This window comes from Arvicanthis niloticus, chromosome 16 (genome assembly GCF_011762505.2).
Source record: "Arvicanthis niloticus isolate mArvNil1 chromosome 16, mArvNil1.pat.X, whole genome shotgun sequence".
Taxonomy (NCBI): domain Eukaryota; kingdom Metazoa; phylum Chordata; class Mammalia; order Rodentia; family Muridae; genus Arvicanthis; species Arvicanthis niloticus.
The window spans coordinates 43,308,431-43,380,519 of record NC_047673.1 but is presented as its reverse complement, the minus strand read 5'-3'; the positions used below and the strand labels follow the sequence as shown (position 1 = coordinate 43,380,519).

At 36.5% G+C, this 72,089-nt stretch overlaps 1 long non-coding RNA gene across 4 annotated transcripts; it reads right to left on the bottom strand.

The window, feature by feature from the left end:
- Positions 1-24,843: 24,843 nt before the first annotated feature.
- On the bottom strand, positions 24,844-44,562 carry LOC143434698 (uncharacterized). 4 transcript variants are annotated; one of them, XR_013104410.1, is made up of 5 exons: positions 44,406-44,562; positions 44,143-44,258; positions 37,164-37,270; positions 27,350-27,558; positions 24,844-26,568 (listed from the first exon to the last, which is right to left on the bottom strand). It is a non-coding gene; the product is annotated as an uncharacterized LOC143434698 (long non-coding RNA). The 4 variants fall into 4 exon arrangements; XR_013104407.1 differs by having other exon boundaries at positions 24,847-26,572; XR_013104408.1 differs by lacking the exon at positions 37,164-37,270 and having other exon boundaries at positions 24,850-26,572.
- Positions 44,563-72,089: the final 27,527 nt, after the last annotated feature.

Below are 72,089 nucleotides of genomic sequence, written 5' to 3'. Positions count from 1 at the left end.
GTCGCTCCCTAGCAATAAAAATGAAAAGTTTATTTTTGGCTGAAATTTCTGGCTAGCAGCATTAAACATTTCTTAAATCTATCTGGCTAGTTTATTATAGATAAATTAAATAAATCAACAACACATGAAAAACCTACCTTTAAATGTGTTTAGTGATTCCTCCACTATATTACTGCCTTCCATTTCTATGCCAAATGTCAAAATGATATATCTCATTATGAGTTTCATGAGCTGTTAAGTGTCAGCAACATTAGAATCCAACAAATCTAGTCTTCTCTATTTGGAATTTGTGTTACTCATGAAATTAATTCCTTGACTTTGTTTGTGTGTTAGTTTGTTTGTTTTAATAGTGCTTGGCTAAGAACTAATCTTCAACACCAAACCACAATCTTTGTGATGCAAAAATCTACAGATTCATTGCCAACTGGTGCTCAGGTAGCCAGAGAACATACTGGACTTGAGAAAGAGAGTAAGCTGAAAATAAAATTTGAGGAGAAGGAAGCACTGCGCAAGTGAGGTCCAGAGTGAATGCATGCTGTGGAATTGGGCACAGCCTCAGACCTAAGGGAAATTGGCAAAGCTTCTCCTTTCTTCAGGTCAAAGTGTTCCTTCTGGTCCCTGTGTGGATGTTGGCATTGCATACAGAAAATATCCACAGTAGTTTCCCCTCCTAACAATACCTGCAGCTAAAGACTACTGCCCTACAGAAACTCCTCCTTAGGGTTACTTAATCCTGTTTCATTGATCCAGTTATATTGATCTAGTTATATTCATAAACCACGTTTCCTTGTATATCACTATGAAGTAGCTTCACATCCTTCTTTGGATGTATGCATTAACGTGCCTCTATGTTCTGCCCTATGGAATAAACACACTGAGTTTATGAAAGTTTATACTTTCTCCATTAGAGAGCCTAGTTCACTTCATCCTGGCTCTTCCGTGTGTCTGTATTTTCTCTCCCCCTGCAGTGAGTTCAAATTCCCTAGATGCAAAATAATAATAATAATAATAATAATAATAATAATAGTAACAATAACAATAATAATAAATAAAGACACAATGACTGGGAAAGTGGGGACAAAATATGCTCGGTTATAAATTACATACAGAGAAGGTGAACATCAGCAGTCAGCCAATCTGTAATGGCTGAATTTAACATAGAAAGAAAATTGAAGATTTTAGTCAATCACATATTTCTTATACTTCCAGAAAAAAAAAAGAAGCAGAATTATTATATGAGAGTGTAGGGGAGACACTTTGTTAAAACTAACAAAATACAACACTTTTCTGGTTACTCCAACAAAACTTAGTAAGCAACTTAAATGTTGATACTGTCTTCTCTTAAATGCTTCAACTAATTAAATCATCCCTCCATTGATAATTAATCAATTTCAAAAATATTGTTTCAAGATCATCATAGGAAAAAGAGTAAGAGAAAAGACGAGTTCAATTTTAAAAATGTGATATTATTCATGAGATCAGGAAGTCCTTTTGTGACTGACTTGATAATAAAGACGAAGCCCAATATTTAGTGAATTCTTTTTATGTCCATAGAATGAATGCAAACACTAAACAGCTATGTCATTGAAATAGTTCATTTGAACTATGGCATATGTTTTGTCATAAGATTACTATGTTTCTTTGAAGACTATTGGGCAACTCTGTGGGAGCTGTGAGGGTTTATGAGCCCAGTCCTAGCTGAGGAGCTGCAAGTCATTGAAGGCTGTTAGGGAAAGAAGATTCAATTGTCTTCAGGATGGTAGCCACAGTAAACAACCTGCTCCTATGCTCTTACAGCAATGGTACTTGGCTTACTTATATAGAACAAGTGAAGAGAAAAAGAAAAAGAAATAAAACAAGAGGAAGAGGACGAGAAGAAGAAGGAGAGCAAGATGAAGCTGGGATCCAAATTGAGAACAGAAATTTAAAAGGGAAAATGAGAGACGGATGCGCTACAAACACATTAAATTCATGTGTGAAATTTTCCATAAAAAATACATAAAATTAAAATAGTAAAATAAAATAAGCCAAAAATTTTACAGTGCTGGCTCATGACAACAATGCCTGTTCTGTTGTTTAAATGAAGTGTCTTACATAGAATAATAAAAGTAAGTGTTTGAGTACTCCTAAAACATGATCGAAATGAATAGTTTGTGGGCAGATGCACAAAATGAGTTTTACGTTGACACCCCTCTCTCACTTTTACCTGGATGGTGGGACATAGTCATGGAATAGTAGAATATGACAGCTGATATCTAACCCCAACCTCAAAAACAATTTCTATGGCTTGAGGAAAAGAAGCATTTATAAATTGGAAAAAAAAAAAAAAAACGAATGAGAATCATTAAGCCAACAATGTGTCAGATTCAGTAACGGTGCATTAAAACTACTAAAGTTTCAGGATTGCCAATGAGTTGTGCCTGTGTAACACAAGTATAGTAAAGATTTGGGGGACAAAATGGATACAACAAGCAGCCATGTAAAATGATGAGACAGAATTTGCAGTCGGAACAAAACTATTTCTTCAAAATAGTAGTAATCCAGAGCTGTCAATATTTAATAAAGGCCATTCAACATGACTTGCAAAATGTCTAGATATCAATCTAAGTCACCTTACATACAATCCGTCAAAGTGTGACCACTTCTCAAGAAAATTAACTGGGGTGAACCAAAAATTACCTAGACATTGGAATTATTGAACCAAGTAGAAACCAAAAGTAGAAGTGATAGCAGTATTTTACATGGGAATTATGACTATACTCAGGTGGAAGAGACTAAGATATAGAAATGATCAAAATTGAAACATTTTTAAATAGAATCAGGTAGCAACTTTAGAGCTAAAAAATTATCATACGTAATAAATAACAAAATAGAATAACAAATAGGAAGAAGACATAAGAAAATAAGTCATTGAACTTAATTGTAAGTATAAATTTTCCAGTGAAATAAATGTAGAAAAATAAAGTTTAAAACCAATGAATGAAGCTTTTGGTATGAGTGTAAAGGCATATAGTGAGTCGATTGGGAATATTACAATGTAGAAAACATATTAGGGCAAAAACGGTATTTGAAGAAATAGTAGTCAAATCTTGAAAATTACAAAAAAAAAATTAGTTATCTAAGGTAGTCAGCAAACATCCAACAGCAAACTCAGAGAAAACCACATGCAAACTTAACTATAAGCAAAATACAGAAAAACAAAGATAGATGAAATCATTTTGAAAACAGAGAGAAATGACCTGCTAACTTAGATCATCCTCATTAGTTAACCTGAAGGCCAAGTCAGTGGAATTCTTTAAAATATGAATGTAAGGAAGCAGCAGGTAAAAACTTTATACCCACCAAAAAATACTCTTTGAAAATAAAAGTGAAATGAAAACATTCTCAGAATAACTAAGAGAGTTGGTAACAAGATATCTGCTTTAGCAACAAACACTAAAGCTAAAATCTTCAGGTAGAACAAAAATGATTCAAGTATTCATCAAAGACAAAAGGTATCCTGAAAGCCACAAGAGAAAATAAATTCATCACTTACAAGAAAATTCTCATCAGACTCAGTGGAATTCTTAGCAGAAACCTTAAAAGTCAAGGGGGAATTGAATGATATATTCAGAGTCCTGTCAACCAAGAATACTTTATCATCTTTCAATAATAAAAGGAAAAGACTTCCCTAGACAAACACACAAACTGAGTAAGTTCATCACTAGACCTGCCTTACAAGATGTACTGAAGGGATTTCTTCAAATTGAAATGAAAAGATACTAAATCATAACATGACAGCAAATGAAAGCATAAATCTCAGTGGTAAAAGCAAACACACACACAGGCACAGGATATTACAATCTAAGCTCAAAACGATAGAAATAAAAAGATCACAACCACTGAAACATTTACTGGTAAACTGACACAGAATTAATATTGTTTAAAAATATATAAAATAAGGTCAAAGTGAGATGTAGTGCGATTTGATTTAAATTGCTAAAGTTTAACTGACTTGACTTAAATTGCTAAAAGCTTGAAAGTATACAAGTATAAAATGTTTCTTTTTTAAGTTTTGGTAGAAAGTCTTAAGTCTTATTCGTGCTAGAAGCATGGGCATTTTCATTTAACTATACCACATGCATCACCTATAATTAACTCTAGATGCTTTTCTTTGTCCCACTTGCCCCCCTTTCTAGTAGTCCCCTTTATTCCTCAACCCTACTTTTATTTCATGACATTATGTGTATATGTGTGATAACATGTGTGTGAGTGCATATGTGTGTCATAGGTCAGATTTCTATTGCTGCCCCAAAACAAGCAAGGCAAATTGATGAGAAACGGGTTTATTTGGCTTACACTTTCACAGTACTCTTCATCATCAAAGGAAGTCAGGACAGGAATTCAACCAGAACAAGAACCTGGTGGCAAGAACTCATGCATGGAAGTGTGCTGCTTACTGGGTTGCTCAGGCTGCTTTCTTGTAGAACCCAGGACCACCAGCCCAGGGATGGCACCACATCCAATGGGCTGGGCCCTCCCTATGCAAACGGTAATTAAGGAAATTGCCTTACAGTCCGATCTTATGGAGACATTTTCTCAATTGAGGTTCTTCCCTTTCAGGTGACTCTAGCTTCTGTCAAACTGTCAAAAGACTAACTAGCCAGCACTACTACTACTACTACTACCACACACACACACACACACACACAGACACACACACACACAAACACACACATACACACACATACATACATACCCACAGTCACACACACACATACACACAGACACATACATACATACCCACAGTCACACACACATACACACACAGACACACACACACATATACACACAAAACACACACATACACACATACACACACCACACACACAAACACACATATACACATGCACATATACACACATACAAACACACACACATGCACACACAAACACACATATACACATGCACATATACACACATACAAACACACACATGCACACACAAACACACATGCACACACCACACACAAACACACATATACACACGCATATATACACACATACAAACACACACATACACCACACACACAAACACACATATATACATGCACATATACATACATAGAAACACACACACACACACACACACACATTTTCTTTATCCAAGACACCTAGACTTATTCCTATAAAAGATACTGCAATAAACACAAAAGTTTTGTTTTATATTGCTTGAAGCCCACTGGGTGTATGCCCATATATGATATGTCTTGGTCATACTGTAACTCCACTGTTAGTTTATTGAGGGACTTTCATGTGATTTCAATAGAATATGAAATAGTTCCCTTTCTCCACATCCTGATTGTAAGAGAAACTTTTATTTGCCTGAACTAATTGTCATTTTGATGGCTTGATGTTGAATAAAATCACCCTTTCTAGTTCTTTCTGAATCACTGGTCAGTTCAATTCAGCTGTTCTGGCTCAAACATCTCTACAAGCTGATTGATTCAATCTGGCTTCTTTTGGCTTCTGACTGAATTGCTCTTTGTGCCATCAAACTAACTCTGAGAATCTGTTCTAATCTTCTGGCTCCTTGTTATTTTCTGGCTTCAACCGCCTCTGTTGTTGGCAAAAGTGAAACAGAACTCAACACCTGACTGAACAGAACTGATTGACTTAACTGCCCTCTCTCTTTCTGCACTGCTTTTAAGTACCCTCCCTTTCTTGTCTTTATGAGAGTTGGGATGATCCTGTCAAATCTTTCTCTGATTTATCACTTTGTCTATCCCTCAATTAGACATCATTTTCAAATATGGTTGCTTCCTTCTACATACTAAACTTACTTACATAATTTGGTATTAAAGACTTATTGTAAGGACATGTCTGAATTCTAGCAAGAGCAGCCTTGTTGCTAAATTTAAGTTCCTCTACAGCTGACTAGCATTTGTTGTCATTTGTCTTCTTAATTGAAGCCAATAATAGCCAGTGAGAGATAGTCTAAATTTAGTTTTAATATGTATAATCCTAATGGCTTGAGATGGTCAATATTCTCTACTATACCTTCAGGCTATTTGTACTTTATCACTAAGAACTGACTGTTTTCTTTTTTAGTCTGTTTATTGATTGAGGTGATTTTATCTTTGCTTGTCACATTTTCTTTAAATCTTCCTGTTTGGATTATTTAATCTTCTGAATTCTTTATATATTTTAAATAACATTCCTCTGTCTATTATATAGCTAGCAAAATGTTTGGCCTACTCATGAGACTCTCTTGTTTTGATTGTTTCCAGTGCTAGTGGTGTCAAAACGTCTGACCTCAAATAATATTATACTGACATAGAGATAAAGAGAAAATGATACTGACACAAAATACATCTAAAGACCAGTGCAACAAAGCAGAGGTCCAAGAAATAAATACATGCAGGGGCAGCCAGACAGACTCTTCAAATTTGATTGTGAAAAACTCAATATCCACCCACAGAAAATGGGATTAGATTTATGGTATTTACTGGGGCAGGGGTAGCCACTTCAAAAAGAATCAAAACTCTTAAGACAAAATCTGAAACCAGGGCATTGCCTAGGAAAAACACTTCAAGATATGGAGACAGGCAAGAACTTTCTGAAAATGATGGTAATAACAGAAAATAACCCAAAGAATTGACAAGGGAAGCTACTCAGAAATAAGAAGATTTTGTCGAACAAAATAAAAACTCCCAACAGTGTGAAGAGACAACCTATAAAATACAAGGTCTTTACCAGTGCATTTTAAATAGGAAGTCAATATCTACATTGTATTTTTTAAATCTATCAAAATTAATTATTGAAACATCTCCTTTTAATTTTTATTAGTGAGTTGATAAACTTGGCAGTCAGTTCTGAAATGAATAAACATGGGCAGTGAGTGGTTTTTTTCTTGATATATAAGTAGTTTTTGAAATAAGAAAGAGGACCAGAAGAAGAAGGGGTAAAGGGAAATCATAGAGACAGGGAACATATGAATACACCTTACATGAAAATAAAAACAACCATAACTGAAAGAAAGAAAAAATTAGTCTGAGAACAAGGCATGTGAAGAGTGAAAAAAAAAAAAAAACTATAAGTACTAGGGCTAGAGAGATGGCTCAACACTGGCTGTTCTTCAAGGGGACCCAGGTTCAATTTTCACATGGTAGTTTACAACTGTCTGTAACTTCGGTTCCAGATAATAAAAATAACAACAAAACTTAACTAGAGAATATTCTAAGAGTAAAGGTTTTTCTGGTGAATTCTATTAACAACTAAATAATAACACTAATTCACTCAATGAATTAAAACATAGGGAGACTTCTAAACTTACTTTTTGAGGCAACCATTATTCTGGCAACAATAGAAGGAAATAATAAAAGAAGAAATACAAAGAGTATTAATACAAAATTCTAAACAAAATGTTAGCATGGTAAATTTTCCAGGACATTAAAAGGATCTCCTAGTAGCCCAATCATATAGAAGTGCAGGCTCCAATCTTAATATTATCTGGGCATCATAAACTGTACTCCATGGGAAAACAAGAAAAAAGATGAGGAAGAGTATGAGGAGGGAGAGGATGCATGGGGGGGAGGAAGAAGAGAAGGAGAAGAATGAAGAGAAGAAGCAGAAAATGAAAGAAGAGGAGGAGGAGGAGGAGGAAGAAGGTGGTGGTGATGAAGAAGAAGAAAAAGGAGGAGGAGGATAAGGAGGAGAAGGAGAAGAAGAGAAGAAAAAGAAGAAAGGAGAAAGAGACAGGAGAGGTAGAAAAGTATAAAAGAAGGTGAAGAAGAGGGGAAGGAAGCTGAAGAAGAGGTGAAAAAGAAGAAGAAGGAGGAGGAGAAAGAGGAGGAGGGGAAAGAAGAAGAGGAAGAAGAAGAAGAAGAAGAAGAAGAAGAAGAAGAAGAGGAGGAGGAGGAGGAGGAGGAGGAGGAGGAGGAGGAGGAGGAGGAGGAGGAGGAGGAGGAGGAGGAGGAGGAGGAGGAGGAGGAAGAGGAGGAAGAGGAGGAAGAGGAAAAGGAAGAAGAAGAACAAGAAGAACAAGAGGAGGAGGAGGAGGAAGAGGATGAGGAGGAAGAAGAGGAGGAAGATGAGGAAGAAGAGGAGGAAGATGAGGAAGAGGAGGAAGAGGAAAAGGAAGAAGAAGAACAAGAAGAACAAGAGGAGGAGGAGGAGGAAGAGGAGGAGGAGGAAGAGGAAAAGGAAGAAGAAGAACAAGAAGAACAAGAGGAGGAGGAAGAGGAGGAGGAGGAAGAGGAAAAGGAAGAAGAAGAACAAGAAGAACAAGAGGAGGAGGAAGAGGAGGAGGAAGAGGAGGAGGAAGAAGAGGAAGAGGAGGAAGAAGAAGAAGAGGAAAAGAGGAGAAAGAGGAAGATGGAGAAGGAGAAGGAGAACGAGAACAAGAAGAACAACAAGAAGAACAACAAGAAGAACAAGAAGAACAAGAAGAGAAGGAGGAGGAGGAGGAAGAGAAAGATGAAGAAGGTGAAGAAGGTAAAGAAAGAGAAGAGAAGGAGGAGGAAGGGGAAGGTGAAGAAGGAGACTATTTTGGCTTAATGAAATCCACTAATGAAACTCTCAAATTGGGTATAGCTGTGCACACCTGCAATTCCAACACCTAGGACTTAGAGACAGATGACTGATGAGTTCAAGACCATCTTCATCTCAAAAAAAAAAAAAAAAAAAAAAAAAAAAAAAAAACCACTGACCCATTCTAAAGTGGATGAGCAGGAAGCCTCACACCTAAGACCAAAGTCAACCTCAAAGAACTGACACTTTATTTCTCTACGACCCAGAACAATGCAAGAATGGTCATTCTTTGCTACTAGCATTCAACAAACTACTAAGTGAGTTATCCAGTGGTGCCAAATATGAGTAAATGGGCAAAAGATTTCAAATCAGGACTTCAAAAAAGATAATTGCTCTCTCATGATCATAGGATTGTTACCTATAGTCAATTAGAAACAGAAGTTGCTCAAACACTCATTAGCAGTAAAATGAATAAAGATAATGTAGTTCAAACATCCAATGGAACACCATCAACATTAATAGAGGAAGGAATCTTGTTACACATTGTAAGAAGGATGCCCTTTATGCTAAATGAAATCAACCAGTCAGAAGCAGACCAATGGTGTATCTGCTTTTATTCATAGTAGATAAATTCTTCAAAATTGTTCAAAACGGATGGTTTATAAGGCTGGGTAGAAGAAGGAGGAGGAGAAAAGGAGGGAATTGGTGTACAGGTGACCTGGAAGTTCCTTTGTAAGATGAGAAATTCTAATTTGGTGTCTGAAACACAATTCTATGGATAGATGTACTACTGAAATATATGCAGGAAATCATTAAGATAATAAACCTGATATTAGATACATGTTGTCACAATATAAAATAAAGAATGAGCATAAATGACTAGAGCTCTTTTCTAAAGAATCTGGGGGAAATGACAAATTAACCTCAAAGGCTATCTAAGTAAGTAGACATTATGAATAAAATAGAGTCTGGGAATTCCAACTGGATGCAGTGAAGACACAGTGTCAGAGGCTTATCAATTTACTCTTCCCCCCACCCCTCTTCTAATATCTCAATGGCCCATAATCAGCTTGAAGAAGTTAACGAAGAGTCAGCGCCCCTATTCCCTGGGCTTGGGGACTAAGGTGGTTAATATTGGACTGTCTTTCTAGGGAAAAGTAAAGGTTTTGTTGGAACAGGGAGGATTAACTAGGATTTATTGCATAGCCACAACCTATTGGTAGAAATCTGTATAATTAGTATCAAGATGAAGTTATAATCTCTTAAATGGTACAAAATTTACTTTGATTTCAAATTTAAGGTTTTCATTGGTACGAGTTTCTTATTGATATAAAAGTGAGATGAATATTGGTACTTGCATAGGCAGTGTGCCTGTATAACACATTTAGGAATACAAGGCTTAGACCCAGTCCTTCTTTAAATTTTTTAACAGATTTGAGATGGTTAGCCTGTGAGTTAAGGGACTATAGCAAATTCATGGCTTTGAGTTTATTGTTAGGGTGTTCTCTATGTTTTATTTAGAAATAGCTGAGAGGAGTTAACAGACAGCAGTCCAGTTTATCTTACATGGATAGTTGGTTTTCAAAACGTCAGAAGTCTACAGAATTGACGTTACAAACATTTCTATACTAATGATCATTTTGATTAGAGACCTGTCTGCTCCTGACAGCTTCCTGTCTTGGATTCTAAGATGAAATTGAGCATCCTTGGAGTTACTCCAGTTGTGCAGAGACAGCCACAAGGCAAGAATTGCCTCTTTCCATCTACAGACAAATTACTGTCCAGAAAAGGACACACTTGCAGAATAGTCGACTGATTGATTATATCTGCCTAGACAGAGTAATCAGCTCTTAATAATTTTGCATCACTAAGGTCTGTCAGATGATTCTGGGCCAGAAAGCTGAAGATTTGATGCTCCAACGTTCTGTAGTATAGGGGCTGTCCAGGTGTTCAGCAGTCTCTATAAATTGGCTAAGTTTTAGAAGCTATGCTTTGTGCTTCCCATAATTTCAGTTAACTCAGTCATTCTAGATATCTGATGGGGTTGAAGACCTATAGTCTCATAGCCAATCCTGGCTATTTACTTTGAGAGAAAAGATCAGAGTGGAAGGTTTTCAGCTGACATTTATTCTAAGCCAAGAAAAAAGCCAAGTTCAAAACTAAGTGTTTTAGTTAGGAGAGACAACAGAGGTTCTGGTTAGTCAACAAAATGAAGGACTGGGTATTAGGATTATCTTGTACCTCACTGGTACAAATAGGAATAATTATGCTCCAATTGTATTTTAAGAGAAAAGTGTTATTTTAACAGGAAGGGTGATATGTAGGAGGAGCTAAGTCGGAAGGAGTAATGAGAGGAAGAGATGGAGTAAGGAGAGGAGAAGATGAAGGAGAGGAGAAGCAAGGTGATGAGAGAGAGAAGGGGGGGCATGGAGGCAGATGTCCATGTGTCTCCACCAGTCAAAGACAGTTTATATATCTAGGTTGGGTATTGGGTTACACTTCTGATTGAGCATTTCCAAACGTATAAAGCCTTTGACTAACACTTTAAAAAATTATATAAAAGCAAAAAAGAAAAGGAGACATGGGATAGGGGTTTGCTAGGGAGGGGAAATGGGGAAAGAGGAAGGCATCTGAAATGTAAATAAAATATAAAATAAAAAATGAAAAAAAAGAATAAAATAGAAAGCAGATGTACTATAGAGGATGCTCAAAGTTGCTCATTCATAAAAACTGATACATTTCACAAATTCCTAGCAAAATGAGAGTAAGAAAAGAAGAGAAATTTTTAACAATATTAGAAAACACAAGGGTGTCCACACAAAAATCTATATGCAAATGTTCATAACAACTTTATTCATAGTTGCCAAATAGTAGAAGCAAACAGCACACTTGGTCTTCAGCAAATAAAAGAATTCAAAACTATGGTTATCTAGGCAGTGAAATCAATCGAAAAAAAAAATCTGTCAGTTCCAGGCAAGCCCTGCAACTATCTTGGATGCATATTACTACAACAAGGATTCCAAATCTAAATGGTTACACAGTGTATTCTTCCAACTATGTGGCATTCTCGAAAGGCCAACACCAGCAGACAGCAAAAGAACAGTGGTTTCCTGTGGGTTGGGAACAAAAAGGACAGAATAGGCAGAGAACACAAAAATTTTGTGTATGATATTCCAAAGTGGATGCAGGTCATTATGAACTTGTCAAAACCCTCAAAATAGACAGCATCAAGAGCACTTAATTTAAATTTTAGAATCTAGATAATCATGGTGTGCTATCACAGAATGTTGATAACAAGAGAAATTGTAGATTTATGTGGGAAAAGGTGATATGAGAACTTGCTTTCTGCTCAGTGTTATTGTGAACTTTAAACTCTGCTGAAAAACAGAATCTAGAAAATATAGAGAAGAAATATGGAAAATGTAGTTAAAATAGTCAACTTTACTAAAAACAAAAAATGGCAATAAAATTATATGAGTTCAGGATTTACTAATGTAATTGAAATCATAGTTACATTATGAGATAGACCAAAATAGCTTCAAAAATAGGAATAGCTAACAGCCTTTACAAACTAAAAGGACAATACTATTCTTCAGAAACTATTCTGTAAAATAAAAGTCAGCTGACGTTCGGAACTAGTTTTTAGGACAAATACGACTTTTATAGTAATCTTAGAGTTACAATAAAAAATCTATTGGTCATTGGCACTTATGAATATAGATTATTATTAAAGGTTGATAATAATAAATGCAAAAGATATCACACTATAAAAATATGTATTCAAGTCAATAAAGAAAATTTGATTTCGGTATCTAGAAATTAAACAATACAATTTACCATCTTAGAAGAATAAATGAAATTAAAAAGACTATTTAAATGTGCACAGACAGAAATATTTGATAAAAATTTTGTGCTCCCCAATTCTAGACTTCTCTCCTGACCTCTCTCCCTCCACCTGATTCTTCCTACTCCCAAATCTTCTCCCAATTTGTCCCTCAAATTGTATATTTTTCTTTCCCAGGAAGGTGCAGGTGTTGCCCACTAGAGTCCCACTCTTTACTTTACATCTGTGAGTCAATGGACTTTAGTTTGATTATTATTTACTTAACAACTAATATCTGCTTAAACGGTAATATATACCATGTATGTCTTTCTAGGTCTGGGTTACCTCACTCAGGATAATTTTTTTCTAATTCTTCCATTTTCCTGAAAATTTTATGATATCATTTTTTAACACTTGAGTGTTCCGTGCACCCCCGAAATCCCTTTTCGCCCACGAATAAGGACAGGAGGCAATAATCGGGTATACTGCAAACGAGGATTTACTTCTTGTCACGGTAAAGCGGAAAGACCTAAGAAGCTGGAAGCGGCCTAGCTTAAATACACCCTAGAGTGACGTATTCACTTCTGATTGGCTGTTCGCTCACCACCCAATATTACGCCTCGGGATTGGCCAGTGACTTGGCGGTCTTTCTGCCTTAGCAGCTGCGCAGATAATTGTTTACTTCTGGAGAAGACACGAGGCCAGCGCCATCTTGGGATGGCAGATTATACCACCGTTAACAGCGGCTTCCTACATCTCTCCCTGTTTAAATTATTAATATGAAACAGCCTTTTGCCCATTAAGCGCAGCACCAACTCAGTGAGGGAAAGCAGAGGCCTGATCCCCTGTGCAAAATGAGATATTGTAATGGGTTTAATTCCCATACCCAATCTCGATGCCTTTTGACGGGGAAAGGGAGCCTCTACCCTGGGGCGCCACCAGGGGAGGTTTCTTGGCATCAAACCTTTGTGCAATCAGGCATACTTTCGGGAAATCTATCCACACTCGTGGAATATTCCCTGTTGAGTACCCACTCGCAAACACCTCTAACTGTTCAGGTACCGGTTATTCAGGCAAGGGCTGGCTGGACTTAGACCTCTCATCGTCCCAGTGCAATGGGCTGAACCCTTGAGGTGCATCCACTGAGGGTCTCAGTCAATCGGCTACTTTCTCAGCCTAGATAGTCAAATTTCCGGGAGAGATGCTTGCTCCAAGGCTGCGAGTGCTTGGGCTTAAAGCAGCCTTGTCACGTTTTTGCTGGGCTCTGAGCTTACAGACCAACCCTCCATGAACACGAATCACATCATAGGGCTGTATCAAAACAGGCCTACCTTCCCTTTTAGAAAGAAAGAAAGAAAATGCAGAAGAAATTCAAGAAGTAAAATCTCCACGGGAAACAGGTTCCACTCGTGTTCCAACAAGGCTCGAAATTGTTTCTTAATTGGCTCGAGGGCCATTTGAACATACAGCTGGCATATAGTAGGGCTGTTGGCCATGCCCTGAGGCAGAACTTTCCACTGATATCTCTTATCGGGTTCAAAACGATTAATAGTAGGTAGTATAAAATAGCAAATCTTGGTCTATCTTGTGGACATAAAGGAATAGAGAAAAAACAATCTTTAATATCTATAATTATAATTCTCCACTGCTTAGGCAAGGCAGAGAGTAAAGGCAAACCTCGTTGCACAGAGCCAAATAGTCGCATCTGTGCATTGACAGCTCTTAAATCATGTAAAAGTCTCCACTTTCCAGATTTCTTTTTAATAACAAATATGGGTGTATTCCAGGGAGAGGTAGAATTTATATTTGGGTGAGGGATATCTAGGCTTGTGTCTGGCTTTTATGAATTAAGCCACAAGGTACATAGTTGAGTAAATGTCCTTGTGAAAAAGTGAAGTGTCCTTTGGGCTTATGTCTAAGAGTGGCATAGCTGGGTGCTGAGGTAAATTGGTAGTTTTCTGAGAAGCAGTCATATTGATATTCATACTATCTGGAGAAGTTTACACTCCCACCAGCAATGGAGGGGTGATATTCTTGCTTTACATCTTGGCCTGGATAAGCTGACACTTATGTTATTGATCTCAGTCACTCGACAGGTGTAAGACGGAATCGCAATGTAATTCTGATTTGCATTTCCAGGATGGCTAAGGGTGTTCAACATTTCTTTAAATATTTTTTGGCAATTTGAGATTTCTGTACCCCATTTTTAAAATTGGATTATTGGGTTTTTTAAAATATCTAATGTCTTGAGTTCTTTGTTTATTTTGGATATTAGTCTTCTGTCAGATATTAGTTGGTGACAGTGTTTTTCCATTTTGTAGCTTGCCTGTTTGTCTGATTGGTGGTCTCCTTTGCCTTACAAAAGCCTTTCAGTTTCACGAGGCCCAGATTTTTAATTATTGGTTTAGTTCTTGTGCTATAGGTATTCTGTTCAGAAATTTGTCTCCTATGCCAATGCATTTGAGGTTATTCCCACTTTGTCTTTTGTCAGAATCAGTCTGTCTGGTTTTCTTGAGATCTTTGATCTATTTGGACTTGAATTTTGTGTAGGGTGATACATATTTGCATTCTTCTACATGCAAACATTCAGTGAGACTGGCACCATTTGTTGAAGATGCTTTATTTTTTTCACTGAATGTCTTTGGTTCTTTGTCAAAAACCAATTGTCCATAGGTGTGTGCATTTATTTCTGGGTCTTCAATTCTATTCCATTGAGCCACCTGTCTGTTTGTGTACCAATACCATGCAGTTTTTATCACTATTGCTCTGTAGTACAGCTTGAGGTCAGGGATGGTGATTACTCCGGAAGGTCTTTAATTGTTCAGGATTGTTTTGGCTATTCTGGGTTTTTGGTTTTACAAAATGAAGTTGAGAATTGCTCTTTCAAGGTCTGTAAAAAATTGTGCTGGAATTTTCATGATAATTGCATTGAATTTGTAGATTGGTTTTTGTATGATGGCCATTTTTACTATATTAATCCTACTACTGATCAATGGACATGAGTCATTTTTTCCATTTTTTGATATTATCAATTTTTTGTTCGATGACTTGAAGTTTTTATCATAGAAGTCTTTCATATACTTCTTTAGAATTACTCCAAGATATTTTACATTATTTGTGGCTATTGTGAAGGATATTGTTTCCCTGATTTCTTCCTCAGTCCTTTCGTATATAGGAAGACTATGACATTTTTTTTGAGTTAATATTATATACAGCCACTTTGCTGAGTTCTTTTTTTAATCAGCTATAGGAGTTCCCTAGTAATAATTGGGGAAAGGGGATAGCATCTGAAGTGTAAATAAATAAAATATCCAATAAAAAATTAGGATCACCTATGTATACTATCAAATCATCTGTAAATAGTGATACTTTGACTTCTTTCTTTCCTATTTGTATCCCCTTGATCTTCTGCAGTTGTCTCATTGCCCTAGCTAAAATTTCAAGTACTACCTTGAATAGATATGGAGAGAGTAAGCAGGTAGGTCATGTTCCTGTTTTTAGTGGGATTGCTTCGAGTTTCCATTTCAGTTGATTTTGGTTATAGACTTGCTAGAAATTGCCTTTATTATGTTTAGATATGTTCCTTGTATCCCTAATCTCTCTAGGACTTTTATTATGAAAGGGCATTGTATTTTGTCAAAGACTTTTTTTGGGCATCTAATAATATGACTATTTTTTCTTTCAGTTTATTTATATGATGGATTACCTTAACCTATTTTTTTTAATGTTCAACTATCCCTGTATCTCTGGGATGAATCCTACTTGATAATGGTGGATGATGCTTTTCACATGTTATTAGATTTGGTTTGCAAATATTTTATTGAGTTCATAAGAGAAATTGGTCTGTAATTCTCTTTGTTGTGTTTTTCTGTGGTTTTGGTATCAGGGAAACTGTGGTCTAATAAAATGAGTTGGGCAATATTCCTTCTGTTTCTATTTGTGAAATAATTTCTGGAGCATTGGCATCAGCTCTTCTTTGAAAATATAGTATAATTTTATGTGAAACCCACTTTGTCCTGGGCTTTTTGGGAAGTGCAGGGGTTGTGAGACTCATTTTAAAGGCTTTTTATGTTCATTTTTTACTTTTTAAAAAATTTAATTATTTTATTTATTTACATCCCAGACATTGTCCTCCTCTCCTGGTCTCCCTTTCCACAGTTTTTAATCCCACTTCACCTCTCCATAGACTCTGAGAGTGTGCTACCCTCCCCTCCTGCATCCCACTTCTCTGAGGCCACAAGTCTCTAGAGGATTAGGCACATCCTTTCCACCTGAGGCCAGATAAGGCAGTTCTCAGATATATATGTGCAAGGGGCCTCAGACTAGCCTGTGTATGCTTTTTGGTTGGTAGCTTAGTCTCTGGGAGCACCCAGAGTTGTTTTAATGGCTGCATCTATTTGACTAGAGGTTATAGCTCTATTTAAATTGCTTAGCTGATATTGATTTAACTTTTGTTAAGTGATATATACGGAGAAAATTCTTTAATTCTTTTAGATTTTTCAATTTTTGTGGAGTAAAGATTTGAAAGTATGACCTAATAGATCTTTGTATTTCCTCTATGTATGTTGTTATGACCCTCTTCTTGTTTCTGATTTTGTTAATTTGGTTATTCTGTGTCTTTTATTTGAATGAGAGTTTGTCTGTCTTCTTAAAAATTTTTTTAGGAAAGGATTTTTTACATATCATCATCTTTAGCTTACATTGTGGTGTGATAAGTTGGATATTTATTCAAAGGAAGAGTAACAATGTGGAACCTCCCTGATTGGGATCAGAAGTCCTTCCTCCTCTCCTTTTTTGCCCAGCTATTGGCTGATGTTCTTGATTAACCAATCAGAGATGATAGAAAACAATTTTTACACATCAATGAGACAGATGCTCCCATAATCATGGCAATGCCAATATTCAGACTGTAGCCAGATGTCCGGCACAGATATCAGCATCTGAATACACAGTGCACAAAACCATCCGACAACAAATGACATGATCGGAGTAAGTGTGTGTGTTCACAGAAGTTTGCCTTATGCTACTCACTTAAATGAAAGAAAAGCTTGTAAGAAGTCTAGGTAGATAGCATGGTAGCATTTATTTGAGGAAGGCTAGTGGAGACAGAGAGGAAACCTGGGTTGCTGTGCTCTTGATCATTTGCTAAATTGTTTCTTAAGTAATAGTTTTATTCAAGTGTCTATCTGTAGTTATTTTTGTATATGTACCTTTAATCCATACCATAACTGTCTGTGCTAAAATTTAAAATTAAGCAACCAAATAGCCAATACTTGTTAAGAGGAATAATACTGACATTTTAATGCTTCAATATTAAGGTGGTCCCCTCAAAAATTGACATGCAACATACAAGGGAATACTGTTTTATTGTCATCAATACTCACCTTCCAATAGTAGCTGGTTGCACATTCCATGGCCTTAGACCTTTATGTGGGAAAAAACTAATTTGAAAATATTTTATATAGAGTCCCAGGCCTGCCTGGGATACATAGTGAGTGATAGGCCAGACTAGGCTGTATAACAAAAAAAAATGTATCTAAGAAGGATGAGGATGTTGTTCATGAACTGATAAATTATAGAAAATTATAATTAATATTTCCCAAATAAGTTTCTTAGTCTTTAGTATGCCTCGTTACTATACAAAAGATAGAATTTTCATATTAAACTGTGTTAATCAATGCTTGCCTCCCATGCCTATAGCATAAGCATAGTCATATGTATGCATTATATTTATAAATATTTATTGCATTTAACTAACATGTAATAGAATTTTGAGAACTTACTTTTTTTAAATCATTGAATAGTGCAAAAACATTAATGAAAACTCCTAATCTCACCATTACTATGTTGTTGAACTGTACAAACTAAAATCTCTCTAAGTCGATGAAATCGTGGATTTATTTTGGGCCAGTCACTTATCTCTCTGATGGCTAGGTGAGCTATTAGAAAACAACAGGCCACTTGAGATTGTCATCCAGGTTGTTTTTAAATCAAACGTATCAATTTAAATGTAAGTTTCAAGAATTTTTTGGAGGAAAAAAACTCTGCCTTCATATAAGTGCCTGATATTAAAAAAATCTTTTATCTTCATCATCTTTGGGTTGACCAACTAAATTATAAATTAATTGAGGACAATAAATGAATTGAATGGCTCTTTCTTCCTTGTCTAATATCAAATACATTGATTTTTCTTTGCTTGAATAAGTTTTACTTAGTATTCTCTGAGCCACAATTAATAAAGCATCTCTTAAATTTTCCCAGATACATTATTCACATGACATATGTTTTCTGTCTAAAGAGACACCAATTTACTGAGAATAATTGTAAATAGAAGACAGTTAATTAGGTGTAGGAATCCCTCTTAGATTTATATGAAGGTGTCGACTCGGTGCTACGATCTGACAAGATTGGTGTTCTAACCGTATTTTACTAAGAACCCAAAATAAAAGTCCCTATGAAAACATAAATATACCTGTTTTATATTTTAAATTATTTTAATGATTATCTGAAATCTTTTTTTAAAGAAATGGATTGTTTTTTAAGTACAACTTGACATAAACAAAGTGAGTTGACATGAAATGCAGCAGAGGAAAGGGAGTGTATAATTATCTTTGCAAGATATAGCAGCAACAATAAAATCATGGACTGAGTGGCTTCAATGAAAGAAAACCATTTCTCACAATTCTAAAAGCTGGGGGATCCAAGATTGGGAAGCTTGCCCTTTTCTTCCCAACAAGAACTGTCGCTGTGGCTTATAGGTGGCTGTATTCTTGCATGGCAAGGTAGAAGCAAGGAAGGAAGATTGTTCTCTCTTCTTCTTGTGAGGACACTAACCCCATACTGATGCTCCATGCTCATGGCCTCATTTAAGTCTAACTACCTCCCAAAGTAGAACTTCAATGTACATGTTCTGAGGAAGCACAATGAAAAGAGAAATTTTATAGAGAGAGAGAGGAGAGCATTGTAAGCAAATAGAACACTATGCAGAAAATCACAGAAACCATGGAGAAGGAATTAAAACTATACAGAATGGACCAAGTGAAGCCTGTAATGGGACAGTCAAGCTAACAAAATTGAGTTTGTTTAGAACATGAATATACCACTGTGATTCATGATGGTATTTTTTACCTTCTAAGTAATGGGTTGCCAGCAGTGTCTGGCTACAGAAATCCGACCAGTAGTATAGGCAATTTTAATAAGGTAGAACACTTGAAATGCAATATGGGAGCCTTTTTACTTAACCAGGTAGGTCTTGTTATGAATCCCACTTTATATCTGAGTATCTTTCTACAATTTCAGTCATAGACAAAGTGCATTGCCTTACCTTCAACTGGGTAATAGACTTAGGCCCTGAGTCTAGACACGTGTGACTCTGAATGACTATTATATTTTATTCAATCATCTTACATTTAAGGAACAAATATACGAGGCCCATTCAAGGAAAAAAACATAGAAGGATGTTATATTTAGAAATAACTATGTAATTGAGAAGTGGAGGTTACATGCCACATAGTTTTGGTATTGCTTAAGGATTGCTACAAGTTTGGAATCCTTTGGTGAACATTTGCTCTGTGTCTCAGCTGACACAAACAAATGAGAAATACGCAGCACAAGGAAGTGTTGTACTACAAACTCCAGACCCCACAGTTCCAAAGGAAAGTGATTTACCAGATACCCCACTGACATTGTTCGCTGGCACACAGAAGAACAAAATGCCTGTAGCTGAATGGCTTCCATGCCACAGATGCTTACTTTCACGGCATTGATCTGATCCCCAGTGAGCATGCAGTACAAGTTGGACTACCTTGGCAGTTCAACCATGATACACTCAAAGCTATTCAGTGGTAGCTCAATGGGGTCATGAACTGAACAAGACTCAAAGGACAGAATTCTTTTGTTAACCCAGAAACCACCCTGGCATCCTTAAATTCTTTCAGATCAGGAAATTATCTAGAAGAAAGTTCGACCTCAAAGTTATTTGGAACAAACCTGAGTCTAAAATTGAACACAATCCTGATATTTTGTTTTCTGACTTATGAGTCTGTTACCCATTCAGAAAACAGAAACATGTTACCTTTGTTCCCCCAACTCCATCATCACATTTTAAGTACAAAGTGTCCATAATTCTGACAAGGATCTTTCTATCTTTCTTTTTTTTCTTGGATATTTTAATTACATTTCAGATGTTATCCCCTTACCTCATTTCCACCCCCCCCCAGGAGCCCCCATCCCATTCCCCCTCCACCTGCTTTTATGAGGATGTGCCCCAACCCACCCCCACTCCCACCTCCCCTACACTCAGCTTCCAGCCTCAATGGGACCGAAGATCTTCTCTCCCACCTATGCCCTACAAGGCCATCCTCCCCAACATGTACACATGGAGTCTTTGGTCCCTTCCTATGTGCTCCCAGTCTGGTGGTTTAGACCCTGGGAGATCTGGTTGGTTGGTATTGTTGCTCTCCCATGGGGCCTCAAACTCTTTCAGCTCCTTCAGTCTTCTCTCTAACTCCTCCATTGGGAACACCTTGATCAGTTCAATAGTTAACTGTGAGCATCTGCCTCTGAATATGTCAGATTCTGGCAAACCTCTGAGGAGACAGCTATATCAGGCTCTTGTCAGCATGCACTTTCTTACATCCACATCAGCATCTACCTTTGGTGACTGCACATAGGATGGATACCCAGGTTGGATGGTCTCCAGACAGCTTCTCCTTCAGTTTCTGTCCCACACTTTGTCTTCATATTTGCTCCCTTGAGTATTTTGTTACTCCTTCTAAGAAGGACCGAAACATCCACACTTGGTCTTCCTTCTTCATGAGCTTCATGTGGTCTGTGAGTTGAATCTTGGGTATTGCGAGCTTCTGGGCTAATATCCAGTTATCAGTGAGTGAATACCATCTGTGTTCTTTTGTGATTGGGCTGCTTCATTCAGGATGATATTTTCTAGTTCCATCCATTACCTAACAATTTCTTGAATTCATTGTTTTTAATAGCTGAGTAATACTCCATTGTGAAAATGTACCACAATTTCTGTATCCATTCCTCTGTTGAAAGACATCTGGGTTCTTTCCAGCTTCTGGCTATTATAAATAAGGCTGCTATGAACATAGTGGAGCATATGTCCTTGTTATTTGTTAGAGCATCTTCTGGGTATATGTCTAGGAATGTATAGCTGGGTCCTCAGGTAATGCTATGTCCAATTTTCTGAGGAACTTCCAGACTTATTTCAGCAGTAGTTACACCATCTTACAATCCCACCAACAATGGAGGAGTGTTCCTCTTTCTCCACATCCTTGCCAGCATCTGCTATTACCTGAGTTTTTGATTTTAGCCATTCTGACTTGTGTAAGGTGAAATCTCAGGCTTGTTTTGATTTGCATTTCCCTAATGATTAAGGATGCTGAACATTTTTTAGGTGCTTCTTGGCCATTCGAGCTTCCTCACTTGAGAATTTTTTGTTTATCTCTGTACCTCATTTTTAATAAGGTTATTTGGTTGTCTGAAGTCTAATTTCTTGAGTTCTTTGTATACATTGGATATTAGCCCTCTATCAGATGTGAGATTGGTAAAGATCTTTTCCCAATCTGTTGGTTGATATTTTGTCCTATTGACAGTGTCCTTTGCCTTACAAAAATTTTGCAATTTTGTGATGTCCCATTTATCAATTCTGGATCTTAGAGCATAAGCCATTGGTGTTCTGTTCAGGAATTTTCCCCTGTGCCCAAGTATTCAAGGTTCTTTCCCATCTTCTCTTCTATAAGTTTCAGTGTATCTGGTTTTATGTGAAGGTCTTTTATCCACTTGTACTTGAGCTTTGTACAAGGAGATAAGAATGGATCAATTTGGGTTCCTTCCAGTCTGGGCCAGAGCACTGAGCAGATCTTGGGTGGCAGCTCTGTCCCCAACCCCCAAGAACCCAGAGGAAGCAGGGATCCCAGGCGCTCGAACTCAGGCAGTATCTTAGGTAAGCAGTCAGCAGGGCCCACCCTAAACAGGGAGTAACTGGGAACCAAAAGGACCCAGGAAGTCACTCCCGGCCTGGAACACTGATTCCTTCCAGTCTGGGCCAGAGCACTGAGCAGATCTTGGGTGGCAGCTCTGTCCCCAACCTCCAAGAACCCAGAGGAAGCAGGGATCCCAGGCGCTCTAACTTGGACAGTGTCTTAGAAACTAGTTCCCAGATCTGAGGCCTGGATCAGACCTCTGCCAGGTCTGCCGAAGTGTCGACCCCGGATTCCACCTGAGACATACTGGAAGGTCCACTCAATCCAGAGCCACAGAGGAACAAATGAACTCAGAGCTTCAGACAACATATCCTGAGATATTCTAGAGGAGACACTGCACCCAGAACAGCAGACACCTAGCTGGACTACTACCTTGGAGGCACCATATCCTGAGGCATCCTAGAGGTACCACTATAATCAGTACAGCTGGAAAAGATCACAGAGACATCTGGACCCTAGGAGATCAGACACAAGCTAGATAACTAGAAAGACAGGCTTCAGTCAGAGACAGCAAGTACAGGCAGCACTAGAGTTAAACAGATGGCAAAAGGCAAGAGCAAGAACATAAGCAACAGAAACCAAAGCTCCCCCATCAGAGCAAGCCCTGAACACCCCATCACACCAGAAAAGCAGGAATCAGAATTAAAATCACTTCTCATGATGATGATAGAAGGCTTTAAGAAAGACATAAATAACGCTCTCAAAGAACTTAAGGAGAGCACTGGTAGACAGATAGAAACCCTTAAAGAGGAAACACAAAAATCCCTTAAGGAATTGCAAGAAAATGCAACCAAACGGGAAAAGGAATTAAACAGAACCATGCAGGATCTAAAAATGGAAGTAGAAACAATAAAGAAATCACAAAGGGACAATACCCTGGAGATAGAAAACCTAAAAAAAAGATCAGGAGTCATAGACACAAGTATCACCAACAGAATACAAGAGATGGAAGAGAGAATCTCATGTGTAGAAGATACCATGGAAAACATTGACACAACTGTCAAAGAAAATGCAAAATACAAAAAGCTACTAACCCAACATATACAAGAAATCCAACACACAATGAGAAGGCCAAACCTAAGGATAATAGGTATAGATGAGGGGGAAGACTCCCAACTAAAAGGACCAGTAAATATCCTCAACAAAATTATATAGGAAAACTTCCCTAACCTAAAGAAAGAGATGTCCATAAATATACAAGAAGCTTACAGAACTCCAAATAGTTTAGACCAGAAAAGAAATACTTCCTGCCATATAATAGTCAAAACATCAAATGTACAAAACAAAGAAAAAATACTAAAAGCAGTAAGGGAAAAAGGCAAAGTAACATATAAAGGCAGACCTATAAGAATTACACCAGACTTCTCACCAGAGACCATAAAAGCCAGAAGATCTTGGACCGATATAATACAGACCCTAAGAGAACACAAATGCCAGCCCAGACTACTATACCCAGCAAAACTGTCAATCATTATTGATGGAGAAACCGAAATATTCCATGACAAATCCAAATTTACACAGTATCTCAACACAAATCCAGCACTTCAAAGAATAATTGGTGGAAAACTCCAACACAAGGAGGGAAACTATAACCTAGAAAAAGCAAGAAAGTAATCTTCCAAAAACCCCAAAAGAAGATAGTTACACAATCATATCTCCACGGATGTTAGCCCAAAAGCTTGGATTAGTGAAGACTCAACCCACAGACCACATGAAGCTCATGAAGAAGGAAAACCAAGAGGGGATGCCTCAGTTCTACTTAGAACGAGAAACAAAAATGCTCAAGGGAGCAAATAGGGAAACAAAACATGGACACATAGGGAGGGACCCAAGACTCCAGAGGTATATGTAGGGGAGGATGGCCTTGTTGGACATAGGTGGGAGAGGAGTTTCTTGGTCCTATAAAAAAAAATGAACACACAGTGGGGGGGGGATGATGTGAGGGTGGGGAGAGGATACTGGGGGGGTAGGTGCAGTCACTGCCTCATAGAAGCATGAGGAGGGGGATGGGATAGGAGGTTTCTGGGTGGTGGGAGGAAGTAGGCTAAAAGGATAAAATCTGAAATGTAAATACTACAACCAATTTTAACAAGCAGGGGAGGGGAAGTCTTCAGAACCAACATCTTTAAAAAAAAAAGTCAGCCCCCTGGGGGTGGGAAATTTTTTTTTTTCTTGATACTAAAACTTGTTCTGAGAATTGTATATTGCAGAATACACAGTCTTGGTGTATCTACTCATCAAGCATACTGAGCAGACCTGCCCAAACCTCTGATGTCCTGGAATTCCATCTGGATTCAGTGAAGACACAGCATTAGAGGCTTATCAACTTACTCTTCCCCCCAACCCCTCTTCTAAAATCTCAACGCCCTTAATCAGCATGAAGAAGTTAAAGAAGAGTCAGCGCCCCTATTCCCTGAGCTTGGGGACTAATGTGGTTAATAATGGTCTGTCTTTCTAGGGACAAGTAGTGGTTTTGTTGGAACAGGGGGGATTAGCTAGGACTTATTGCATAGCCATAACCTATTGGTAGAAATCTGTATAATTATTATCAAGATGAAGTTATAATTTCTTAAATGGTACAAAATTTACTTTGATCTCAAATTTAAGGTTTTCATTGGTACAAGCCTCTTATTAATATAAAAATGAGATGAATATTGATACGCTCATGGGCATTGTGCCTGTATAACACATTTAGGAATACAATGCCTAGACCCAACCCTTTTTTAACCTTTTTAACTGATTTGGGACGCTTAACCTATGAGTTAAGGGACTATAGCAAATTCATATTTTTGAGTTTATTGTTAGGGTGTTTCCCATATTTTATTTAGAAATAGCTGAGAGGAGTGAACAGACAACAGTCCAGGTTACCTTACATGGATAGTTGGTTTTCAAAACATCAGAAGTCCATAGAACTGACGCTACAAATATTTATATATTAATGTTCATATTGATTAGAGACCTGTCTGCTCCTGACAGCTTCCTGTCGTGGATTCTAAGAAGAAATTGAGCATCCTTGGAGTTACTCCAGTTGTGTGGTAACAGCCACTAGGCAAGAATTGCCTCTCTCCATCTACAGACAAATTACTGTCCAGAAAAGGACACACATGCAGAATAGTCGACTGATTATATCTGCCTAGACAGAGTAATCAGTCTTTAATAATCCTGCATCACCAAGGTCTGTCAGATGATTCTGGGCCAGAAGGCTGAAGATTTGATGCTCCAACGTTTGGTAGTATAGGGGCTTTTCAGGTGTTCAGAGGTCTCTATAAATTGGATAAGTTTTAGAAGCTATGCTTTGTGCTTCCCACAATTATAGTTAACTCAGTCATTCTGGATTTCTGATGGGGTTGAAAACTTACAGCTATTTACCATAAGAGAAAAGATTTGAGTGGATGGTCATCAGCTGACATTCATCCTAAAGTCAGGTTCAGAACTAAATGTTTTAGTTAGGATAAATGACAGAGGTGCTAGTTAGTCAACAAAAGGATGGATGGGGTATTAGGACTATCTTGTACCTCACTGGTACAAATTGGCATAATTATGCTCTAATTGTATTTTGAGAGAAAAGTTTTATTTTAACAGGAAGGGTGATGTGTAGGAGGAGTTAAAGTAGGAGGAGTACTGAGAGGAAGAAAAGGAGTAAGAAGAGGAGAAGGAGGAGAGGAGAAGCTAGGTGATGAAAGAGAGAAAGAGGGGGGAGACAGGGAGGCAGATATTCATGTATCTCCACCAGTCAAAGATAGTTGTTATATCTAGGTTGGTCAGTGGGTTACACCTCTGATTGAACAATTCCAAACTTTTAACGCTTATGATTAACATTATTTTAAAAAAATGTATAAATGCAAAAAGGAAAAGGGGGCATGGGATAGGGGTTTTCTAAGGGGGGGAATGGGGAAAGGGGATGGCATCTGAAGTGTAAATAAAATATCTAATAAAAAAAAAAAGAATGGATCAATTTGCATTCTTCTACATGTTGTCCTTCAGTTGAACCAGGACCATTTGTTGAAAATGCTGTCCTTTTTCCACTGGAGAGTTTTAGCTTCTTTGTCAAAGATCAAGTGACCATAGGTGTGTGGGTTCATTTCTGGGTCTTCATTCTATTCCGATGATCTTCCTGCTTATCTCCGTACCAATACCATGCAGATTTTATCACTATTTCTCTGTAGTACAGCTTGAGGTCAAGGATGGTGATTGATGAGGATCTTTCTTAAGGAGCATACGATATCAAAATCTATCTAAAGATAAAGATGTGTGCCATGAAGAATATTTAATGACATAAATACAAATGTTATCAATTTTTAGGAAATGGATTATAACCCTCCTATAACAATTAGATATAAACATGGTAAAGCATGGTTTTGGAACCTTTAGATTTCTAGATGATAATTTCTAAGAAAATTGTATCTAGTCTTTCAAAGACATTCAACTTTTGACACAAGTAATAAATCACAATTTTTTAAGTAGATTAAGTACATTTAGATGCTTTGGTTTTAACATTTCTTTTTTTCATATATTTTTAACACTGAATTGTCCTGTCTTAGACGTTAGTCCCGTTCTCTTTATGCTCACTTCTCAGTATGATTAACTTTCTGTTATCATGGGCTAACATTTCCCACAGTCCTCATTCTTATCATGTAGCCCTCATGACTATACACAACTATTTATTTAATCACTCTCCTAGGATCCCCACTAAAGCAGAAGTTCACTAATGCCTCCCAAATGTATCCATCCGAATCCTTCCCTTTATCTATAGATTGCAACTCTAGAATTGATGTTCTAGTCAAACTCTTCCTGCAAACACTTTCCACACTTGTCAGCAAATATTTTTGTTTCACTGAACAAAATAAGTTTAGAACCTAAATGTTTTCCACTATCTTACCAGCAGTATTCAGACCCAAACTATCATCCTTTCCTTTGAAACAGCAGCAGCCTTCTCTTTATACCTGGGTCCTACCACAGCAACCTACTCTATCCAGAGCAGCCATCTAAATCCACTTAAAGCAAATGATTACCTTTCTGTTTGATCATGTGACTGAAATGATGCAGTGGTTCAGTCTAGTCAGCTTAAAAGCCAAAGTAACAGCAATGATCTATAAGGCCTGTGATATCTGTATCCCGGTTGCACAGAAAGGACTTTGAAAATAATAACATAGAGTACAAATATATGGGATATATGGTTCTTCTGCCACAAAGTTCTTCTTCTTTTTGCATAGTAAATTACCTAGAAGAAAATAGTATAGAAAAGAAAGCTAGTCAGAATTCATGGTATCAACAGCCTATGAGTACAGCATGTGTGACCTGGATGGTAGCTGTAGTGCTGGAAACAAAGAAAATGGATGCAGACTGCTGTTTTAACTGTGTAGACCAGTCTGAACAAACACAAGGATGGTGTGGCTTCCAGGTTTCTATTATAAGCAAATGGATGACAAACAGATATAAATTTCAGGAAAAGAAATAGATCTTAATAGAATAAAGAAAGATAGTATGCAAGTAAGCAAATAATAGGGGGAAACAGAGTTACTTTTTTAAATTTATTTAGTTTGATTTATGTGTTTATTTTATATTTTCTATTTTTCAATGTCTAAGTCCCACTGTTTTCACAAATTAAAAATTAGATGTATGTATTTATGTATAGAAAAATCTATCAGATGTGATATAAGATGAATAATCATTATTGATACTGTCATCTGTTTTTAGTCTGGTGAATTTGTACATGTTCGCAGTTCATAGTTAGTGAACTTGGAAGATTCTCAATGTGTTTCACTCTTGGTTTTCTACAACAGTTGTTCGTGAGGGGGGGGGGGGGTCTGGGTAAAGCAGGACTAGGTATAGAAACAATAACTGGCCTGGAGCAAGACTTGTGAAGGAATATACATATTATGAATTCTAAAAAATTAAAAGCAAATGCAGAAAGTGTATGGTAAATGAAACTCCAGTATATCGAGCTCAGATATTTGACAAGCGTGTAGATGTCCAAGTTTGTCAATTGAGCCATTCAAGCATGGAAAGGTCACCCACAACAGAACAGCCACAGGCAAGAGGGACGAGTTCAAAGAAAGAACAGTAGTTCTACTTCAGAGGTTGAGAAACAAGAAGAGGATGTTCAGCTCAGAAAACAAGTATTGCCAACTATTCCTTCTGCCTCGGTTTTCAATGTTATTTATGTATCACCGTCTGAGAATTAACAAATGAGGTCAAGCTAAGCCAACTAAGGCCGGAATCTGAGAAACACAGGGACTGTCAGTTTGCAGCCAAGAAGATACATTGTATGAGCCTCGCATGTGTCTATTCACCAGTTGAATGGCTTTTTGCTATTATTTTCCAACATCAAGCTTTGAAAGAGTCACTAGTATAAATCTAATATTGTAAAAATAAGTAAAAGCAAGCATCACATTAAGATACCGTGGCAAAGTGTTAACTATGTCTACAGCATCACAGGATCATTGAAGAAAGTATATGTCCTAAGTAAGTGGCGGTATGTTTTAAAAGCTGCTTTATCACTGTGCTAAATAAGGTACAATGCTTTTTATCTTTCATATTTCAAAAGTAGTCAAATTCTTCCATGAGTTCCAAAGAACATTGCACAATACCAGATATCACAAGCACGTTCCAAAGCCAAGTGGTAATGGTATCTGGAATTTAAGGTCTTGCTAGTTTTACACATCTTGAAGCAATATGGTTCATAACAGCATAGAGATTAGCCATAACATTCTTCAAGTGGTAAGCCAGTATGCAAAAGAAAATTCTTCTTTTCACGCATGCGACCATTCAATCAGAGTCTTGCCTTTATATATGCTTAGTATGTTATCAACAAACATTCCTATATTTTAGATATTCTTACAAAGTAGTAAGATAATTTATGTTGTATTAATATCAGCATTTTAATAAAATATTCTTCACAATTCTGTTTACTATATTTTATATATTTTCTTCTACACAGTCAGATTAATATTATGCCAATAAGCAAGACAAAGAAAATTAATTATGTTGTAAAATTAATACCAAGAAAGAAGGAAAGACTAAATGAAATATTCTAGACTACTCTCTACTCATTACTCTAAGAGGTTTGAAGAAAGCCACACACTTGACTTTAGCTTTTGTGACACAAAACAAGAATGTAAGAATATAGTCAGTATCATATTTCTACTGTTTATATAAAAGAAAGAAAAGAAAAAGGAGAGAGAGAACAAATAATAATCTGGTTTAGGCAATCTGTTCCTAGTAGTAAATCAGAAGGGATTCCTTTTCCCCAGAGTTCTCAAACACAGATACTACAATAATGTAAGAAACATTTTCCTAGCAATATCCCATGTGCATTGCATTCACTAGACTAAAATCAGCTCTGCTCCATTGGGACCAGAATCAGTGTCTTTTCCATTCTGCATGCAGTATCACCCCTCTAAACTCCAGTCTGAGGTTGTGCTGGTGTTTAAACTCTTTAAATTATTTTTTGCTGATTTTGAAATAAAGTCTAAAATTATTAAGGATACAGAGGAAGGCCATATATGTTCTGGCCAAGAATATTTTTGAAAACCGAATTTCAATTGACTCCTAAATTAAAGTTGTATTTCCTTTTTTGTGATTCCTGAGAGAAACTGGTACCTTCCAGAACATTTATTTCAGTTCATGACTACACTCGCCAATGTGATCACATGAGAAATGTTTCTCTCTACAATCTTCAATGGCTCCCTTGTTTGTCTTTGTTCATAACTAGTTTGCTATTAGAAAAATTATTTATGGCTTAATAAAAACTTCAGTGAATTGATGTATAGATAGGTGAATAGGTGGATGGATATATGAATGAATGGATGAAATCAAACATAAGACATATTTTAGCTTTTCAAAACCAAAAAATAGTATCAAATTGAAGTGCAATTTGAGATCAAGGGATAAATAGGTACATGGTCTCATAACTCTGGTTTTCTAAACCTAAGATAGAAATTACTTTACTGATAGGAACTAATAATAGATAGATAGATAGATAGATAGATAGATAGATAGATAGATAGATAGATAGATATCAGGCAATCTTCTGAAACCACTTTTATTTCAACCAAAATGTTAACAATTTTAGCAAGTATCTATTAATGATAAAATATTAAGTTCTGACAATCTTGATCAATATTCAAGATGTCAGACAAAATCTTTGAGGAAAAAATTCTCTATATAAAATCATTCTTACTGCAATGTCCCATCTGTAAAGTGCAAGTGGGTGGGGACAAAGTTAAGCTTGTCTTAGATGAAGTTCTAAAGTTATTTTAGGAGATAAAAGGTAAAGAACATAGCAAACCATGTTTGTGCAAATTGCAGTGGCTGCATTGATGCAAATTCTTTGAAAATGAAACTTACCCACTGAGTAAGTCTAACTTGTGTTATAGCAACATGTATTGTAATGGACTACAGACAAAATTAGCTTAAATAGATAATTTGAATGGAAGAATAACCTTATAGTCCTATGCATGTTTTCAATCTCAACTTGTCTTTTCCTGGAAAGCTTATCAACATTACTCAAGTGCTTACGCGTTATTACAGGAAGAAAGAAATGTTGACATTTGCAACATTTGCCAGTCTTGGTGGCTTGAGTAAAATCCAAGAATCTTTAAATCATTTCCAGTTAAAAATTTAAAAGAAAACATCAAAAAGCTAAGGAGCAAATAGATTCTTCTTATTTTCCACACAATAGTCATTCAGAAAAAAAAGTCCTGAGTTGTTTGAGTTGTGTGCTACTTTCCTATACTAAACTGTAGAAAATTTTAGTATCTTAACATTTGAGGCTTATGGAGATTATTGACCTGTTAGCAGAGTCTAGACTGTTTCCTAAGGTAACAGATCACTTGATATCAGAGAGATTTATTTAGCAAACATAAGCACTTTAAATTATGAATGTTCCTGAATGTAAAACAAGAGGAAAAATTGCTATGACCATATAAACTTTCGGGTGAAAAACAAAGTACAGATAAACAATAAAAATGAAATAAAAGGCCATAGGAAATCTATGAAGATGAAAGTGAGTTTTGTCAAAAATCAAAACCAGAAACGTATATCCATTGTTCTTGTTACCCTCTGCTTATAAACACTGGAGCTAAGTTGGAGTTTGCAGAGACATGTTGCTTGCATAAATTGTCTGTTGGCACACTGTATTTATGGTGGTTTGAATAAGAGTGGCCTTCATTGGCTTACATATAAGAATCCTTAGTTACCATGAAGTGCCACTATTTGAAAAGGACTAGGAGGTATAGCATTTAAAAGTTTAAATAAATAAATAAATAAATAAATAGAAACAGCAAATAGATTCTTCTTGTTTTCCAAACAATGACTTAAAAAAAATCATGTCTTATTTGTATATTGTTGGAGTAGAAGTGGCCTTGTTGCAGCAAGTCTGTCACTGAGAGTGGGCCCTGGGGCTTTAACATTTAACATTTAACATTTAACATTTAACAGATCACTCCATGCTCACTCCTCACCATTTTCTTCTGCTCCTCCTGCCTGCAGAGATGTAACTCTCAGCAACTTCTTCATACCTAGCTCTATACTTCTTGTTGCCATGCTCACTGTTATGATGAAAATTGACTAAGCCAACGAAACTATACACAAACCCTACTAAATGATCTCACTTATTAGAGTTGTCTTGGTCAAGGTGTATTTTCATAGCAATAAAACAGTGACTAAGAGAGTACTTTTTATTCATCTGTCCTGGCCAGTGGTCTTGTAAACTTTGATGATGCCCCCTCAAGTTAGTGCATAAGGTAAGGGAGCCCAAAAAGGTCCTTTCTGCCCACTGCTTTGTAGATCTATTGTCTGTGTATCAAACATTAAGCAGAGCTATAGATTGTATCTTTTTTTGAAATCTTGCAACAAAGGTTTCACATGCTTTATATATTCATATTTTGTACATATATATGTAATATATATGGTACAGTTATCCTAGACTGGTAATAAATGACTTTACTGTAGTCATGGGTACACTTCACTTTGTGCTGCTTTCCATATCCCCATCCTAATATCTCAATTTCCAAGAGGACAGCACCTGAGGAGCCATCATAGACCATTGTTTTGGAATGTGACTTGTGAACTGAAATCCAAGGCAGGAGCCCTGTGCTCAAGACCTTGAACTTTTATAAGAAGCTAGCAGCTTGCTCTATTTTGGGGCAAAGGTAGTCCTCCATCCTTCCTCAAAGATTTTCACTGCAAATATAAGCCTTAAGGATGCCTAGCTAGAGACGCTAGGGCCTCGTATTCCTTGAAGGTCATGCAGACTGCCTCTTTCAACTTGCCATACTTGGCAAGCTGAAGACCTGTGGCTTACTTGGTTTGGTTATTCTTAAGGCACTGCATGCAAAACTGAGTTCACTGAGCCTATATGAGAATCTTAGGTTTACAATATATTAACTGTGTAGTATTAAGCAGTGCACCCAATGTCTTCAGTTTCTCTGTTAATAATTAAGGCCAATAATAAACTTATCCATAGATATAAATGACATCATGTAAATAGTGTGTTTCGAACAGTGTCAGACACATATTAAGTAATACTTCTGTTTTTATTCTTATTTTAATGTCCACGTTCCTCTCACCTGTGGGTTAGTTCTACATTTTCACATTCAAATTTCTCAGTGGACTTTATTGGAAAAATTGTTCTTTAATGAGCCAATATGAATATTGTAAACAATGCCTTAATTACTTCCTAGATGTCTAGAATGGTACTAGAAAAGTATTATTCTTATAATATCCTTATAATACGTTTCTGCACATGTATGCTTGAAGTACATATCCTGATTTAATAAAGGTCACTAATGAGCAAAATATTTCACTACAGTGACTTCACATGCTACTGGCCAACCTGTGAGTCCATCACCTTTGCTGACCAATGACTGTCTCTGTTGGCACGGAGGGAAAAGCTGCTCAGTTTTCTGCTATAACTCTCAGTTGCCTCAAGAGTTCCCTTAATCTTCTGGAAGATTCTTATACGAGCTAACCAGTGATCTGTGGCTTCAATGCAGAAGAGAATTTCAAAACTACCAAGTGTGAAATAGGTTGAAATTTTATTAAGAATGAAAAGATATTCAAGAAGAAACTGAAAGCACATTTGAGGCCTTGGGCATGGCTTGGGCATGGCCTTCCCTACAAGAGAGATGTAATTATATTAACATTAGACGTATTTCTAATATAATTTTTTTGGATTTATTAATTTTCTTTATGTACATGACTACACTGTTGCTGTCTTCAGATATACCAAAAGAGGGCATCAGATCCAACACCATGTGTTTGCTGCAAATTGAACTCAGGACCTCCGGAAGAGCAGCCAGTGCTCTTAACTGCTGAGCCATCTCTCTACACCCTACACATATATTTTAATATTAAATAGCTCAAGTTATTTCTGAAAATGTTGATGAAAATTCCCACTATCCACTTGTTCTCTCATTTGGAAAAATGAGATTATAGGATGACTCCAGAAATGCTTTAATTGGATATAAAAATCTGATAAATTAATATCATTAATTTATCAGCATTACTGTAGGTAGGTTAAGTAGTTTAGTATGTGTCCTTTCCCAGTAATTAGGATTTTCTTGAGATTCTTTTCTATTGTAGGTTTATAGTTGGCAAAGAAAAAGGAAATTAAGAAGGTTGTTAATTGTATCACAATTCTTGTTTTTCTCTTGGTGAGTGGTTTAACCAGGCTCCATCTAGCCCACACTTTTCTCAATCCTTCTATTCTCCTTCAATCTCTAGATCAAGAACCAGACTAGCATTCTTAGCCTGAGCACACTACCATGTCTACTGTGTGCAGACCCTATCCCCAGGCTGGACACCAACAGATACATCAAAATGGAATTCAGCTCATCAGTGAAGGCTATAACAAAGTCTACCTGTGACAGATTATATCTGCTTTACAGCCTTGTCTTTTACTTGGACTTCACTAATTATAATATGAATGATTTTGTTCTTTATAATATGACCTTCATAATGTGATCTCATTTGTTTTTTTTTAAACTTACTCTTATGAAATCTGAAACAAGAAAATTGAGAAATTAGGTACAAATTAGTCTTTTCTAAGATAAGATTTTTATAATTCCCTTGACTAATTTTTTCAGCATGGCTGACTTAGCTTAGTGTGGTCTAGAGGATTATGGGAAGTAGTCCAGGTACATTGCCTTCTGATAATAAAGATTGGGAAACCTAGAGAACTGAATCACAGATCCTAGATGGTGTGCTTTCAGTACTGGAAGCTTCAAGTAGAATTTCAGGAAGTTTTGCTTCATATTTAACTGAGGATTGAATATTCTGACATGAAACCCATATGCTTTAAATATCAAACTGTCAGAAGACAGAATTACATTCATTTTACAAGTTTTGACACTTGACAAATTATTGGTCCCTAGAGTTAGCCTAATTCCCTGTGAGGTTTCCCACAGACTGTCTGAAAATAATTTAAAATATTTGCTCCAAAAAAGGGGGTCCTTTTAGAAGATATTTGAAGCTGATAAATTGCAGGTGAAAAATTGATTTGGGCTTGAAAAACTTCAAACATTTCGTATGAAGAATGATAATTACAGATAAAAATCAGAATTCCTAAGGAAATGAGAATAATAACAGTAAAAAAATTATCATTTTGATCACCATACTGAACTAGTATGTACTAGATTACAAGTGCTGCCCTTGTAAAGGGGATCTTTGATTGATTTTTTCTAGTATCTTACCTAAGCTGCTAAACTCCTAGCATACAGTAGTCCCCAAGATAGTACAAGACAACAGGATTTTCTAAATTACGGCCCTGTATCTCTTCTGAAACCTTAATTAATCTGGTAAACTCAAAGACCCCTTCCCACCAAGCCATTTTCTTTGAGGTCTATACATTTGAGAAATTTCCTTTATTCTGGGTGTTGTTGTTGGATCTTCTGTCCCAACTTTTCTTGTTGTGGATGACTGGCATTATTACAGAACCTGTTGCATGAAATACATCTCAGCAATAGTTACTGAGCCAGCATTCACAGCCTTTTCTTTCAATACCTAGCAGAGAGGATGGGAGAAATCCCAATGTCTGTGACCTGTTTCAAAGGACTAATCTCAGTGACTTAGATATGTTCTGTTGCTGTGAAGAAACACCATGACCAAAGCAACACTTATAAAAGAAAACATTTAATTGGGGATTGTTTACAGTGTCAGTGGTTTAGATCATTATCATCATGGTTCATACAGGCATGGTGACATACGGGCAGACAAGATGTTGAAGTAGTTCAGAATTCTACATCCAAACCCACAGGCAGCAGGAAGAGAGAAACAATAGGCCTACCTTAGACTTCTGACATCTCAAAGCCCATCCCAGTGACACACTTTATCCAACAAGGCCACACCTACTCCAGTAAGACCACACTTTCCAGTTTTTCCTAAGGTATGCCATTCCCTGATGACCAACCATTCAAATGAGCTTACAGGGACCATTTTCATGCAAACTACCACATTTCACTTCCTTGTCCCCATAGGCCTATAGCCATATCATAATACAAAAATACATTCAGTGCAGCTTCAAAGTCCCCATAGTCTATAACAGTCTCAACATTGTTTAAAAGTGCAAAGTCTCTTTGGAGACTCACAGCAATCTCTTCACTGAAAATCTAAATTTAAAAGCAGATCACATAATACCAACATACCAAGGAACAGAATATGCATTTTCATACCAAAACGAAGAAAAGGAAGTATAGTGAAAAAGTACTGGCCTAAAACAAGAATGACAAATAACAGGGCAAACTCTGCATCTTCATATCTAATGTCAAAATGTTCTTTAGATCTCCAACTCCTTTCAGCTTTGTAGACTACAACACACATTTTTCTCTTGGGTTAGCAGCTTTCTTCAGCAGATATTCCAATGTTCTGGCATCTCCAGCATATGTTAGGTCACGAGTGAAATCCAGGCTTTCATTTTCACAGAGTCATTCAATGGCCTCCATGCAGGGGGGTACACTCCTGGCCTCAACAGCTTTCCTTAACTATGGAAAGTGACTCTACAACCCCCTTCATGTATCCTTGACTCTAAAGCCAGAACCATGTGACCAAAGATGCTGAGGTCTTCTGCTTGCTGGGGCTGGAACTTGGTCCCTTAGTTCAAACGGATTTTCACCAGCTTTCTGTTACTGATGGCCTCCTTCACACCTTAAGCTTTTCGTTACTTCCTTTTCACAAGTGGAAAGGTTAGCTGGCTGAGGCCTTGCCCTGAGGTCACCTTTACTCCATTTACTATCTATCAGGTCTTTCTTTAAACTTTTTACCTTCTTGAGACCTGAACTTAGCTTCATTACATTTCTTGATGCTCTTTTTTTCATCAAACTGTACATTTTCTATTTTTTCTTGCTCAACTTGCTCTGCTTTGTTACAGATGTATAAAAGAGTAAGTGCTAATAGCCACTTGACAGAATCAATACTACACTATCTTAACCTCTCCTCTTCCATTAGTCCAAAACTCTTCAATTTAGCATAGGCAGATGTTTTGGACAAGGGCAAAAAGTAGCCACATCCATTGCCAAAAGATAACAAGAATAATCTCCAGGCCACTTACTAGTATTCTTCTCCTTTGAAACCTCTTGAGTCGTGCCATTGTAATCTACATTGCTTTCAGCACCATTGTATTCCATGTTTTTACTAGTATGGCCAATTAAGTCTAAATCTCACTTAAACTGTTTAACTGTTTTCCTAATTCAAAGCCTCAAAGCCCACATTCTGCCAATAAGCAGCACGGTCAGGCTTGTCACAGCACTACTCTGTACTCTAGTACCAACTTTTGTCTCAAAGAGACAAGCATGGTCAAGGCAAGTTTTATAAAAGAAAGCACTTAACTGGGTGTAGGTTTTTATGGTTTAGTACATTATTGTCACGATAGGAAACTTGGTGGCATGCAGGCAGACATGATGCTGGAGAAGTTGCTGAGATTTCTACCTCTGGACCTTCAAGGAACAGAAAGAAAGAGATGGTGGGCCTGGGTTGGACTTTTGAAACCTTAAAGTTCACCTGCAGTAACAAACTTTCTCCAACAAGGCCATACCTCCCAATCCTTCCCAAGTAGTGCCACTCCCTAATGACTAAACATTTAAACATGATGAGCCTATGGAGGACATTCTCGTTCAAGTGATCACACTCATAAACATCTCTATCTATTGACTGCTACTTCTTCCCCCTATAATCATTCAGCTATCATTTGTAGCCCTTGTCAGTTCATTTTGACTGCAAATCTGATTCTCAACAGAGCAACTACTCTGATGATTCCCATTTGTGACAGAAGTTACTATTTTTATATTACTTCAGAAATTTGATTCTTATCTAACTTAACTGAAAACCAAATTATTCCAAGTCTTTAGTTAAAGGTTGTGTTATTTTTCTGCATGCTAACTATCTTTTCCTGTTTGCTTTTGTTTGTTTGAGATAAGGTCACTCAACATGCAGTCAGGGCTGGATTCAAACTCATTACGTAGTAGAAGATGACCTTGAACTTCTGATCATACTGCCTTCACCTTCTTAGTTTTAAAATCACAAGCATGTATGCATATGCCGACCTCATATTCATTCATCTTCAGGTTGGCATGGTTGGTATCAATGTCCTATGTCTGTGTGAGGTGAGGTTGAACCTAATGTTAGTTGATAGAATAAAGTTTAGCATGTCTGAGGAGAGTGGGTTGAATTCTCAACACTCTAGAAGAGAATACAGAAAGGAAGAAATTCCTGCTATGCCAATAATAGCTTGGGATTTCTTAAATACTTTAAAATTTACACACTGTAAACTGAGTTTTCTTTTCTTTTTGTTTTTGTTTTTGTTTTGTTTTGTTTTTCGAGACAGGGTTTCTCTGTATAACCTTGGCTGTCCTGGAACTCACTCTGTAGACCAGGCTGGCCTCGAACTCGGAAATCCGCCTGCCTCTGCCTCCCAAGTGCTGGGATTAAAGGCCTGTGCCACCACTGCCCCTCAAACTGAATTTTCTTTTTTTTTTTTTATTTTTATTTTTATTTTTTTTATAAAATATTTTTTATTAAATATTTTATTTACACTTCAGATGCCATCCCCTTTCCCCATTCCCCCCCACCCCCTTAGAAAACCCCTATCACATGCCCCCTTTTCCTTTTTGCATTTATACATTTTTTTTTTAAATAATGTTAATCATAAGCGTTATAAGTTTGGAATTGTTCAATCAGAGGTGTAACCCACTGACCAACCTAGATATAACAACTATCTTTGACTGGTGGAGATACATGAATATCTGCCTCCCTGTCTCCCCCCTCTTTCTCTCTTTCATCACCTAGCTTCTCCTATCCTTCTTCTCCTCCTCTTCTTACTCCTTTTCTTGCTCTCAGTACTCCTCCTACCTTAGCTCCTCCTACACATCACCCTTCCTGTTAAAATGAAACTTTTCTCTCAAAATACAATTAGAGCATAATTATGCCAATTTGTACCAGTGAGGTACAAGATAGTCCTAATACCCAGTCCATCATTTTGTTGACTAACCAGCACCTCTGTCATCTATCCTAACTAAAACATTTAGTTCTGAACCTGGCTTTAGGATGAATGTCAGCTGACTACCATCTTTCTTCTATCTGCAATAATTCTTACCCAAAAAGAAAAAAATGAAAAAAAAAAATACCCAAGCATTAGTACACTTACATAATTCTGTCAACTAATGGGTCTATCAAATAAAATTTTAAACCATCCATGAGCCAAAGAATTAAAAGCTCCTCCATGTGTTTGCATTAAAGGTTAAAAAAATCAAGACTAATTACCTTTCACACAATACACAGACAGAAAAGCACAAGCTTTTAAAGGCCATAGGTAGAAGCCACCTACAAAACCCTCTGTGGATGTGGCAAGTGAACTTGTTTCTGCCCTGACTGGCTAAGTTCCTTCCCGACCTCAAAACAGTTACTGGTTTCAGAGGGATCAGAAAGAAGACAGCCCCATACATGCACACATTTGTTGTTTGGAATTAATTCCCTGAAGCATATTCGTGTGTACACTGCAACTGACCATGAAAACAGGAACAGAGGCCAGGGAGATGGATCAGCTGAGAAACAACTGTCTCCACTGCTGTGAGACCCTGACGTTAGATCCTCAGAACTAATTTTTCTTCAAAAAGAGCAAGCAGATATCCCTAAATACTAAGATTTTTTTGTTTGCTGCCATAAAAGATAAGACAGTATTTAATTTCTCTCCCTAACAAATTTTACAGGTTCTTCAGTTCAAAAGGAAATTACACATCACGTTAGGTGCTTTCTTTTAACTATCTAAGGCAGTTAGGTTTTACTGCAAAAAAAAATTAATGTGGAAGTAGAAAAGTCACGGAAAACACTTTTTATAGCTGACTTGGCAGAGCATTACATCACAATTTGATTAATGTGCCTCATTAACATTTAACTGTCTTAAGAGAAATATTTTTCTTGTTTACAGCCTACTTTTCTTCCTTATTCCAAGCTTAATTTAACGCAGAATCTCCCACCAAGATCATTGTTAGTGCTTCAGATTTTTTGTTTCTGTTCACAAAGCATGAGATACATTTTTATGTGCTGTGTTCTATATGTGTTGAAGCAGCAATAACACTTCTCACAGCCTTGCAAAAATAAAACCTACGCTACTGTGGTGATTTCAACCAGGAAAATCCTAGATTTAATTAATTGCAAAGAGCTACTCTTCCAAAGACTAAGTGAAGATTTTATTTAAGTCCAACTCAGCAAAGAAAATTGAGCTCTTAATTGTACCTTGCTGTCTGTCTCGTAGATTTCTAATGAGTTCATTTTATTATCGGTAACAAAATTTTACTGAAAGTAATTTTCTGATTGACTTGTATCTATGACATATGAATCATAAAAACCTAAAAGTCAACTAATGCTATTTTATTGTATCCTGCACTGAGCATATTGCAATTTTTATCAGCCACATGTATATATGAAAGGTGATTCCTAAACATATATTGCCACAGGTTACTCAGACTCAAATCAGGTTTAAGTATACAAGAAGAGTATATGGCTTAATAAAAAAATTATATTTTTATTTTCATTTTGGTTATAAAGATGAAAGTTTAGAACAAAAAAAATGAGATAGGCAGATTCTAGAATTATGAGAATTTCTTAGAAACAGTTTATTGTTAATAAAGAAGCTAGCTGTAGACTCCATCTTCCTATGAAAAATCATCAATTCATTTTTGAAATTCACACTGCATTCCACTGAATGCTTACTGCACATAAGATTTGTTTTCTTTTCAGAATAGTAAAAACACTCTAGCATTTTAAATACTGTCTTGGTGATGGTGTAATGATTCACACAAATTTTGTAACTATGAGGATGCATGCATCTTAGCAAGCTCTGCTTTTATTTCAGGTTTTTAATCATAAAACATATATTAAAATCATATTTGAGATGACTTAATAGTTCTTTGATGATAAGAAAAGGAAAGTTTCATAACATCTGAATCACCAAAACTTTGACAATTTTATATATAATAAAGTATTATTTTAGCAAATATATAATAGTATATATCTTTTTATTTCCATACTTATATTCAATGTTTATATATAAAGTTGTTATTACAATAGATGTAATAATAATGGTGTGATTTAAAATTCAGTAGGTGTGTTATTTTATGTAATTTCTTTATAAAATTTTACTTTCAATTTTCACATTTTCCATGCACATGGTGATACTTATGTGCATGCACACTCATGCACTGGACAGTCTGGGGTGCTCTGAGGATAGCTCATGGGAATCCATGCTTTTCTTCCACCATGAAGATCCCAGAGATTGAACTTAGCTTGCAGCAAAAGTTTTAACTTTCAGGCAATCTGTTGTTCCTTATTCTAAATTGTAGAGTATATTTTAATCTGGCAACATGGCTGCTCTGATAACACCCAAAGACTTTCTAGGTCTGTTCAATCTGAGTGGAATATAGACATGACCTTAATACATACCTTTAATTCATCTAGCTGTAATCCTTTATTGCACACCTTTAACCCCAAGCAATGAAGTTTAATTGAGGGGCAAAGTGACAAGTCAGAGAAAGATTTGACAGAACGAGTCAAAGATAAGATGTCTCTAGAAGGAAGCTATTTAAGAGCAATGCGGGGAGAGAATTCAGTTCCAGTGAGTTGGGAGTTGAGCAAGATGGGAGGCAGTGCAGTGCAGTGCACTGCAGAACAGTGCAGTGGAGTTGAGTTCCTTTGTGAACTCCTGAATTTCAGTGTAGGTCAACAGAGGCAGTTGAAGCCAGAGAATGAGAAGGAACCAGAAGATTAGAACAAATTGCCAGAGTTAGTTTGGGGCAAAGCAGAGCAATTCAGTCAGAAGCTGAGAAAAGCCAGATTGAATCAATCGGATTGGAGAGGAGTTTGAGCCAGAACAATTGAGTTGACACAGTCAGCTAGAGTTCAGGAAGAACTAGATAGGCTGAGTTTATTCAGCAGTAAACTTCTAAAACAACAATTACATCAACTGAATAAAAGTTACTTTTACATTAAATATTGTGAGGAACAAAAAGGTACCAACACTGACAAAAGTGAGTCCTTCCAGTTCTAATAAAATTGTATTATTTACAGAGTGAACTTGGAATTTTAGCAGAAAAAAAAAATGTTCCTTGACATTGTGTGGACAAAGCAGGAGCAGACTCTAGTGAATATGAAGACAACAATATAGCATCTGTCCTTTCTAATGGTGATTTTCTAAGTCTAACAAACTCTTGATGTTTTATATATCAATGTTTTCCGTGTGCAGCATGCCTGACCTGCTGAGTTTTATCCTGTTGTGCCACATACTTAAGTAATGATAGTTATCCTGGATAGACAGAAATACTCAATGGGGTTGCATTTAGCCTGGAGGAGTCAGGCATGAGACTGGAGAGGTTAGATTAGAATAAGCTAAAGGTCTTGTTAATTGTGAAAGGGTCATCTCTAAATGTAACCCTGTGAGAACATGTCACCAGAGCAACATTCTCTGAAAGTCTCAGTTGATAATATTAGACTTATCCCACTGTCATCTCTCAATCAGGACTGAGAGTTCTCTTTCTTGCTGTCATATCTGATACTATGACTTTTATCAGATCATGAGAAGGTAAGCCATATCCCATGCTCTGAATTTTTAGAAGCATTTCATTGTGAATTATGTGAAAGAAAACTCTTCATCTCTTAGTCAAGTCTTGGAGAATACAGATGAGCATCAGTTTAAAGAGAAGGCATTAGTGAAGGCTCTAGGACAAACAAGGGTTCTTTAGTAATAGCAACAGAATTGGCCATAATGTTCCCTGAGCCTCCATCTCTGTGGAACGTGAAAGGTAATGCTGACTCTAAAATGTGTAATTTCAGCCTACCACTGCCTGCTCACATAGGACTATCCATTCTGCTCTGACCTTACTAATAAACAAAATTCCTTTTTTTCCCTTATACTCCTTTTTCATCTGGTTTGGATAGATTAAAATGAAACTTTTAAGTGTAAAACAAAACAAAACAAAAAAAAAAACTTCCCGCAGAGAGTATGGAACTTACCATATTTTGTTATTTTTCAAAATCTCCCTTATTATTTTATACATACTTAACATCAGGAACCAAAATAATTGAAAATAGAGTATTAACTGCACTTTATGTTTTTAAGTTTTATGAAATTTTATTTATATGTTGGGGGGAGGTACACACACATGTTCATCACACAGATTTGGAATTCTGAGAACAAGCTGTTGGTGTCAGTTCTCACATTTCACCAGGAGACTTCAGGGTTCAAACTCAGAGTAATTCATTATTTCTTAACTAAAATTGGGAATTGATACTCATCAGGCATTGAGAATTAAAAAAAATAATGTGAGGACTTAAGTATTAAATCTTACATATAACATAAACATATACACACACCTTATTTTTATTAAAAATTTTAAATTCATTTTTATGGTCAGGATGCTCTTCAAAATATAGTCTTTGAATATGCACATGATTCTCACCTGAGGTCTCAGTACACACATGATTAAGATGTCTCCAAAAGTTCTACTCTGAAGATTTAGAACATAAACAGGAAATCTGCATTTTTTACAAGCTCTTCTGTTGACCTCATGGCACTCAAGAATATGAATTTCTTGTTTAGAAGAAAAACTGCTCTTGAGTTCTCATGATCATCACTTCTTTCAATAAAAACCATGAAATCAGGTTTTCTTTCTTTCTTTCTTTTTTCTTTTTTCTTTCTTTTTTCTTTTTTTTTTTTTTTTTTTTTTTTTTTTTTTTTTTTTTTTTTTTTTTTTGCATCTATACAATTAGCCAAGTCACATCTCTGAGGCTTCATGGTTATAGAAGTTTAAGTAGAGAACTAAAACAAGGTTAGTTTGTCATTAAAACAGATAACATCATGACAGAGCTCAATCATTTACCAATGAAAGAAAATTCCTCAAACACAGTTGGCTTTGTTCTTGTCATGTTTGTAGGCTAGTTGGGAAGGTTTCATCCTTTAGCTCTGACCTTTGGATATTTTTGATTTATAAAACACTATATAGAGTGGTAAGTCCTCTGAGTAGTACTTCTGAGCCACTGAGGTGAAGGTTGATGTTTCTGACCTGCTGCTGCATCCCATTGGCAAATGGACTGAATTCTCCATTTGCCATCAGACAAATAATACATACAGTATTCTGGGAAACAAATGATTCTAGAAGTTATTTGGGCTTGATGTAAACAAGAGGCGTTCACTGGACTAACTTTGAATTGTCTAAAGCTGAGGTACATGCTATATAATAATTTAGGAATAAAAGGGGAGAGAAAGAGAGAGACTGAAAAGACTGAGAGACAGAAAGAGGGAGAGCCTTCAAATACTTACCCTAATTAACAATAGGTAGATCAGATTTACGTTATATTCTTGGCCCTTCTCAGATGTTCCTTTAGGCACTTTAAGCTTTATATTAATACATCATCAGGCATTATCTCAAATCATTTCTGGAGACACACAAAAAAAGTAAATTACTTCTCTAAATAAAAAAAATCTCTCTAATATTTAGGGAGGAAATTTTTTACATTCCTTTATTTATTTTAAACAACAAGTATTTTGTGATCTACTTTAACAATGAACAAATTCAGTCTTACCTGTGAACAGGATTTTGAGAAGATCCAAATGTAGGACTGTCAGCTTCTGAGATCAGGCACAGCCTGGTGAATTTCAGAAACAACCCTCTGTTCCCAGGATCACACTGGTCTGTTTGTAGCTGAACTAATAATCTAAACCAACAATGTCAACATCAGCAATGCTGCTGTTTGCTGGATGGGTAATGGGACAAGGAATTGTTTTTAGGGTTAATGTTTCACACCTGGTGTTCAGTACTCTGAGGCTGAGTCCTATGTACAGATCAATTTCTTCTCCTGGGCACTAGACAAGTGAAGCACTCTGTGCCCTATAAAATCATATGCTTTTATCCTCAGAAATTTAGTTGAAACTGAATCCATGAACAAGCAAGCATTCACATTATCTCCAGGACCATGGAATGACACCAGACTTTCAGAGGCTGCCACCTCCTTCCTGGAGTGTCTCTCTTTCTTTCCTGCTGTTGTAATAAAATGCTGTCAGCAAAAGGAACTGAAGGGGAAAGGGTGCTTATTCTGTGTTATCCTTTGAGGTTACATTCCAACATTGAGGGAAATAGGGTTAAGGAACTCAAAGCAGAAAGCTGAGGGCAGAAATCCTGAACTCTGGGAAGTATTATCTCTGACCAGGGAAGCTACTCACAGTCAGGGAATTGGAACAGATCTGAAGGGATCATGCTTGTGTGCTCACTCACAGGCCGTATTTAGTTCTATCTCTTATACAACCCAGGATCATCTGGTTAGGCAAACGGGACAACCAACAATAGTCTTGACCCTTCTACATCAACTAATAATCAAGATAATCCTCCACAGACATTTATACACGCCAATCTGAGCCAGACAGTTTCTCAAGTAAGGCTTTCTTTTCATTTGGCTGTTAGGTAGAGATTGCAAAGCAGGACATTAATTAAGAATATAGCAGTTACTAGCTTATGTTTTTTTTCCTTGACCGACTCATAAGCTATTACTTCTATTTATTTCTTGTGCACTATATCTTTTCTGCATGTATATCTAAGCACCACATGCATGCCTGGTACCTGTGGAGGCTAGAAGAGAGTATTAAGTTTTCTAGTACTAGAGTTATGGATAGTTTTGAGCCATATGTAGATGCTAGAAATTGGACCTCGGTCCTCTAGAAGAGCAGTTGGTGTTTTTGATAGTTGAATCCTCTCTAATCCCATGATCTAATTCTATAGTCAGTCAGAGAGAAGTGAGTCCTTTGTTTTTCTTTTTCTATTTGATTTTTTGATATTCTAAGGATATCTTTTTCAAATACAATATACTGGATAAAGATATTCTTCATACGCAGTTTTTTGTCTCAGCTCATGAGTACATTATCCAGTATATTCTCCCTTCTAGACTCTGTTGTTTCTGATGAAAAGTACACCAATCACTTTATGGACCTCTGCTGAAAATGATAGCTCTTATCTTGCGGTGTTCAATATTTTTATCTTAAATTATTACATATCTGGCTGCTAATTTCATTGTGTTCATATTTAGACTCTTTAGAATTTCTTGGATGTTTGTATTGATGTCTCTCACCAGAATTGGAAGATGTATATCCATGAGCTCTTCAAATAATATTTCTGCCTTTCTCATTCTGGCCCCCTTTTCCTCAGTATAAATATATTAATATTCTTAATGGTGGCCACTTTTCTCCCAGGCTCAGTTTATTCACCTTTTTTCTCTAAGTACAAAAATTCTGTTGGTTTATTTTATGTTCCCTGGTTGGTTTTTTTTTTTCTTCTACAATTTTGTTTGGTCATTACACATTTGAATTGCATAACTTTGAATTGTTTTTTTTTTAATGACTTCTCTGTCAATACTCATTTTTAATGAAATATTAGTATCCTTATTTCTTTTAGTACTTTAGACCTGGTCTTCTTTAAACTCTGAGAATGCTTATGGTGGCTGTTCTGGACAATTCATCTGCTAAGGCCAATGTTTTGTGCCCTTACAAAGCTCTTTCTATTGACATATATGTGCTTCCCTTCTGGAATCAAGGTTGTTATTTCTTTACTCATCTCATAGTACTTTGTTGGAAAAGAGACATGATATTTTTAATATATTCAAGTTTATGTATTCAAATGTTTTGCCTGCATCTATGTATATGCACCATGTTATACTTGGTGGCCACAAAAGTAAACATATCCCTTGAAACAAGAGTTGTTGATGGTTGAGAGCAATACACAAGAGCCAAAAATGGAACAATAACCATGTCACACAGTACCACATCAGTTTTCTCTTCATCATCATCTGGGCACTGATACTTGATTTTCCTAGCTTGCTCTGTTCAGTGTAAAAGCTACATTTTGTATACTGAATTAGAAACCATTGGATCCTAGCATTCTCTCCTTGGTTTAGGACTTTATCCTTACAATTGTGACCTGAGAAAGAGATGAGAAGGATTCCTATCAGCTACATTTCTAACTCAGCAATATGGGAAATTATGTGAAAGAAGAATGAGAAATAGCAGCATGCCCCATTTCCTAGTTGATGTGGACCCAGGCTGAAAAATATTGTGTTAGATATCAGACAATTAGAAACTGTCCTGGGTACAAGCGGATTATAAGTTTCAGAGTAGTTTTCTTAACATAGATCTTAAGGGAGGGAAGGAGCAATTCTGTCATAATTGCCAAACCCTCACTATTTATAGTTGTAGTAGAATTCTATCAGTATACATTTCTTCATTTGCTGAATGCTATTAAGACAATAGGTAGAAACTTTATCTCTTATGTTTTATGAATTTCTCTAAGTGGTTACTGGTTGAGGACAGAGCCTAATTTCTTCTCCATGGCAGAATCATTTTCCATGTCTTAATAATTTGCCAATTTATATTCATTTTTAAAATGTGTAAATAGGATTATTTTGATCAGTGATTGTGTAGAGCTAAAAGTAACAGTTGAGGAAGTTGATTTTCTTCTTCCTTCATGTGTGACACAAGGATCTAAAGGATCTAACTCAGGAGCGTGCACACACGCACGCACACACACACACACACATACACACACACACACATAAACATGCACACAGCATCAATGAGCATGCTGTGGTAGTTGATAGTGTATCTTTACAGGCTCAAACACCAGGCATATTCCAATGTGAGAATATCTAATATCTCACAGCAAAGGGGAGATATTACCCTCACTCGAGGAAGAGTCAGCCTTTTTGTTCTTTTCAGGACTTCGAAAGACAATGAGATTTGGTCAGATATAGTCTGATAATGCAATTATTGATATCATACACAAAAAAACTTTACAGAAGCACTCAAAGTAATATTGGCCAATATCTGCAGTTGGCTATGTTCTCAAGTTAAATAAACCCAAGAGGAAGAGTCCGTCTCAGGTGGATGCACAGAGGAAAGGCAACGTGATACATTTTTATTTTCATTAGTGGATGTCTACATGTAGAAGAGTGAAAATAGATCCATATTTATCACTCTACACAAACCTCAAGTCCAAGTGGATCAAAGACCTCAATGTAATACCAGATACACTAAATTTAATAAAAGAGAAAGTGGAGAGTAGCCTTGAACACATTGGTACAGGGGACAACTTCCTGAACAAAACACCCATAGCTCAGGCCCTAAGATCAACAATTAATAAATGGGACCTCATGAAACTGAAAAGCTTCTCTAAGACAAAGGACACTGTCAATAGGACAAAATGGCATCCAACAGAATGAGAAAAGATCTTCATTAACACTATGTCTGACAGCTAGTATCCAATATGTATAAAGAACTCAAGAAGTTGGACTCCAAGAAACCAAATAAGCCATTTTAAAAATGGGGTACAGAGCTGAACAGGGAGTTCTCAACAGAGGAATCTCTAATGGTTGAGAAACACACAAAGTACTGTACATCATGCTTAGTCATCAGGGAAATGCAAATCAAATGACTCTAAATTTCCACCTTACACCCATCAAAATGGCTAAGATAAAAAACTCAAGTGGTAGCACATGCTGGCAAGGATGTGGAGCAAGGGGAACACTCCTCCATTGTAGGTGGAAGTGCAACCTGATGCTTTTTAAATGTCTTTAGCAAGTCAGGTGAGTAGTGACAAATTCCACCAAATAAGAGAACCACACAAAAGTAAGCCTTTCGTCTGTTGTGAAGTTCTGCACAATGTCTATATTCAAGGCTTACAAAGCAGTGAAAGTCAGCAGAAAAACTATGGTTTCACATGGGCCTGATGAGTGAAGCCTGTGGCATTCATTATTTGCACTCAGAAGGCTGAGGCAGGAAAATTTTTGAGTTGAGGGCAGGCTGTGCTGCAGAATGAGTTGCAAGACAGCCAGGATTATTTTATAGGACTCTGTCTTTGTAGAAGGAGAAGACAGTGGGAGGAAGGAAGAAAAATTACAGATTTAGCCATTTATGTTAGAAGAAAAATTTTTTATTGGATATTTTATTTATTTGCATTTCAAATGTTATTCCCTTTCCTGGTTTCCCCACTGGAAATCCCCTATCCCATTTCCTTTCCTCCTGCTTCTACGAAGGTGCTCCCCCACCCACCCAGCCACTCTACCTCCTCATCCTGGCATTCCCCTACACTGGGGCATTGAGCCTTCACAGGGCCAAGGTCCTCTCCTCCCATTGATGCTAGACAAGGCCATCCTCCTGCTACATATGCAGCTGGAGCCAATGGTCGCTCCATGCACTCTTTGGTTGGTGGTCCCCTGGGAGCTCTGGGGGATCAATTTTGTTATTGGTTTTTCTTCCACTTAAATATAGCTGCGTGGCTGAAACAAAAGTTTTTAAAAAAAACACCTTAGTAAAATGCCGTCTTTAATAATAGTTACTGTGTTGAGATCAACTGAGTCTTCGGCTATCCCTTGGAATCTTCTATGGCACTGGCTTTAAGCTGGCTTACTTCGTGGTTAACAAGAAAAGGCACGTATTCAACAAGGAGCCTGAAGGGAACCCAGGCCTAGTACCACCTCATCTGAAACTCCCACTTCACCCTTAACATCATGAAAGTAAGACATATTTACGAAGAAAACAGAATAGAACTGCCCTGCACATTTAATTCCATGCATGCTAACTTCTCTGATTTTTTTATGTAGAATTTTATTTTGGAAAATTGGCAAGCAATGTGCATGGAAACTCTCAATGAGGAGTAAGTTCTGGCGTTTATTTCTAGTGATGCAGCTTGGAAAAGTGTCATTTAATCTTGATTTGTTTTGACTGGTTATTCTTCTCTTTTCAAAATCATGAACAAGTAAGATTATCTGAGTTTTTAGCACTTAAATGCTCAGAAATTATTAGCCTTTTGTCCAAGAATTGTGCTCAGGCAGATAAACTGACCAAATTTCATATAGTCTAAGGTGATTCACTTTAAAACTCAGAAAAAAAAAAGAAGCTACATTATTTTTTCTCCAATTTTTTTTTCACAAAATTTATAACACTGGAGTCAATCATGATTCATCTTAAAGAAAAATGAAAATTCTCCCTGCAACCTAAGAACTGAATAGTAAGGACTGGAGAGATGGATGGCTCAAGCAGTTAAAAGCACTAGCTGCTCTTTCAGTGGACCCGGGTTCAATTCCCAGCACCAACGTGGCAGCTCAAAACTGTCCTTAACTCCAGATCCAGAGACTCTGACATCTTCACACAGGCATACATGTAAGCAAAACACCAATGATCATCACTACAAATAAGGTTTTTTGTTTTGTTTTGTTTTTTTAAGAACTGAATAGTGAATATGTAGAAAAGAAGGAAACAAATGGCCCTAGTTGTAGATTTTGAGGTTTCTATGGCTCAAGAATTTTAATATAAAACTGTTTTGTAAAGGTAGGAAATGGTGGATACTATACGTTTGGTATGGTGGGTTTTATGGGCCATGCAATGTCTGCTAAACAAGTCAGTTCACCATTGTAACATGAAGACAGTGCAGGCAATAGGCAAACAAAAGAACAAACTGGATCTCAGAAAACTTTACATATAACAACATGCAGTACAAAGGGCTTTGTCTACAGGTCACTTCCATTTTTGAAATGACTAACCTCTGTGTTAAATTTCGCGCTCGATTTTACCTAACATTTTCTTTAGTATTTTTACCTTTAACTTGACACGTAATAACATTGATAGTTTACTTTGTGCCATCCCTAATGGCTGACAATACTTGTATTCTAAATTTAGTATTTTCTTAAAGATGTATTTATCTTATGTGTGAGTACACTGTAGCTGTCGTCAGACACACCAGAAGAGGGCATTGGGCTCCATTACAGATAGTTGTGAGCCACCATGTGGTTGCTTGGAATTGAACTCAGGACCTCCGGAAGAGCAGTCCATGATCTTAACCTCTGAGCCATGTCTCCAGCTCTAAATTTAGTATTTTTATTACATAAACTTATAGTTAGGAAAACTCATGAAAAATATAATTATATTTAAATATATATAAATATATTTAAAATATATTAGATCTTTTATTTATATGAAAGCGATAGATTCCAAGGATTTAGTTTAGACTGAATATGATATACTTTTTTTTCAATTCTTTGCTGTCAAACTAAAGCTTTTCTAACAGATGTTACAAATATAAGAAAGAGTGGCAAGAAAGGTTAGCATATGCTGTTGTATTCATCTACATCTGTAAATAATCTTTAAATAATTAGATGTTGTGACTGGAAGCTTTATAACCAGATATACTTTGTTGTTATGTGATTGACTCTTAGACCTTGAAAGGTGAGAAGGCTTAGAGGAGAGTCCACCATCGCTGAAGGTGACTGTACAGTGTGTGAACACATTTCATCGATAATGGAGAAACGAATCCATTGTCACCCATATTCATTATGAATCAAAGGTCTAAATACAGACTATCAGGAATCTTGCCAGAGGACACTGTTCATGTGGGAGCTGCTAGCATCAAATATTCATGGCCTTTGTGTCTTGTTTTTAATAACTGCTTACTTACGAGTCTCTTAATTATATGTACAAATTTTAATTTTTCAAAAGTCTCTAAAGGATGTTCTATTCTTATGAGAGTGAAGATTAATGACAATTAGATTACTCGGTTCTCAGAAGATTTCTGAGATTTAATACTCCTGTGTGTAGCAAAATAAACCTAAGATTTATTTCTCAGATTTTAGAATTGATGTCATTTTTATATTGTATGCTTGCAAGATTAATTATTTTTATTTTATATATTTTATTTTATATTTTACCTAGAGATGGCAATGTTGAATACTAATTCAAAAGTCTAGTCACTGCCAAGTAAAGCTTAAACCATTTTTTTTGATAGAGTTTTCTTGAGGGGGAATTTTAAATAATGTCTTATGTAACATGACTTGGATGAGGAGAGATGCTTTCAGCTCATAGAAATTTTATATTTAGAATATTGTTTTTCCAGATTTTACAGATTTGTTAACTTTCCAGCCATGTTTCCTTTCCTTTTAGAAAGTGAACTGCTATCGTTCCTCTGGGATTTTCCCAAGAATCTTAAATTCTATGATAGATTATCTTTGCTTGCTTTCACTCCCTTGAAGTTCTTAATTCTCTTTACTTCTTTTTCTCTTCTCTGGAACACTGATTAAGAATGAGAAGCAAACCCAAACTAATGCAGATAGAGAAAAATTTGTCCTGTGGTCTCTACTTCACTGGTTGCTTTATTACTTCCAACTCTGTTTACACCTGACATTCATGTTGGTCTTCTGAAGATGAACTTGGGTAATTCGACATTTTTTGTCTCTAATCCCAATGTGATTATATTGAGTAACTCTCTGCTGTTCAACATCCCTTACTCTTTTTTTTTAATTAATTTTTTATTGGATATTTTATTTACATTCCAGATGTTATTCCCCTTCCCCATTTCCCCCCACCCAGAAACCCCCATCTCATCCCCCCTCCTCCTGCTTCTATGAGTATGTTCCCCCACCCACCCCACTCCCACCTCCCCACCCTCAAATTCCCCTACACTAGGGCATTCAGCCTTCACAGGACCAAGGACTTCCTCTACAACTTATGGCCAACAAGGCCATCCTCCCCTACATATACAGCTGGAGCATGGCTCCCTCCCTATGTGCTCCCAGGCTGGTGGTTTAGACCCTGGGAGCTCTGGTTGGTTGGTATTGTTACTCTCCCCATGGGGCCTCAAGCCCTTTCAGCTCCTTCAGTTTTGTAATTAGCATATTGAGACAGTTGGTTAAGCTTACCTAAGGAAACTAAAGTAATAAAATCAGGAACTCCTTGATCTATCATTCAAGCCCTATGGGTCCGGCTTTAACTTTCTAACTTATTTCAAATATATCATGGTCCTACCTCATAAACCTTATGCTCCAAGGAAAAATACATCTCCTAGACTCTAATATAATCATTTAGGATAAAGGCCTATATGTCTTTTGCTCAAAAAAGTTATATAAAGAGTTTGGGTACTCTAAATATTGCTTTTTGGTTGTCTTTTTTGTTATTTTCTCATCTCATATAATAAGCATAGATTTGGAATTTATTTCTTAATCTGAGGAGCATGCACCACACGTGTACTTGCTACTATAAGATACTGAGGGAATATAACGATGAATATAGGCTCTGACTTGAACATATAAGCTTCTGTTTGTAATATCATCCTCAATCAGAATCTGTTTCAGCTTAGGAAAAATAAGACAAACGGTAGTACTTCCCATACTGATTTTTACTGGGGACTGTTTTAAAAGTATTTTGAAGCGGTTAGTCCAGTTCTCAGTCATATTAAGCATGTAAAGAATAACAGCTAATCAACTAATTTCAGAAAAGAAGAAATAAAAAAATAAACCTATTCAGTTCCTAGTATGTGCTGCATCGTACGCAAGTCTTTTCTCATGTGTAACTTTATTTATTCTTTATATTAACAACCTTCAGAAATGTTAGCACTGAGTCATAGTTTTATTTTTAATTTTTAGTTTGGAAATAAAGAAAATCTTATAACCCCTGACATGTAAAGCGTGAAATAAACTCACAAAAGCAGAATAACTCACAAAACCAATGGAAGAACAGATGTGAATTACAAAAGGATTGGGCAGACCTCAAACCTACAAACACAACTTCTGTTTATTTGTTACTTAGGCCAAACCCTATACTAAGTAACCTCCTTTCCCTGATACTGGGGTAGTGACAATTAGAACTGGATTCTGGCTTCTCTGATTCAATTGTTCCATCCATGTAGAATCACAGCAAGTATCAATGGTTCCTCTCTGACCTGCAACTAGGAAAGAGGGGGTCTAAAGCCTCAGTATTCTAACTAGGAGTTGCTATTCAGTATCTAAACATTTTGTGCCAGGTAAGTCTACCTTTCATGTGTCTGTGAGAACAGGCACACTGTTGTACCCAACAGGCTTGGAACCCAGAACTATGATGTTAGGAAGCAGAAGCTTGAGCCATGATCTAGTATGTGGAGTTCTAATGTGAGGGGTGCACAGTGAGTCTGGTGACTGGTATCCATGGTAGCTGAAGAAGCAACAACCTGTTCACTGGATTCACCCAGATAGGGAAGGCACATTCTTTCTTCCTGTACATTTTCTTGTCAGGGTTTCTCAAAATACCAACCATCTCATTTTCAAACCAATAATATTTAAGTAAATTTTTCCATTGCTCATATCGCAATAATGGCTGACACAAAGATTATCATAGTCAGATGAGCTCAAAGCATCTTTTTGGGGTAATTGAATTAGGCAGTCTTAGTCTTATTCAGTAATCTTTGCCATATAATTCTTTCTTCATGTTCACAGCAAGAAAAAAATTTAGTCATGATTTGGTTTCGTTCTATTGAATGATTCATAATGATGTGTTGATGTGAATCTTCCGCTTGCCAGCATGACCTCCCTTGTCAAATTAAGTAATACATTTGCCTTCTTGCTGCTTGGCAGTGGTATCGGGCATCCATCTCAGAATCAGACAAACTCAAGTTCAGCATAAGGCTTCCTACTATATTTGTTACTTAATGAAAATCAGCAAGACTGCCCAATATTTTGTATCAGTGACTTTAAGATATATAAGTTCATACTATATTGTCAGACAACTTTAAGACATCATCAATCTTTAAAACTTATTCCCCTAAATTTATTCCAGTGCTCTCAAGTCACTGTAAAACATCCATTTTCAGATTCACAGCATTTTAAAAGGTTCCAAGAGTTAAAGCTTTAGAAGGTTTTAAAATGTTTTATTGATCCAAAACTCCTGTTCAGAGGACTGCTTTATGCTTCCCAGTTACAATCACGTTGTCTTCAGTAATCTATACTCTTCTGTCTACAGTACTTTAGATTCTGAAGTCTGACTTTATTTTTCACTACACTTAGTATTTTTATATATTCTATCCTTTTATGTAGTTTTTCATAGCTAATGACCAGGATTAACAGGTGAAGAATGTCATTTTTAAACACATATTTTCTTTTATTTGTTTGTTAATTTAAGTAAGAAAAATAATATAAATTTCTTGTTTGAATGTGGTATTAATAAAATGCTTCATTGATTACAGACTCACTTTCTATTAAACTTTATTTAGGGGGGAGGGGTGTTTGTGCATCTCTGTGTGTGTTTTGTGTGTGTGTGTGTGTGTGTGTGTGTGTGTGTGTATACATGTGCCAGTTCTCTCTTCTCACCACGGGATCTGAGGATCAAATTCTGGTTGGTAAAATTTGAACAGCAAAATCTTCTACCTGCTAAGTCATTTCAATATCATGAGTTAACATTTTAGCTTCTATAGGTAATAGATACCCAATTAATTTCAGATTTAAAAACTGAGTTTGAAGATATTATTTTGTTTACATATATAACATATACTTTATTTACACACACACACACATGGACAAGATATATGGTCCAATGGTTAAAAGCACTGGTTGCTTTTTTAGAGAACCTGACATCAACTTCTAACACCCATACAGAGGCTCACAGCCATCTGTAATGCTAGTTTATAGGAATCCAATACTCTCTTATGATTTCCATGGGTACTGCATATACATAGTAAAAAGACATATATGTCTCCAAAACACCCAGACATATAAAAGTAAAAATAAATACACTTTAAAAAAAATCATCAAATGAAAATACGATCATGCTTCATTATTTCTAAAAGAAAAAATAACTTTTAACAAAAAAGTGAAAAATCCCAAATCAAATGTTCTTCAGACTTCAAATTCTTTTTAACATTAACATGATGGCATGTTATACAGAAAATTCATCTTGATCTCATCTGAGAAATGAGCCAAAATAGAAATATACCAAGATATTATATAAAATTGCCAACTAGCTATTTGTAGATGGAATAACCGAAACATAAATTTAGCATTTAACTTTGGTTCCATTCCCAAAATACATGGTTATGTATATAAAAAATTTCTAAAATTCACATCAGTTCCATTTCAAGCATTTCAGGTAAGAGATTCTCAGTCTATACAACTTAACAACACTAGATTCTACCCCTAAGAGAAATATTAACTGGTCTCAGTATTAAATTATTTAAGTACATTATAAATGTATTTTTAAATGTGTACATTGTCCCATCAATGAACCAAAACTTGACAACACATAACACTCTTTGAGAATTAAAATAAATCAATAAATGAATAGTATAAAAGAAAGGAAGACAAAATATTAGTAAGACTATAGATATTGAAGTACAATCAACATTTTAAAGATAATTGTATATCTGTATTCATATTGTTAGATATTCACTGAACAATTCTAAAAACTCGCTCATTTAGCAGGTGGTCATAACGCATGTAAAGCCCATGTACAATCATGTAGAATACAACCTAAAATGCAAATTGCAACCATTAGTTAACTGGATGGCTACATGATTGATAAATAGATATAAAATTCTGTGCCTTTTTCTATGTCTTTATGACACAGAACACACATGATATTTCTCCATGTTCTTATAAAACTTGTTTAATTTTTCTCTTGACTCTTATTCTTATATTGCTTCTGCTCACAATTACATCTGATCGTGCAATGCAACATAGTCATTTACAACCTAGGCCCTCATCAATACTCAATGACTGAATAAATAAGAAGGAGCCTGACACATAGCTCATTGGTCTGTGTAACCCATGCCATCATTAGTTGGCGCGAACTTCAGTACTTTTGATATATATCTAGAAAAAAATGAAACCATAGACTTTGAGGTTTAATATTTCATTATGCAAGACAGCTGTACAATAATCTCACTCTGCTGATTCCAGATCTCTTCCTAATTGATGGTGATAATGACTACCATCATTTGCACCCTTAAAATAAAAGGAGACAGACATGCTGCAAAGGAGAGTTTATTACAAAGTCATTTGAAAATACATTTTTCTGCAGACTTAGCTGTCATTCTAACTGCTCCATCTTCCAATTTTGATAGATATAAACTACTTGTCTTCATTGAAATAATAATTATTGACTTGAGGTTTTCAATTAAATGCCTTGGAATTGCACCAGACTGCAGAGGTTCATTCTGTCAAACCCTGGGTGTGAATTCTAAATTGTCTTTACTAAAGAAAAGAAATTCTGTAGAAATTTCTGCTGCTATTGTTTGATTAAGTTAGCACCGATACCTGAATTCAGTTTTCATTATATCACATTGTCTTATTAGATTATTGTCAGATTTTAGAGACATGCTTTTCATACTACAGTAAAATAGCTAGAATGATTCTTAGAAACAATGTTACATTAAGCCAAAAGGTATTCCATGCAGTATTGCAAGGCATATGGAAAGTGTGACAGGAAATCCACAAAAATGAATTTTAGGACATTTTCAGTACCATAGAAATCGGATCAAAATGTTGGTAGCATGTTTTTGGCTAAAGGATGTTGTATCGTATACAAGAAAAAAAATAGCTTCTCTTGTAAATCATAAGCAAAATTACCAAAGAGATATATCAGAAAGTTAATTACTTCCTTTGTCAAAAAAGGGCTATGTTAATCACTATCAATACTGACATTATGAAAAAAAAAATTTTCACTATACTACCCCGGCTTGCCTTGAATTTCTTGACCTAATTGATTCTTCTTCCTTGACCTCTAGAATAGCTGTACTGTAGATGTGTCCTGTTCTTGCCAGAGCAGCTGATTTCTGGGTTGGTTTATTGATTGCTTCAAGTTGACTTCTTTACCTGAAATTTTAACACAATTCCTGGGTACGTGTGAGAGAAAAACATTACAAATGAAATTCATTCATCATGTAATTCAAAAGAAAGTTCAATAAAATGTTTTGTACTCCAAATCTTAGGAGTTCATTTAGCCAGTTAGTATTTTTAAGACCTTTAGTTTATTGGTGAGTCAAAACTTTTGTAATAAGTCTTAGAGTAGACTTGAAACGATACTGCCTCATATGGGCCTCACTGGCTGTCTACAAAGTGTATGCTGTCACTGTTTCCAGAGTCCTTTTGTGCACATTTTAAGTTTAGAAACAAAACATTTTACTTTATTGTTTGTTGTATTTTGATGTTAATTCTGCTCTCCTGGGAGGGACTGTGGACAAGGAGTGAGTCAGGTAATCAGATGACTTGTGAACCACACCTTAATAAGTAAAGAAGCCAATCACTAGGCAAGTAAGAGGGACTTCTAGGTTGAATAGGGGAAGAGAGAGAGAGGAGAGAGTAGGGCCTTTTTTTGGACAGGATAGCGATAGGGCAAGATCTAGTGTCTCCTGGCTTGGCGGATTCACCACCAGAGAATTTAGACTTAATATGGCTTACAAGATTAATATTCTAATTGTTGCACCTGGATATTGAGTTAGCATTGTTTCTGAACTAAAAAATAAAAATAATAAAAATAAATTAAGATTTCTCAATACCTTTTCTCCAAATGGTGTTTTATAAGTCCTATCCTACAGCAAAATGGCTTTAAATCTAAGCTTAAAAGTTAAATAACTTTTTACTTCTTTTCAAATATAAAATAAATAAATTGGAAGTTTATTAAAGAAGTTAGAAACTTGAAGAGAGCTCAGGGAGCCTGTGAAATAGAGACCTTCACAGAGGCTGTTGGCCATTAAAGATTCCAAGTAGCTACGTAAATTACCCATGGAGTGCAGAGTACCTACTTTTCCCTTACACCCCAAACAGAACCTCATGAACCTTACAAAGGATTTCTTCTAGGCTAAGAAAACTAGAACATAGGGCATCACCTAGTCTACTGATCCACTTTACACACAAACACTTTTACTCACAAATAAAACATATTTTGGTTTAGAGAAAATGTAAACGGTGTAAATATTTCTTTCCTAAAACAAATGTGAGATTATATGTAACTGCAGTCCATGGGGTCGTAATCAGGACCGATAAGGGAATGCAATGGCTTTGCTTCACAGTTGCTGGGGAAATGATGGGGGGAAAAAAGCTGTAAGAACTTCGAGTCTCTGAAAAAAGAAATTGAAGAAGAACTCAGAAGATGGAAAGATCTCCCATGCTCATGGATTGGCAGGATTTATATAGTAAAAATGGCCATCTTGCCAAAAGCAATCTACAGATTCAATGCAATCCCCATAAAAATTACAAATCAATTCTTCATAGAGATAGACAGAGCAATTTGCAAATTCATTTGGAATAACAAAAAAAACAGGATAGCGAGAACTATTCTCAACAATAAAAGAACTTCTGGGGGAATCGCCATCCCTGACCTCAAGCTGTACTACAGAGCAATAGTGATTAAAAACTGCATGGTATTGGTACAGAGACAGGAAGGAAGATCAATGGAAAAGAATTGAAGATCCAGAAATGAACCCATACAACTATGATCATTTGATCTTTGGCAAAGGAGCTAAACCCATCCAGTGGAAAAAAGACAGCATTTTCAACAAATGGTGCTGGCTCAACTGGTGGTCAGCATGTAGAAGAATGCAAATCGATCCATTCTTATTCCCTTGTACAAAGCTCAAGTCCAAGTGGATAAAAGACCTTCACATAAAACCAGATACACTGAAACTGATAGAAGAGAAGGTGGGGAAGACCCTCAAATACCTAGGCACAGGGAGAAATTCCTGAACAGAACACCAATGACTTATGCTCTAAGATCAAGAATTGACAAATGGGATCTCATAAAATTGCAAAGCTTCTGTAAGGCAAAGGACACTGTCAGTAGGACAAAACAGCAACCAACAGATTGGGAAAAGATCTTTACCAATCTTACATCTGATAGAGGGCTAATATCCAATATATACAAAGAACTCAAGAAATTAGACTCCAGAAAACCAAATAACCCTATTTAAAAATGGAGTACAGAGCTAAACAAAGAATTCTCAACTGAGGAAACTCCAATGGCAAGAACCACCTAAAGAAGTTTTCAATATCCTTAGTCAACAGGGAAATGCAAATCAAAACAACCCTGAGATTCCACCTCACACCAGTCAGAATGGCCAAGATCAAAAACTCAGGTGATAGCAGATGCTGGTGAGGATGTGGAGAAAGAGGAACACTCCTCCATTGTTGGTGAGATTGCAAGCTGGTATATCCACTCTGGAAATCAGTCTGGCAATTCCTCAGAAAATTGGACATAGCATTACCTGAGGACCCAGCTATACCACTCCTAGGCATATACCCTGAAGATGCTCCAACAAGGACACATGCCCCACTATGTTCAAATCAGCCTTATTTATAATAACCACAAGCTGGAAAGAACCCAGATGTCTTGAGCAGAGGAATGGATACAGAAAATGTGGTACATTTACACAATGGAATATTACTCAGCTATTAAAAACAATGAAATCAAGAAACTCTTAGGTAAAGGGATGGAACTAGAAAATATCATCCTGAGGGAGGTAACCCAATCACACACACACACACACACACACACAAAAAAAAAAAAAATGGTATGTACTCACTGATAATTGGATATTAGCCCAAAAGCTCATAATATCCAAGATACAACTCACAGACCACATGAAGCTCATGAACAAGGAAGACCAAAGTGTGGGTACTTTGGCCCTTTTTAGAAGGGGTAACAAAAATACTCATGGGAGAAAATATGGAGACAAAACATGGGGCAAAAACTGAAGGAAGGGCTGTCCAGATACTGCTCTACCTGGGTATCCATCCCTTGTGCAGTCACCAAAAGTAGATGCTGATGTGGATGCCAAGAAGTGCATGTTGACAATAGCCTGATATAGCTGTCTCCTTAGAGGTCTGCCAGAGCCTGAAATACAGAGGCGGATGCTCACAGCTAACCATTGAACTGATCAAGGGGTTCCCAACGTAGGAGTGAGAGAGAAGACTGAAGGAGCAGAAAGGGTTTGTGGCCCCAAGAGGAGAGTAACAATACCAACCAACCAGAGCTCCCCAAGGTCTAAACCACCAGCCTGGGATTACATAGGGAAGGACCCATGGCCTCAGCTGTATACATAGTAGAGGATGACATTGTCAGGCATAAGTGGGAGAGGAAGTCCTTGGTCCAATGAAGGCTGAACACCCCAGTGTGGGGGAAATCGTGGGTCGGGAGGTGGGAGTGGGAGGGTGGGTGGGGGCATATCCTCATAGAAGCAGGAGGAGGGGGATGGGATAAGGGGCTCCTAGGGGGGAGGGTGATTGTATCTGAAATGTAAATAAAATATCCAATTAAAAAAGGGAAAAAAAGAAGAGTTAGAGTCACATGCTCAAGATCTAAAGAGAAGAGTTAAGGAGGAAAGAAAGAGGCTGGATACTTCTATTCAAGCTGCCTCTGGTGATCTGGTGACCACTAAATTGATTAGACCTCACTGTTTCATTTCCTCTAATAATTGTGGTCTGTCCCAGCATAAAAATCAGAAGTAGAAGTAAGGAAAACTGTACAACTCATCTATCTTTTAAAGAAAATACAAAAATTTAATGTCAAAACCAAAGATTAAATCCCTATTATTTCAGAAAAGGAAACAAATATTAACCATACTTAACTAAAACCAATGTAAATTTTGTTGCCTAAAATACTCTAGCTTGTTAACAATATCTGCTATAGGTTGTGAAAATTTAAGACTGTATATTCTTGTAGATGGAGAGATGGCTCAACCTTTGAGAGCACTTGCTGCTGTTGAAGAGGACCGACCGGAATTCATTTCCCATTGTAGGTTGCTAGCAACCACCTGCAGCTCCAGCTGCAGTAGATCTTGAACCTTATTCTGACCTCTGATGGCACTGTCATGCATTTTTATGCACATGCACATATAAACATCCAAACATCCACATCCCCATAAGTTAGAATAATAAAGAGTCATATATTCAATGAGACTGCATAGAGTTCAATTATTCATTCTTTTTTCTTTTGAGATAAATCCCTGCTTTTTTGCCTAACCTAGCCTCCTTGAATTTCTGGGCTTGGAGACCCTTTTGTCACTGACTTGGCCCCCTGAGTATGTGGGACTGTAGATATGTGTCACCACACCAAAACTAAGTGAAATCTATTTCTAGAGAATATGTGTTTTAAAAGTTGTTGGCTTTTTTTTTTTTTTTTTTTTTTTTTTTTTTTGCTTGTTTGTTTTTGAGTTTTGTTGGGTTATTTTGTCCTTGACGTTTTCTGATATCATTACTTTTAAAAGATGATTGTTCAGTAATTACCACTCATATTTTCACTTATAAATATGATTCTCAAGTAAAATGAGTAAGGATAGTTGGCACAGAAGAATAGAAGATGGATTTGAGCTGTTTACCAGTGTCAGAATAAGAAAACATACCAAATACAGAGACCTGACATAAGAAAAGGAACCAACAGAAGGAAATGTAAATGGCCAAAGATGGGAATCATTAGGATAATAAGCAGATGTTAGCATGGGATCATTACATTACAAGTTTTCCTTATAAGAAAGCTCGATTAACATGCATAGGAGAAGCAGCAGAAGTACAAGGTTACTGGTAGGCAACCATGACTATCACTATGCTTTGGATCTTGAATGGCTTCTGTTAGAAGCCTGGTACCCAGCTTGAAACTACAGGAATATACTAGATACCCGAAGGAGTGAAGTCTGCTGGGCAGCCTATGAGTTGATTCAGCCTGGTCTTATATTATGGAGCTGCACTATTTCATTTTCACTTCCTGAAATGAAGCAGGCAGTTATAATCCACCACAGGGTACCACATCACTATATGCTGCTTCATCACAGTCCAGATGCAAAGTGGCCAAAACCACAAGGACTAGAATTTCTAAAACTGAAGGCCAAAATATACATTATAAATTTATGAGTTTAGGTGTTTGTTACAGTAACAGAGAACTCACTAATAAAAACCTATTGGAGGCAAAAATCCTCAAATAGATGCAAATAAGTAGTGAACAAAAATTGAAGATAAACATATTCCCATGGTAATAATAAAAAGTATCTTTTCCCCAAATATTGATTAGTTTTGAGAAGGAAATTGTGATTTTATAGTGGATAAACACTATGTTATCCATTGACCATAATTAATTTCTCCAGTGACAAGGCACATCACAACAATCTTATGTACCCTGACAGCAACTCAATACCACCTCTATTCTGCTTGTAGGTATAACCTATTCATGGCTCCCAGTTGATATCTACATCAATGCTGTGTAATCCTGAGACATTATTATGCCACTTTTTTAATTTTTATGGTAAAAGTACACAATAAACATGTACTTATGGGAAATGACAGGTAAATTAACATTGCAAGAAAAATCCATAAAACAACTGACTAGATCTCATTAAGAGTCAAGGTCATTGAGGGTGAAGAGAGAATAATGAACTATCATGGTTGAAGAAAGTTAACACTTGTTAATGTTAGACACAGGGTAGGGGTTCTGCCTTAAATTTGGAAATAGAGCAGGAATATTGCAAAAAATTCTAATATGGTTTCGAGTTTTAAAATGTCATTCCAATAATAATATCTTAGATTTGACCATTGTTTCATAGTCATATAAGTTGTTAACATTCGTGGAAGTTGGGTGAGGAGTATGTGAAAGAAAATACAGAACCATTTGAGACTTTTATGTTAAGGTAAAATGAGCAGGGTGCTCGTGACTTATTTAGCATTGATAGGATATCCATATGAAGAGAATTTACCTTGATGCAAATCAATTCTATTAACTACTGTGGAGAGAACAGAAAATGAGGGCTCGTCGAAGAATGATTTTGCCAGGCAATGAATAATGTAAATTGTCCAGGCCGACAGCTGAAATGCTTTAAGCATGATCACAACAGAATAATAAGTGTTGACCATTTTCCTGAAATAGTAGGCATGAAACTACCCATGTATACTCCAAAATGAAATAATTAATGATGATAGCAAACGGCCACTGAAGCTTGTTTTCCAGGCATATTAAACTTCCTAACAAGCTGATGAGTTAAATACTCTATTTGACCTCTTGACACAGCCCAATAGCTTTTACAAGGTTGAAGAGATAAAGCTGAGCTGTGAATTTATTTCCTTTTAAAGTCGGATGCTGCCCGAAGTCAGCACACTTGACCACAAGGCTGTGTGAAATATCTTTGATCTCTGAGCTTTAAGAGCATTCTGTGATAGAAACACTGCCATTTTCTGACACCGCTAATGAGGAGCAGCAGCATCCATTGTCTGGGGAAAGTAGCTCCAGTTTGTGCTTGTAAAGCAGTTTTTATCTTCTTTGAGAAGCAGGGAATGACCACAGCTTAAAGTTCATGGTCACTATACTCTAGTCCAATGGTTCTCAACCTGTGGGTCACAACTCCTTTGGGAGATTGAATGACCTTTTCACAAGGGTATCAGATATCCTGCATATCAGATATTTACATTATGATTTATAACAATAGTAAAATTACAGTGATGAAGTAGCAAATGACAAAAATTTTATAGTTTGGGGTCACCACGATATGAGGAACTGTATTAAAGGGTCACAGCCTTAGGAAGGCTGAGAACCACTGCTCTAGACTATTGAGCTAGCTAGTCAGAGAATTCTGATGGTACATTGTGTTGTGATAACTTCACCAACCTCAGCAACAGGACCCCTCTCTAAATCATAAACTCAATCCAGTGTTAAGGTGTCATGATGAACCAATGAGCACAAGTAAAACAATAGACCTAGCCTATCTAGGAGAAATTCAGTCGCTTTTGTTAGAAGAAACAGTTCTTTTTATATAGATATCTCTAATAACTCTCATTTTTTAATTCCTGGGATTTGTAAAGGTGTATATGAAGACTTCCATAAATGTACGCTATAGTTCTTATTGTAATGTCAAGTTTGAACACAAACATATTACTTACTAATGAGGAATTTGAGGGAAAGGAATGCTCTCATCTCTAAAGAGCTCAGCCCTAAAAATAAGGGGCTGGGAGGACAAAGTTTCACAGGAAATGCAGCATCTTCATGTTCCAGTGCTCTTATCAGCACTGGTGTTTAAGTAAACTTGCAAAATATGACATTAATGTGCTGGATGACATATTTTAAATTTTCAAAATCTGATTTGTTTTCAGACTTATAAAATAATCAGTGGGGATTTCCAGGTTGTAACATGAATGGAATATGTATACTTTGCCAAAAATGATCTGAACACTCCTTATCCATTGACCTAGAAAACTCTTAAAAGATCTGGGTTACATGAGCACAGGACCTGTCAGTCAAAGCCAGCCTGTAGAAGTGTTCATGGGAACACTAAGCCTAGAGTTTGCTCCCTGACATCCCCAAAGTAGATTGAGGGAGTAATGAAAGAATAGTTTCTGATGGGTGAGGGAATTTTTCTCATAATTCCTGTCAAATTTTAAAATAAGAGTCACATGATTTTTGGTCGACACAATGAACTTACGTGAACTGCAAAGAACACTGTAAGTTCATTTCAACTTTGTGATCTAATTGAAGGTCATTTTTAAACAAAACGATGTCTTAGTGTCCCTTAGTATAGATTTTGTTCAGGAAATTTTTCTCCTTTATAGAGATATGATAGAAGATTTATTCAAGATTTGAATAAACTTAGCAATAGTATATTTTTCCTCAGCTTTTAGTTAATTAGTTCTAAAGTTTTCTTAGTGCCTAATTCAGTGCTAGAAGCTAGTGGGGCAAGCCATTTCATATTTGTGGCCTTTCATTTGTTATCTGCAAAATGAGAATTTATGAGTAGATAAACTGCATAATTCAGTTTTAAAATTTAATCTAAATTTGAACTTCATATTTACTGTAAACAGATATTTTAATACACATTCTCATAGTTTACCTGTTTTGACCTACATTTTTCTTAAAATCTTGTTTAAAATAACGCTACAAAATGGCAATGAAAATATTTTCAATCAATTTGTCCATATAGTTGAAAAAAAGAAAAAATAGCTGACATGTCAAATTGAAAACTGGAGGCTGGAGGTTATACCAACTCCCTGTCTGTAATACCCTAATTTGGTTAGATATACTACTAATATAAAAAATACTTCTTTCTACAGTATCCACTTAGGCATCAACAAATGGTTAAGGAATCCTTGCATTAAGATTCCCAAAACAAAGACTGGAGGAGTCTCTTTCATTCATAACTTAGTGGCAGAGGTTTATAAAGATTCCCTGGAAATGCCTTTGAGACATCAGTTTGCCTCTGAAAATACTTTGGTTCTTAAAATGTATCAAACTAGTCTATATGGTCAACTCTTCATTCTTCCTTCCCATTCGCTTGTGATGTGTTCTGTAATTTCCTATGCTAATTGGCTGCATACATACAAGTATGTGACACAAGACAAATCTTGAAATAAAAGGATAAATCACTTAAAGGTTTTCATTCCTATGCAAACTATATTGTTTTCTATTTGAAAAAAAAATCAGTAAGTAATTTTCCTCCTATTTCTTAAGACTGAGCTAAGATTTTGAAGCTATTTGCAAAATGTGGCTTTCAGCATATTTTAGAGAACATTTAAATTTTCTATTTGGTGAGACATACCCATGACCTGGTTCATGTGGGTGAGTTTCCTTTACCAGGAAGAAATTCTGAAATTGCTTCCTGAACAGTTATAGTGCAGAAGACTAAAAAAGGCTTAGGAAATATTTTTATCTTTTCTTTTTCTGTCTTTTTTCTTCCTTTCTTTCTTCCTTTCTTTTCATATCTAATGTTTAAAATACTACTTGATAGTACTTAATATTCAGATATTTCATCTTATGACAGAACTACTTTCCCTGATTTTAATTCTTCTTCTTTTTTTTTTTTTTTTTTTTTTTTTTGTACAGGCAAACATTGAGAAAATTCAATATTATATTTAAGCAGACGATGTTTACTTTCACCTAAAAAATTAAAATGGGACATTGATTTACAAATGGAATTCTAAAAATGGCAACTGACATGCTAACACAAGGGCTGAAAACTTCCATCTGAGATAAAGAAATATAGGCAATTGGAAAGCTGAGAGGGGAGAAATGGTCTTCCCAGGGAAGAGCTCACAAGTGGTTGTACACTATCAAGTAGTCAGCCTTATGGAAATATATATATGGCTAAGTAGATTGTATTTATGTATGTAGAAATATTTGTATATTTGTAACAATTAAAGGAAAAGGGGCCATGAATTAGAGAATAAGAGAAGTACATGGTACAGTTGGAGAGAGAAAAGGCAAAGAAAATGATGTGTATATAGTTCCAAAAATTAAAAAATTTACTATATTACAAAGAAGGAACTCCTTGGAAAACTGACTCCTGAAACATCTAAACTTTTTTGAATGGTAGTGGAAAAGAAGTCTCTCTAATGCGAACCCTGATTTTATTCTTATATGTAACAGTGGATGGCTTGAAACTTAAGGATATGGGAAAATTATATCAACATATTTGTGAGACAGAATTTCTAAGAAAATTCAACACCAACACACACATTTTACCCCACACAGGGAGTCCAGAGCAGATCAAAGAACAGATACCATCAAAGTCCAACCGGGTGAACAAATGAGTTTTATTATGTTTACTTAAGATATGAATAAGTCATTACTTAAGAGATCAGAAGTGGCTAGAAGACAGCTGCATCACCAAACCCACCCCAGAACTGGTGACAGCTCACAAAAGCTGAAAATCTGGGATGTGCTGCAGAAGCATTGGATAGTTGAATAGACTAAAGGGTGCCCATTCTAGGTGACTCAATTCTTCTAGGCAGTTCCTCTGGTCTCTGCTTCTTCCAGGCAGCTTAGCTACTCTGTTTCTTTTCAGGCTGTTTGGTTGGCCTATGCTTCCTCCAGGCAACTGGCCTTGTCTTAATCTCCTTTGCAGCTTTGCTTGTCTGAGACTGACTCTAGCAGTCTTTCATCATCTACTCTTAGGATGGAGGGATCTAGTGAATCTGGTCAGATTCAGGGATTTCCTGGAGCTATTTTGAGTTGTTTATATTGTTTTAAGGAGCTTACCTACAGGTTAGAATGTTTCAGTCTTGGAAAAGACTTGAACAATAATGCAACAGTATTATTATTCAATTATGAGACAAACTGTTTCTTCTTGTTTATCTTGACCTAGAAGAATGGGCTAAAAGTGTTGGAAAGACAAATACCCTCAGCAGTTCAATAAAGCAACAAGTTTCCCTGTGTTAAGCAGAGCAAATCAAAGTTACCTACATCTCTACCAAGCATGTTGGACTTTCTGTTGCTTACCACATGCAAAGGAACCTGCCATTAACTCCAGGGGTTGAAGGTCATACAGAACAATTGGTTTTACTGGTCAAGTGACTGAACTGAAAATATGTTCTTTTTCTTTTTGCCTTACAAAAAAAATCATGTAAAAAAATGTTTTGCTCTAAATTTTCTCCTAATTAGTACAAACCAGCTCTGTGTGTGTTGACAGAAAGATAGACTTATTTTATTCTGTATGTATAGGTGTTTTGCATACCTATATTTGTGTGGCACATGTGCAAGATCTATGGAAGCCTGAAGAGGCCATCCGATACCTTCCATGTGAGCTACTACATGGGTTGTGGGAATCAAACAGAGATCCTCTGGCAGAGCCACAGGTATTCTTAACCACCAAACCCTTTCTACAGTCCTAGCCTGTACATATTTTTGTTATACATATTTTCTGATTTCTAAGTTATTCTATAAATTAGTCAAATATAGAACTAAACACAATACTATATGAGAAACTATGAAACAAGCTTTATAAAGTTATTTCAGGTATGAAATAAAGTGATAAACATATATGCATGTGCACAATACATACATATATGTAACATATAGTATATAAAAGCATTATACATATATACTCATGCAGAGACTTACATAGACATATAAATACACATGCATAAACAAATACCACATACCTGCATCATACATATAATATACACACTCATAGAACACACACACTCTCACAGTTATTTGGAGAAAATGAGTAAGAAACAAAACCTATAAACCACTTCTCCAAATATGTGTTTGCAGTCTCTTCTTGATGTGAATACTGACAATAGTCTACTGTACTATCATGAAATCAAACATTTTTAAAAAAAAGAATTTGTGATTTTCAGTTTGCTCTGCCACGGATATGTAAAAGAACATATTCAGCAATGACTGGCAAAGTGTTAGAAACCCCCACAGGACTCAGTTGCATTTCACGGCATTGAGTCTGGAATTTGGAAGTGATTTTGTAACTGTTTGCTGTTAGTCTCAGGAGTGTTTGTTCCATGTATTTCTTCCCGTTAACTGGGAATGTAACCCTGAGCGGTGGGGACTCTGAGAATAACCGCACTGTGGGAAGACTTGTTGTGCAATTGTCGATGTAATTTGATCAGTATCAATAAGCAATTTGACTGAAAGCTACACACATGCAACTAAACAACCATTTAGTATCTGTTCAATTCTTAGAGAAATAACCAGAGGAAAAATTTAACTCACATAAGGCAGGAGGCAGAGTGGGTGATGACAAAACCCCAAACAAAACCCGTAGCATGAATGGGTCACAAGTCTTCCCTTAATAAATTGTCTTTCTGGGTTTCCATTGTGTTAAAATTAGAAGAAAAAAAAACTGAAGGTAAATCAAGGATTGTTAGTGAGTTAATAAAAATAAAGTTTGGATTCACAGGGGAAAGAAAACAGAAAGCAATCTATACTTGAGTTCAACGTGACCACTGAAGGTTGTAACCATCCTGTTGATCGGTTCATGGTTCTAGAGCAGTTTTATTTTGATTTAATTTGATTTGTTTTGTTTTGCTTTGCTTTGCTTTGCTTTGTTTTCCTCTGTGGCTGTCACTCCTGCCATCAGGCCTCTGTGTTTAAACACTGTGTTATGTGGGTTTTGGCTCAATTTTTGTTTTCTCTCTCTACTTTCTACTTTCCCTTCCAATTATTCCTCACTTTAGATTTCTCCTTTCTACAGCCTCTCCTGTTTCCTGGTTCTCAGACCGCTGTGTTTGAACTCCATCCTCCTCCTACCTCCAATCTTATCGCCTTTAGATATGTCCTCCAAGGGCCACTAAAAGAAAAGCAAACAAAAAAAGAACAAAGTCAAAGAATTCTTGTTTTAGTCAATGCAAAGACATATATCAAACTTCCATGGCTGCCCATATCTTTGTAATTCACCCCTCTGTATCAAAAAGTTATTCAATTTAAAAGTGTTAAAGACTTGGTGTGCCATGTGTTGTAACTGTATATTGTATACCGTATCCTGTATGTACAAGCTAGTGTCTGAATATGATGCCCTCCACATGTGGTTTTGCTAAGCATTATGTCTTCTAATACTCACTGATGCTAGATCCACCTAAGGTTGGGATATTTTTGGTATTTCAATAGCTGCCTAACTTGTCCTGCAACACCTACTTATATTTTTTTCTGATCAACATCCTATAACCAGAAGATCCTTAAAAATTACAAATATGATTATGCCATTTCCAAACATCAAGTTAGCAAGGTCATTAGTGAATCCATGTTAAAGTTTCTAAGCAATGAACAAGGCCTTGCAAATAGCGCTCAGCTCAAGTCCAACCTCTTTTCATTTTTCTCCCTCTCCACCCTCCTACCATATTGAATTCTCTCTGTTCCAGTCTTCCTTTCTTAAATGCTATTTATTCCATGGATCTCTGTTCAATTGTGAATTTAATAGTGTGGCAGCCCTTGACCCTCTTTACTAGGTTAAATGATTTTTTTTCCTGGCATTATAGCATCACTCAATAGCATTCATGACACTTGTAATTACTTGTTGTTGAATGTCTGTAATTTCCTCAGTGAAGCTGTCCCCAGTCCCTCTGATGAGGAGAAATACAGAAATTAAATGTTCTCAATTGTTGCTGAATTTTTTTCTCTAGCATGGATCAGAGTTCAGTAAGAACTTAGTTCAGCTTAGTTGACCTGAAATGAAAATATATTTCTAGTCATGAATAAACTTTTGAGGTTCAGTTTTAGCTGTGTGTGTGTGTGTGTGTGTGTGTGTGTGTGTTCATGCATGTTTGTGTGGGTGTGTATTTGCATGTATATATGCTTGCATGCATTGTGTGTGTGTTTATGTGTGTGTGTGTGTGTGTGTGTGTGTGTGTGTGTGTGTGTTACAGTCTGTTTTATTGTTTCAGGTCTCCCATTAATGACTAAGCACATTGCTGGATTCAATCTCTCCTTCAGATCTCATTACTACCTGCAGCCCATTTCTTCATTGCATCTACTAGGCTCCATTGTTGTATCGATAAGTCTCTTGCTAAGTAACAGTCCCCTTAAGGTGACATATAGCTTCTTATTCACATTCTATATTTCATAGTCCACAAATATTTATTTAATAAATGCATGAACACTTGTAAAATGGGAATTTGGTGACCTCTTTTTACAGGGAAATATGCCTTCTAGTTGGAGAAATATCTCAGTGGCAAGGGTATGAAGATTAGTGAATGGTGCCTTCAGAGGTATCCTTCTCATACACATGAGAGTAAATTTGAGTCTATGTCAGCATTCTTCACAGATCCATGTACATCCATGTTTTTGATACCACTCTTTACAGTAGTAGTATTCCAACAGATAAATGGATAAGGAAAATATTGCAAATTGTTACAATGAAATTTTATTCAAGCATACAAAACACAATTATGTTGTTTGCTGGATAGTGGGTGGAACTAGACTAGAGAACAACATGTAAAGCAACATAACCCAGTCATAGAGTGACAAATTTTTCATTCCTTTGATATGCAGATCCTAGATCCTAGTTCAGATGCACAGATCACACACACAGACAAGTACACACTCATCAGGCACACAAGCACATGTGCACACTCACACACAGAGAAGGATAATTAATATTGAAGACCCCCAAACTCGGGAGACCCTTCCTCAAGTCTCAGGAAATCACGACCACCCAAGAATCACAAGAAACCATACCTGGATGCAATCAGCAGAGGTTTATTGGGGAGTTAGCTAACCAAGGTCAAAACTGCTTGTCCATGCAGGAAGAGAATTTTGACAAAAGGCCAGCAAGCTGAGGGGTTTCTTTTATAGGGAAAGGGAGGAATTTTCGTGCTGTTACACATGATTGGTTGTATTTTCACGCAGCTACACATGATTGGTTGCTTTATAAAGTTTGAACACCAACAAGTTGTAATACTGGAAAGACCAGGGCGGGGGGGGGGGGGGGTTGTAACCCAGAACAGTGGAACATTTCAGAGGAACCTACCCTAAACGATCATTCCCAGCTATTTCAGGTAAACTATTTTTCACTTCTTCCGGCTATAGCCCCACCTAGATGGCTTGCATCTTTCTCTGTGGTCAGGAATGTGTCTTCCTGCCTTGGGCTTTTTCTACCCACAGGTGGGGTCTATTCCCTGAGGCTTGAGGAATGTAATCCAGTAAGTGTCCTCTGATTCAGGGATAATGTCCTCCACCCGGAATGTGTCCCCGGGGCAGTGAAAATCTTACATTCAGTCCCGCTTTCTGGAACTTACATT